The sequence below is a fragment of the Ixodes scapularis genome, unplaced genomic scaffold (genome assembly GCF_016920785.2).
Source record: "Ixodes scapularis isolate PalLabHiFi unplaced genomic scaffold, ASM1692078v2 PGA_scaffold12__126_contigs__length_90152505, whole genome shotgun sequence".
In the NCBI taxonomy this organism is placed as follows: domain Eukaryota; kingdom Metazoa; phylum Arthropoda; class Arachnida; order Ixodida; family Ixodidae; genus Ixodes; species Ixodes scapularis.
Window position 1 is genome coordinate 77,548,050 of NW_024609838.1, and position 69,964 is coordinate 77,618,013.

The 69,964-nt window shown below is 44.1% G+C and overlaps 1 protein-coding gene across 1 annotated transcript; it reads left to right on the top strand.

Moving 5' to 3' along the window:
- Positions 1-7,388: 7,388 nt before the first annotated feature.
- On the top strand, positions 7,389-48,362 carry LOC115329322. The gene is made up of 5 exons (XM_029990885.2): positions 7,389-7,499; positions 26,122-26,273; positions 26,362-26,426; positions 27,241-27,330; positions 48,226-48,362. The coding sequence occupies exons 1-5, from the start codon at positions 7,404-7,406 to the stop codon at positions 48,360-48,362; spliced, it is 540 nt and encodes a 179-aa protein (XP_029846745.2). The 5' UTR covers positions 7,389-7,403.
- The last annotated feature ends 21,602 nt before the right edge of the window (positions 48,363-69,964 follow it).

Sequence of the window (69,964 nt, forward strand, 5' to 3'; positions counted from 1 at the left end):
TTAGTGACAGTGGCATCCGAGGCTTCAGTACTGTCGCTGCAGATAGGGCTCACCCTCACACCGAAGCTGTTTGTGGTGTGCGTTACATGGAATGGTTTGGTTGATTGCAATTTTCTAGAAACGCCAATATTTAGTTTGGTGTGCTTTGCGGCTAAAGCAGATTTGTCAAGGATGTTTCGTCCCTTTCCTCGGGGTAGTACCATGTAAGCTGCTTTGCATGAGCCACTAGGAAACTGTTTCGACAGCTCTGAAACACTTGTAATTGACCTTACCTGTCGTGTCCCGTCTAATACTGACATGTAATATGTCCACTGAACCAAGATATACTAACGAACAAAGACATTCGGTGGAAAGGTTGAATGGCTTTATTTGTTTTCTTAAAATATACTATATTTTATACATAATATATCATGCTGGCAAAGCTACTTTCACCAGCAGACAACTTATGGTGAATTCCGCTCGCAGATCTCGAGCGCTCCAAAAGTGCTCCATTTGGAGCGCACATATTCCGCTCGCAGATCTGGCTCAAGTTGGTCATCTTCCGCTCGTACATCTCTGGCAGCGCCCGCTCGCCCCAAACACCGCCGAACTTGCTCTGCGGGTTTTCACGGATCTCTCCGGAAGCTGACAGAGCGGCCCACGTGATTTCCGTCTAAATCGGCGGTGCGCATGCGCGGCGAGGTTGGAGAGATCGGCGGGCCGGTCGGGTCGTGGAGTTGGATCTGTTCGGGTGCGTCGGTTATTTACTCTGGATTGTGACGGCTCGAACGCTTCTACCTCGCGTAGATCAGGGATAAAAAGCCGGCAATGTGGAGCGTGGCAAATCGTAAGCGCTGACGTCTGTGATCGTGAGAGGAAGAACGAGAAAAAGAACGACAGAAAAGCCGGAGGCAGACGCAAGGTTAGGCCTATTTATTCTGCAGCCAATGATTGTTTACCTTTTTACACTGCATTCCGTCGGCGTTTTCCCGTGAAATAAAGCTAGAAGTGGTTAGGCAACGACCGCGCAAGTGATGGTTTGTTACCTGTGTTTATTAAAGTCGTACTACAAATCTGAACTCCACCGCTGGCTATCGCTGCATGTCCGTGCCCCGCCGCTTCGAGGCGGCCGAAAGCTATGTGACGGTGCCGAACTCGGACGTCTTCGTTATTTGTGATATGGGCGCCGCGGTACGTATAATTTCGTCCGGCCTGTGTCGCGTGTTACTTCTGCAGCTAAGCAGTGACAGTCGTCACTGGTCGTCGGAAAGATCAGCCGGCTGAGGCGTTGGTGGGCTGTCAAGTTCGAGCAGCGGCCATTTTGTACGGCGGAGGGAGAAGGGGTGGGGAGGGGTGTGGGGGAGATCGCTCCAAAAATGCAAGTTTATCATCCCCTCGTCGATTCGGAGCGGGTCCCACGGAGCGGAATTTTCCCTCCCTCGCGGATTTTGGAAAGCGCTCCAGATCTACGAGAGGAATTCACCATTAGTCTACACTCAGTTTCATGATAACTTGGCGAACCGTGGAGGCTACGGCTCCTGCGCCCCAGGGAAGAATGTCGGAGCGAGGCATGTGGCAGCACGCCACGGGAGTGTTCGTGTCACCGTGCCAAATGCAAGGACCAGCCGCCAGAACCGGCTGGTTCCTGCATTTGGTCCTTGCAAATCCTTTAGCGTGCAACTGTTTGTGAATATTGCGAAATGTACAAAGCCGACGTAACTCATCCCAGCGGGTTCTCCGGGGGCCAACGCTGCGGGAGATCGGCCTTCGAAAGCTCGGCAGCCCGTTCAGCTCGCCAAAGAGGGCAGTAGCTACACTTCGATGCTTCACGGAAACATTAGGACACTTTCTAGCGAAATGGGGTCTCCGTCAAGAAGTAGAAAGGCTGACTCGCGTCGCACATCACCGTGCTGACGTTGGAGGGGCTTACGTCAATATACGACCGCCGGAGACCGGGATGCATATCAGTGCTTCGTATACTCCCAGGGTAAATTCTTTTGCGTCAAAGGAAGTAAAGCAAACTTTGAGATATTTCCTGTGTTTTTTTTTGTTTTGTTTTTTTTGTATTCCGCCTTCTTGTTGCAGCACTAGCAGTGGATTTTCAAGCGCCAAAGAAAGGCTTTCCGCAATGGCCGCGGAGAAAGGACGACACCGCTTTATTTACCCCCGTCAGCTCCCGAGCTCCCGCCTGAAACCATCCTCCAATCAGAGCACGGCGAAGTGACGTCACGGCACCGGCTTGTGCGAAAGAGCAGACGGCTTTCCCTCCGTATAAAAGCGCCTCATGAAGCAAATGGACCTTTTCCATATACCGACGGCACCAGGCGGTGGCTGCGCGAACTAAAAAATCGAGGAAGTGACCTGCGCTACCAATCAATAATGGGAGCTACGTTACCAGTTGCTTCGCTCTCTGAGCAGCGTCGCGTGCCCAATGCAACGAGGTAGGCCTAGCGCGACTTTAAAGAAGGAAATCCGTAGCGTTCACCCAAACGTCGTGTTTTTCTTTCCGTCCACTTTCTTTTTTTGTGTAACGCAATTATATATATGCTGCAATTACGTATTCTACTCGTCGATTTACAGCCTCATTTTGAATTTCCTCGATTTTTTCGTGCCGACTTCCACCGCTTGGCATCGGGCGCTCGCGCGTGCGCAGAACGCTTCTCGGAAAAGGTCCATTGTGTTAGCCGGGTTTGAACAGCTCGTCTGGCAACTTTCGTCAATATCTTCTAATGCTTCTTCCAGTTTCTGTCCTTGTCTCGGGGATTAAAAACCGTGATTAACCTGCGTCAGGTTTATATTGTTTTCGCGTTTCGTAGTAACCACTGTGTTTGAACGGCGCAAGTGATAGGGGGATATTTTCCCGCTTGTACGCTTTACTCAATACCTTACACAAGACAGTGTTCACTTTTGTAATCGAGTTGTAGGACACCGAACAGAAGTCACCTAGTTCAAGTGATTCCCCACAGTTTAAAGTCGTGTAAATCCTACTAGTCTTTTCCCACAGTAATTTTGGCTTCTACATTGTTTGCTGTGTTATAATCTAAAGATTGGAATAACAACACAGAATCAATTTTAAACATATCTATATTCACAGGTTCATAAGAAAAGAACTGCTATATTAATCGGAGGAAGCGCGTTCTATTTCTGCGCGGTCCCTTGTAATAACACCGCCACGTTAAATTTTCATTATTTTGTAACGGCTAGCCTGCCCTTTCTTTTCGTGCAGTGCGCTTTCTTGGTAGACGCTTTGCAGAGTAAGATGTTTCGCGCTGGTGTCCGTGCCAGTGCACCATGGCATCGCTCCTTATCTAAAATTCCAGTAGGGCTTTCGAACAGCATAGTTTTGAAAACGCGGCGTAGGCTTTTTTTTTTCCCGCCTATCTTACTCGCAGGATTGCTTCGCAACTCTTCGCAGGCCTCTCTTCACAATTATGACTCGCATTTCCTCGTTTTATTGTTTTCATCTTTACTTCCTTTCTAAGCAAATCGCTCTTTGAGGAGCAAATATTGCCAGTCAGTTTCCCTAACATTTGTGAGCTATTCTTGAGGGCGTCCGTCAATGGAACCTCACTCAAAAACATTGTGTTCCGTTCGACATCTACAAACAAACTTTTTCTTTTCACTTTGAGTCTTCCAAGAGTACAACCCCCGAAACAGCCTGGCCGGAGAAAAAGCTGCATTTCTGCAGCTTTTTCTCCGGCCTCCCATTCACCACATGTACTTGAGGTGAAGACTAAATGTTCGTATCGCATCGTATGGCATCGTATGGCATCATACTAGACAGAGCTGTATATGCGAGTATCACGTGTGGACGATGCCCCCCGTTCCAGATCTCTCCTGTATTCGCAGTTGGAGGCTACCTGTTGGCGTCCCTTCAATAAAGAGTGTGGCCACCTAAATGAGTTCAGTGCTCGCATATGACAGCGGTCCCAAATGGACTTTGGCGTGACACGATAGTTACAGCATAACAAAATTACCTAAAAAACATTAAACCGATCTAAACGTGCATGACTAAACCCTGGAAATAGGTATATTTAATAGATATAGTGCATTCCATTTCGTTGCCAACGTCTGCACCCATACTCCATAACATTCAATCAATTCCATTTCGTTGCCAACGTCCGCACCCATACTCCATAACATTAAATGCAAAATAACCGTACCGGCACCGCCGATAGGCGTTATATTTCGTATCGCCCGCGCAGTTTGTACAAAACTAAAGTCTCGAAGCAATTTTTTTTATTTATTTTTACTGCCAGCCGTAAGGCCAGGGCAAGAGTGGTACAAATACCATACATAAACAAAATGTCATAATTACATTCACACAAAAAACACATGAATAGAAAGGAAATTAATTACATGCATACACAAGCTCTAGTTCCTTTGCGAATGACATGAAATTTTCGGAATTGACAACACGTGCGGGTAGCTTGTTCCATTTATCTATACACCGAACAAAAACAGGAGTACTTAAAACGATCTGTTGAGCACCAATATGGTTGAATATAATGATTATGTTTTGAGCGAATATCTTGGAAAAACTATTTTCGTCTTTCAGCAGTTACTATGCGGACAAACGAAAATCACCTACAAGCCGTCGAAAAAAAACTACAGAAAGTCGTTAACCTATCAGGACTGGTCGTAACACCCTGAACCACCGTTCCCAAACTCCGCCGTACTGACAAAAATATCCCCCCCCTTAGTCCCGAACGCGGGACCAATACAAGATTCAGACAGCTTTCTAAACATGCTCTTAACGTATCAATTACGCTCGGTCTGCTCCTAAACTATTGAGCTTGGTCTTCTACAACGCACAAATGTCGAGGTCTTGCTGCCTTGACGTCATGGCGATGAAATTGCCTTTGCCTTCTTCGATCCGCAACCCCTCGTACGCTAAGGGTTGCTACTTGCACAGGCCTTTCAAGGGAGACTATAGCCTAGCAGGACCAGAAGAAACGTTTTCGCTTACCTTGGTGCTTTCCATCGTACAGGGCGGCATGTTCACATAGGAGCTGACTGGAACTATCTGTCGCTTTGGAGATGCAGCACAGCCTGTGGCTGGTTGGTAACGTGACTTGTCCCCGCGCCCACCTTCAATGCCCGCTCGAGTTTGCGCGGCCATCATTATTGCGAAGCTTCCGTAGAGTCGTCATGTCGCAGATTCACGGAGCTTCACTCGGCGTCTATCGCTGATGAGGCGAGGTTTTCGTCAGGCGCCAGATTCACACTTTCTCGAAACTACCATTTCCGACCTCGGCGGGCGCTCAACTGCGGTATCAGGAGCTGCAGAAGACTGCGCCATCGGTGCAGGGGAGCTCACTTGCGACGACACAGTAAACAGCGCATGATTCATGTTTTTTTTTTTGTGCTGGACTGTTTTTCAGCACCACTTTCAGGCTCAGTTGCTTTTTCCATCGCTTCCTCAATTATTATGAGCACACTATACTCCTCGGTAGCTTCTCGGCCAGAGGATCAAGCGTACGAACAGGCACAACAGGCCCGCGCGTGCCCATACGCCCGGCACTTCGTACGGCTAGGAGCGTACAGTCCGGACGGATATGGCCAGTCCTACAGCAGCGGAGTCGCAGTGTAGCCCGTCCATGCACCACCACGATCACCGTGCCGCTGGCTGAGGCGAATCTGGTGCAAAAGATGCTCGAGTTTCACGCCCTCCCGGAGCTACAGCAGTAGCAGTCGGATTGTAGAATAAACTACGTTGAAGCCTCGCACCTTCCACTGCTCTTGCGTCACTTCCTTGACTACACCGTATTTTCTGAAGACCTTTTGTATGGCGTCGTTCGAGATCTCAAACGCCACCCAGCAGAGATTGACCCGGAGCTCCCGCCGGAATGGGTCAACGACGAGGCCTGGTCGGCCCTTGACAGCGAGTCGCTCTGCCATGAGCATGATCTGCTTAGCACAGTCCGTCTTCACGTCTAGCAGTCAGGCGTGGGGCATTTGATACGCCCCTAGTCTGGCGACTTCCCCGATTCACCCTGCCTGATTGAGCGAACGCCGAAAATGCTCGGCGCGTTACGGTCATCCCGTGATATCGTCATGCGGAACGATCAAACATTTCATCGCATCAGCTGTTGGCAAGTGTGGTAGAATCATTGGAGAGTCCTGTAACAGTATACCTTGCTGGGCTGGTTGGTTGAACGACATAATGAGAAACAGCGCAAAAGGGGTAGGACACCTTCTTTTCCTTTGTGTCTTGTCCCTTTTGCGCTGTTTTTAATTATGTCATTGGATAGTCCTTGGGCACGAAAGGTACAGCATCGCTACGGCCGGTGTTGTCCGTTATTGCAACTGGCACACGGCCCACTTTGCGTCCGCTCGTATCGTCAGCCGGAAAGAAAATGACAGAGCTGCGCCACAGTGTGAACCCGCTTTATACTTACGGTTGGCGTTGTACCTGATGCCCACCGCACGTAGTCTCAGAAAAAAAAAATACAGGCAAATGAATATTAACAAAACACCGTCGTGGCACTGGCAATGCCAATAGCTCACGACGAAAAACGTCTTTTCACGCGCTACGGATAAAACAAAAAAAGAAACGAAATTGTTCGAAACAAAATGGTCAAACATCTATCTTCTCTGCACTTTTTTGTTCACGCTCTCCACGATGCGTGAACAAGACGCTGATGGCCAGTCACTTCGCCGTGACGTGTCGCAGTTATCGCTGCGATTGTACTGCGAATGTACTGCGAATCGAAGGGTGAAACACATGTGAACCCAAGTCGCGTTGCTACGCGCCGCTTAGCGGCGTAACCTTGACGACGGTTGATGTCAATGGTGGTTTCTACACTTACGCCGCGCGGCGGCGCGCTGCGTTGCGATTTTGGCTCACATGCATTTCGCGCTTTACACAGCACTGCTCATGTTCATTTGCTTGTTTTCCCTAGTCCGTTCTAGTCAAGAGGGATCGCTGTTGTCAACCCCTAAATTATCACATGCAAAGTCGTATAACTTAATCCAAAAATTGTCGTGCCACGTTTTATTAACAAAAACTAAAGTAATATTTCAGCAACAACAATAACCTTCCGAGAGAAGTTGATAGACATCGGCGGTGCATGCTTAAAATATACCTAGGGTTAAACGCATTTTCTTTTCGTGAAGATTTTTGAACCTCATAGCTTAACAGGCGCAATTTGTAACGGCATGTTTCTGGTATACGTAGAACATGGGCATTCCATTCGCCCTTTAAACAGAAGACGAAACCTTTTCCACGCAAGACAGGTGTGTGAGAATATTTTTTTTTATTACGTGGACAATAGCTTTTGTACTTTAGCAGCTGATTGACAGGTTCAATAAAAAAGAACAGAAGATCTTGCCTTAGGTACTGTATTGTTAGAAACACCGAGCACTATACCCAGATATATACCTTGTTCGAACGTATCTGTATATTTGAAATTGAAGAGGCAATGATTGTCCTTGTCTTCTTGGGAATACCGCTCTTATCTCATTGCGATACTATTTTACCTAAAGAGAGCGGAGGAGATTATCCTGATGCCAACGAGGTAAGAAAATAACATACATATACGGTGAAGTCTCTTTAATGTGGACACCTCTGTTCCCCTAAAAACTCGTTCATTATGTGAGTTGTCCATAATAACGAGACAATAATGCACGCATTTTCCCAGATTGCCCCCGAAAATGGTGTAGAGATAGCGGGCGACCAACATTAACGTGGGTCATATTAACGAGACATGACTGTAACCCGTTTATAGCGACGTAATGAGCACAGAGTTTTTGTAGTAGCTTGCACCGCAGTACATGAAGGTTCATATGTGTATATGTATGCCGTTCGAAGACTCACACTGTATAGAGGAAATCTGGCGTCGCAGGTTGCGGCTGACTTCACCTCACCCGCATCACCGCGACAATAAATTTAAACACATATTGTGTTTTTGGGCGGTATTTTATGCGAAAGGTGTCACGCCCGAGTGTGATACAAAATCGTTACACTCAGACCGAGGCAGGGTAAAGGATACGCCACCCATAGTTGGCAATGGGTAACGATACAAAAGAAGGCATTCTTAATCGTGATTCGAACTAACGATCTGGCAAAAGTATCGCAACAAACGAAATCTACGAAGCTGCTTAATGGAAACCGAAGTCTGGATCATGCTTTAAAGAAGAGGTATCTCACAATGCAGCAGTCCAGCGAGGCGGAAAACAAACAAACAAAAAAGCAGGTAGCCGCTTACCCAGAAAAGATAGGCAATTTGTTAAAGCTTGCCTCAAGAAACCCACTGGACTGCTCCTTTCCGTCAGCCGCCCAACGGATACATTAAGCATCTTTGAGTGAACACAACCGGGAATACATCCACTTGGTTGGTCATTAAACAAGATTTAATCAAACTTGAACACAGTAATAAATTCTCCATTCGCGGTTTGGAGGAAATTTTCCTTGTGCCGACTAATACGTATACGCGACGATTGTTGAAAGGTTCAAGCCGGTTCGCTTTCTTTAATGCTCATGCAGATTTCGTAAAAGGGCGCTAAAAAAGATATGAGTTGGAGTTATAGCTTGCCACACGCACCATGCTGAGCCGCTTGGTTCCTGATCGATTCAATGTGCTACTATCGCATCCATGTAAACCCAACCCAGGTGCGATAGTACCTCAGTGAATTGATTTAGCCCATCGTATCAGGCCACGGAAATGCCTCGATTCACAATGTACGCGTACTAAATTGGATCTAGTCCCATCCCCTAGAAGGAGATGGTTTGATATTTTCAAGGCGCATCACGATCTTCATGTTGACCACGCTGAATCCAATTACGTGCTGAAACGAGCAATAACTGACTTGTTCTGGTATGTTGAGAGGGCGTGCAGAAGGACCAACATGGCGACAACAAACGAAGAAACGGCCCGCAACATTCTCAGATTCAAAGAAATTTGCTGAGAAGTCAAACACAAATCAAGCGAAGCAACACTTGCAATCATTTTATCTCCTCCTAAGTGCTCACTATTGTTTTAAAATTTAAACTTCCGCGACTGTTAATACGCTGAGAATACTAAACGATAGACAGGTAACTTGGGTAGCACTGTGGTCATTTAACAGGAGGTGCCATCCAACAGGTTTTCGATTTACGCTTTACACAATAATGAAATAAATACCATTAAATAAACACTGAGTGTGGCCATGTAACTCACTTCAAGTTAGTTATACGGCAATATAGACGTACTTTAGGTGGCAAGGTGTCAGATTAAGTCACTTAGGCCCGCTTCAGACAGGGCGATTTTCCCAGCAATTTCGGTGTTGCTGGCGAGTTGTTCCCAAGCTTTCCCTAGACCCTCGCGCTATTACACCAGTTGTTGAGATCGGGTCCGGCTCGAAAGGGACGAGCAACTCGGGCAACTCAGAGATGTTTTAAGCAGCAGCAGCCAACCAGGGACGCAATATCTTCACGTAACACCCCTGTGGTGTTGATAATGACAATTATGAACTTGGTTCTGGTTTAAAATGAATAGTTTTTGGGAAGAAAGTGTTTCAAAAAGGAGTCCGTAATTTCAGCGCCAATTAAAGATATAACAACGCGCTTATACAGCATACCTGTTTGCCTAAATGTTGATATAAAATAAAATTTACTGATTAGCGGCAAATGGAAGCAACACTTTCCTCCTTTAAAATGACCTGTCTTTTATAGACTTCAAAAGACCTTTAGTACTTAGTTCTTGCAGTGATAGATAACATTTTTAACCGTTTCATCGGAAGCCTTGCGCTACTTTTTGTTTGAAAGTCAATTACTTATAATACTCACTTTAATCGGCGATTTCTCTTCCTAGGTCTCCGGTCTTGTTTTGAAGTATAATTTATTTCGATTCCAGTCCCAGTCTGGTAAAGAGATATCCGATTTTCTAGAGATTTATGAGCTATATTTTAGATATAAAGTCGTAAATCATAATGGCGAAGGTTCATCCAACGTCAAGGCGCATGTATATGTTTGGCGGTAGCTCTTTTCCTTTCAGAAATGTACATCCGAAGCTTGTATATAAAAATTAATGAGTTGATAAAGGATGTAAACATGGTTCAATCTTTATCAAAAGATATTTGGTGACATTTTGGCTTGTGCCATTGACTGAAACTTGGTTGCTTACATCGAGAATACCGTGTGCAAGAAGGCTCCCGAGTTAAGGTTCTCCATTGAGAGGCCTGAAAACAACGTAAAGCAGTATTTCGACCTCCAGCTCAATATAGTCTCGGGGGTTTGTCGGAGGTGTGGAAAGACAAAGGCAATACTAGTACTTTATTTTGATAGTTGCCTTTCGAAGCACGTAAACGCAGGTTTAGTTTCAATAATGATGAATAACGCGCTCAAAAAGTCTTATTTCCGCATGATTGAAACGATTATGTTCCCCAGTTTAAGGCTGTAAGATGCCCTTGGGATTTCCTGACCAAACAGCTTTTGTATTGCTTCATCAAACAAGAAATTAAAAAAAAAAAAATCCAGAACGAAAAAGTTCGTAGTTGTATTTTTTTGTTTCATTAGTTATCCCGCAACTTGAAATCAATTGGCGGTAAGTTTGGTTTACGCATGGCTTTTTGCACAAATATTAACTTCGAACATTTGACTCCATTCGCTTCAGCTTAAAGAGGTGCCATGAAGAAACACAGGGACAAATATGTCACATTTGTTTCCGGTGCAGCCTACAAGGTCCCTTTTGATTTCAGGATATGCTACGAAGGGCAAACAAAAATTTGCATTTATTATAGGCTGGGGGAACAGAAACGATATTTCAAAAACAGAAACTAGTACTCGGAAGTCTCTAATCACCTTAAGGCGTGTAATGATGTCGTACCATTGTGAAAATAAACAACCACATTATTAACAAAAAAAGTGACCACAATCGCCTGTTGAAGAAACCAAACACAATTACCAAACATGGAAATGCTGTAAATAAGCCGTCATTGTCTTTGGAAGCAGAATTATGCAGTTTAGGAATCTCCAGTTTTAGTGGTGTGTGATGTTATTTTCGTAGTGATCTTAGGAGTTTGTGAGGTCACCGCATGATCTCTCTCCATTGAAGGTGACAGAGCAACACAAATACAACATGAAAATTGAAAATACACTAGTTATACAAAAACATACAACGCAACAACAAAACTTCGAAATAAAAGCGATTGATGCCACTAAATATCATTAAAAGCCAATGAACATGATTTAAGATATATATTTTCGATTGCTTCGTGAAGGTCTGCAGGAGGATGTAAGTTCCAATATATCAAATATGTCAGGTAAAAGTTTTGGAGGCTGGGAATTTGACTAATGAATAGCTGTGTTCTGGCAATACATTCTACAAAACGTCTGTCTAAAATTGTAGTGTGTAGCGCAGTATATGAGGAAAAACAATGATAAGGTGTCGGCTAATTTAAAAAAAAAATTAAATTTTGACTTTTGCTGTGTTTATAAATCCTCAACATTCAGTATACAATTTGGTTCAAATTGGGAAAAAGCATGATCGAAACTCGGTAAGTTCTGAAGAAACCGCACTCCTCTTTCCTACCTAAAGTTCAGACTTGTAATATTAGATTTATATGTAACCCCAAACAAACGCGATAATGTAGTCGCGAATGAACATTATCGAAATAAAGTTCACTTTTTTGGCTACAAAGAAAGTAATTTTCAAAATCTATTCTGTATCAATGCAGATTGTGCGATACTACGTTTCAGACGACTTAAATGGAACGTCCACCGTAGGCTTTCATGAAACTGGACCCCTAAATACCTGTAATCAGAAATGCACTTTAATGATTGTGACTGAAATATCATCAAGCTAGTAAGATTAGTGGTTTTATTATTTGAAGAATGAAAGAATATATTTTGTTTCGTTGATATTGTTTGCCTGAGACATAGGTTGAGAAGAAAGCGGCGACAGCTATGAAAGAAGGAGACGTCTGAGAGGCGAGAGGAAGGGCCAATTCATTCTAGTAGTCTAAGACTAGAGGTACGAAGTGCCAGGTGCTCATATACCGGGTGTTTTTGCGAAGACTTTCAAAAATCCTAAAAATTAGGGCGATTGAAAAAAGAAGAAACTCTCTTCGGGAACAAACTACCAGCCACGGCGGACGTCAGGAATCGCCATAAACCTACTAATTAGCCAAATAATTAATTAAAACTTGTTAATCAACTTTTTAATTGGGGGAAATAGACATATGGTTCCAATTAGAAAGTTGCTGAGCGTTATCGGAAACCACTAAATCAGTTATTTTCAGAAAGACGTTGAGCGCGTGAGACGAGTAGTAGCGCACTAAAGTTACCACTCGTGGAGCAGGTAGAAGGCTAGCGGTTGCGGTAAGGCGCCCGCGCGATTTTTCCGCTTCTTATCTAGCCTCAGCCTTGTACCTGCTCCACGAGTGGTAATTTCAGTGCGCTACTACTCTTCTCAAGCGCTTAAAGTCTTTCTGAAAATGACTGATTTAGTGGTTCTCGATAACGCTCAGCAACTTTCTAATTGGACTCATATGTCTATTTCCACTAATTAAAAAGTTGATTAGCAAGTTTTAATTAATTATCTGGCTAATTAGTAGGTTTTTGGCAATTCCTGGCGTCCGCCGTGGCTGGTAGTTTGTTCCCGAAGAGAGATTCTTCTTTTTTCAATCGCCCTAATTTTTAGGATTTTTGAGTCTTCGCAAAAACACCCGATATATATATATACATATAATTATCTTTCAAAATTTATGAGATCTTCTCCCGACAAATCTTGGTGGCATTTATCGCAATCAAAGGGAACAGTGACCAGCATTGTAGAAAACTATTATATCATAACAGATATAGGTCTGATTGCTTTATAATTTAATCTATATTATCAATCTGTGTTTACGCGGAATGATGGTCACCTTCCCGTATTCCACGTTTCTGATAGTTACCCTGCCGTAGGAAACATAAAATAAATATTAAAGGCATGTTTAACTTGTTACTTTATATTGACGATAAAAAGTCCGCAGGACAAGACGAGATACCGAATATGTTCTTAAAAAAGATATGCAAATGAGTGTTCCCCTCAACTCGAGATAGTGTTCAGCGTCTCACTCAGCAAAGGTCAGGTCCTTCGTGACTGTCAACGCGGAACATTGATTCCGCCTATTTCAACTACGCGATAAAACAAATGTAGGTAAAACACCTTGTTGCGAAATTCAGACTGGCCACTTTGACCACTATCATCATCATATGAAAAATGGCACGTCTGCTGTACTAATGGCGGCCCTCTGTTGATTGATAAAGGAACACGTTGAAGATGCATCTAAGCAGAGGATTTGAGGCCTACGCAATCGAGACATTAGCACGTTGCGAAGCAGGAATTGAATGCAAGAGATGTAGCGTTCATTTCTAGTACTTAGGCCCAGTTAGTGTGTTAGTTGCCGAGAATTGACTCCGAATCATCTTTATGTACGGAAGTTCATAAAGACTTCGTTCTTTCTGGGTTGGCGCTTCGTTCTGACTGGTTACATTTTTGTAGACATCGACACTGAAAGAGATGATCGAGAAGAACTGTACAGTGATGAGAACATTCTCGTTTGCGGTTGGCTTGCGAAACTGAGTGTAAGGTTCATTGCCGCCATTAGAACGGCAAAAGGTGAACCGCCATTTCAGCCACCAAATTGCACTGAATTTCGTTAAAAAACATCTATTACAGACCAATTGCACTTACCAGCATACGCTGTAAAACTTTGGAGCATAAAATAGTTAACTAGTTGATGAACTACATAGAGAGTATTTACATCCTGGGTAAAAATAAACATGGCTTCAAACGGGGATTTTCTACCACTACGCAGCTAACAGAAGTCTTCCATGACCTTAGCATTACCACAGATAAGTTAGGGCAGAGGCATGTCGTATTTTTATATTTCACAAAAGATTTCAATAGAGTGTCAGAATATACAAGTTTTTTCACATACTCAAGAACAACCAGACTATAAATTGGTTAGAGGCATAGTTATCAGATCGAGAAAAGTTGGTTTCCCTAAACAAAATAACAGCTGACCCATTGCCAGTAGTATCCCGTGTTCCCCAGGACCCAGTGCATGGTATCTTTCTTTTCATCTTTTGATATCCGTGACATCGGTAACGGTTTCGATTCTACGATAACTTTCAAGCCACTTCGCGGATGACACGCTAATTTATTGTAATATTTCTTCTATAGATCACCAACAAAGTCTGTACATACATTTCCGTAAGATAGCGACGTGGAATGATCGGTTGCTGATGGATTTAATATGAAGAAGACTATATGGACGTAACACTCAAGAAACAACGCTAACGTTTAGGTATAGCGTTGAAGGTCTTCCACCTAATAAAGTAACTGAGTATACGTACTTAGGGGTCACCCTCACATTACACTTAAGCTGGAACTTCCATGTTGAGCAGATATCTTTAGAAAGCATTTAAAAAAATGTGGATGCTTAGAAGAAAGTTGGGACATGCGAGTTGGGGAAGTTGAATTAGCTGCTTACAAATCTATGATCCTGCCAACCATTGAATATGCGAGCACCGTGTGGGAACCATTCAACGGTCAAAACATCTCTGTTGGAGGTATGAGTCATACTCTTTTTTGTGTGTGTGTTTGTTCCTCCCTGCCACGGCCCCACGGGCCAACAGTATGTACAAATAAATAAATAAATACATCTATAGTCCAGAGAGAATTCAAAACAAAGCTGTTCGATTTATTTATGACAGTTAAAGATCAACAGATTCTGTCTCCGAACTCAAGGCCCGAGGAACTTTAACCAGCATAAAATACAGCATGGAAATGAGTAAAATAAAAGTCTTTTTTATATAATCTAATTGCACTACAGGCTGACGCTTGCAAATATATTTTCCTTTATGAAACTATGCCGAGGAAAACGCAACATAATCAAAATGGGAAACCACGTTGGTATAGAACATATAAGTTTAAGCACTTTCTTTTTCTCAGGTGTATATATCTTTGGAATAACCTTCCTAGATGTACAGTAAACTGTACTGATGCGATTTTGTTCACAAAAGAGTTTGTAAAGTTTAAGCGTGTATAAATTACATGACTGTGTGTCTAATATGTACCACTCGTGCACTCGCCTCACGGCTCGCAGTACGTATAACTAAATAAAAACATAAAAATAGAAGCATAAAATTTACAAGAAGCTGATTGGCATCACGCCATTTGGATAGATATCTTAGATACATTTATGACAAAAAAAAAACCGCATCTCCACGTGGTGAATGATTTTGATTAGGGCAAAGCTCTGGTGGTGCTTCTCTACGTAGATGCTGAGCCGCAACATGCCGAGCCTTTCGTTCGTTTTCATACATGTCACGCTGTGGTCAAATGCTCAAATCTGTATATAACCACGTTCCATTACACATTTTTTTTCTGACATGGATGAAAACGAACGAAAGGCTCGCCATGCTCCGGCTCACCGTCTACGCAGACAAGCACCACCAGAGCTTCGCCTCATTTACCACGTGGAGATCCGTTTTTTTTTTGCCCTCCACGAGCACGGGAGCACGTTCTCACGTGCTCGTGAGCACGTGAGCTCACGAGCAGGAGCACGTGCACCCGACGGCGGACGGACATACGAACATGGCTTGCCCCTAAGGAGCTTCGCCCCTAAAGTCAGATATAATATCGTGCGGATCGTGGCCAAGACGGGACAAGAAATGGGCTTGCGGGGCCCAAGTGAGAAGAACAGGACGGCACGAAGCAGAGCTCGGTCAGCGAGCTCGGTCAGCGAGCTCGTGGATGGTCGGCGACGGAACGGTAAAGGACAAGGCGCTGCCTCCAGGTCGTTCAACTGCGACACAGTAGATCTTCCGTACATTGCATTGCGTGTTCTCCTCCCGGGCGGTCGAGGCGGGGCCTGATCGGACGGTGGCTAAAGTGGACACCCACAAGATTTTACATCGAAGCTGTATATGGCTCGGCTTCGGCAGATCGTCTCCAGGGTCAGACCATGCGTAGACGACAGTTTTGTATAGTTAATGCTGCAGACGCCGGCGCCGCACGCGCGCGCCTTCTCCACGCGCGTTGTCTATCTTCCCGTGACATTGCGCAATACCGCGCGCTCTTCGGCGGCCACCTGCCGAAGGTCGTGCCATTGTCCTTATCAGTTGGACTTCAGACTTCACATGGCTCTCACCCGTGTTGTACGTTCCGAAGAGAAGCAGCGGGAGTACGCGGAGCGTCGGCGCGCCCAGAAGCGAGAATGAGCTCACCACCAACCTGAAACCGCCGTTGCCGGTGCTCCCAGCTCGACATAGCATATCCCAGCAGAGCGCCAGGTCAATACCGCCTAGAACACAAGGCCTGCGCCTTTCCTCCTCTAAACGTCATCACTAGTAGGTCCCCTCAGCGCCCCCTAGCTAGCCCGGATGAGCACCATCGTCTGCTACATCGCCTGCGACATCGCCTTCTCCATCGCCTGCTCTATCGTCTGCTTTAGTGGTTTGTGTAGCAGATAATGAAAATGATGCTCACGCCGAGTGTCTGTTGCTATAACATACGATGAAGTTGGACACTCACATGGAATGTCAAATGCAGGAGTGAAAATGCATTACTGCTGTGCGAAGGGCACTGGACGCCATTTGTGAAAGCGCTGTTTGTACTCCGGGTCGCTGCTTTGAAGCGTTCTTCCGCAGAACTAGCCCGCGCCAGAAATGCACCTCTCAAAGCCAGGAGCGCGTGTTAGCTCGCGCTCCTGGCCGAGGGAGTGTTCGCATGCAGGTTGCAAATGAACTGGGAGCTCGCTCAGCTCGCTCTTAGCAGTCGCGCGCAGAGCTGCGGCCGCCAATGAATGCGACGTAGTTGGGACGCGGCCCCTACTCTCGTCAAGCTTCGGGCTGTTTGTCGCTTGGGGCGGGTCGGGGATCTACTAACGAAACGTCATACGGAGGCCTTGTTTTCTAGGTGGTATTGGCCAACTCCGCTGGACTTCCCTCTTCACGGGAAGGAAGGGCTCTTAATTTGTTTGAATTAAGCAAAACAAATTCGAGTAATCCGCGTAGATAACAACGTCTGAAGTGCGAGGGATGGATACAATATTCGTAATATAGAAAAGAAACAACACAAGTCCCAACGTGGGTTCTTGTGAAACTCCATATAGTATATATTCACTGCCGAAATTTGTATAATTAATTACTGCAAACTGTGCCCGATTCCTCAGATAGTTACGTAACAATTCGAAAGAAATGAGTTTTAGTTCAGCTTGTTCGTGCCAGAGCCTTTTATTGGGAGAGTTTTATCATTCATTCGTCTGAATAGGGTAGCATTTCGTTGCCAATCTCAAGCCTCGAAACAGCAACTAGCGGTGGTCGTGAACTCTAAAAATTGTTTTAGCGGCGCTACAGTAGAAAGGTGTAACTCTTGGTGACTGAAAACTTGGAGTGTTTGAGCTTTTCGTCACGTCCATATTGAACGGTAGAAAGAAAGAACGCGCGTTTCAAACCAGAGCAAATAGCGTATTTGCGATCATTGCTCCTGCGAAACTGAACGCTTCGTTTTCACGCTTTAAATGCCCTTTCCAATATTAAAATTGGGTTGTGTGTATGTTTATACAGCCTCGAACTTGGCCTGCCTCAAATGGCCACGTGTCTCCCAGCTGTAGATGAGAAATGTAGCCACTGCAGTACAACCGCTAGCCTGGGGTCTTTAACGTGCACCACGCAGTAGTGATACACGACCGCACGCCGGTACGATGCTTCTCCAGATCGAAACGGGAAGGGGTGGAAATTGAACCAAGGATCCTGGGTTCTGCAGCGCCAGCTTTCGCTCCACCTGCTGTGAGCTGGTGTGCGCTCAGCCCACTCGGCCACCGACCCATAGAGTAATATAGACAAGGTAAAGAGCGGACACTGCCATAGGCCCCAGCGGCCCAAATAGACCAGTGACAGGTAGCGCTCCTAGCGGGTAGTATTAAGTAGAATCTGATTCCGTTTCCGGTCAAGTTAGTTTCGGTTTCGGTTTGGGCGTTTTTGCTCCGGTTCTCCGGTACCCTTTTCTCTCGCTTTCATCCTCGCCTCGCTCAACTCTCGGGAGCTCCTTGGCTCCCGAAGCCGCTGATTTTTTTTTTTTTTAATACTGACGCACTTTTTTTTATTTTTTACGATCGAGTCCGTGCAAAATCTGTTAAACAATATTTCAACTTACTTCACAAAGCAGAAGTATATATATTTCTTGTTCTTTTTCTATTGTAAAGCATTGAAGTTACACGATCGCCGCATTGACTCCTGACTGGTGGAGCATTTTGGAGTCAACAACAGTAAGTGGTTCGAACACATTTTATTGGACCACATTCATGTATACATGATTTACTTCAGAAGCTCTGTATGTTTTATACGAAAGAGATCGATACTCACAAAAATAAATGCATATAAAGGACTTCGGCATATCGTACACTTCGCAATAGTTTCTTTGCGGAACCAAGTTAAGAAAACCTTTCCACGGAGGACATGCTGTATGATACATTCATTTTCACACCGACTCGGGTACGGGAAGTAAGTGCAAAAATAAATAAGACATCGCTATCATTACCAGTCATAAGAGTATAATAACAGTGCGAAGCACACGCCGGATAGCACAAATTCCCGATTTCCGGCAAATATAAAAAAAAAACACCAATTTGCATAGCCTCAAACTCACTGCGGGCGAGCCATTACCAAACAATGAGAACTCTATTCGAAATCTGACAAGATTCAACGTCCCAAAACATTCCCCGAAATTGTTCAGGAAAGAAATATGGGTTCAGAAAAAAGCGGCTAAAAAACTATGGGCAGTGGATACAAAAGTGGATACATTTTCTTTCAAATATTTATAGCCTCTATACACTATTTTCTGTCGAAATTTTGTAGAAAGTGGACAGATATTTTTGTTAGGAAGCCGTGATACACATTTGCTGGAAAAAGGGGAAACAAATATTTGGAGAGCAAGCTGCACCGCCCACTTAATAAGCACTTTTTGTTTTTGGTTTGGCAACCACCTGTGTTAATACACTATTAACAGTTAAACCTGTCTCGTTCTTTTTAGCCACTGAGGAGTGCAACCGAACTTTATCCGAATTCCGGTTAAGAAATCAAACATGTCAACACAAGCATATTCTGCAAAACTATTTTAAAAACCCTTTGTGGAACTCCTCTGGGCAAAGGCTAAAACCACCCAGACCTCAAAGTGTGCTCTACAAGGCGACACACACTCCTCGAACATGTATCACACTCTCTATTATGGGAAGAAAGTGATTTTCTAGTTGCTGAATGAAATAAAAGGCAGCCTGTGATGGTACTACTAAGTTCCCGAAGAATTTTCCAGGCACGTGGTATGCTTTAGGAAAAAGACAGTACTGGTGAGGCCTGGTCAAGTTATTAGACTCATCCGATAGCAGCTGAGAACAGCCACAGCTGTAAGTTGTCTGTTCAAGCAAAAGCTTGATAAAATTGCCCCAAACGTAATAAAAAAGTGGACGAGTCATCAATTATGTTAAACCTGATGTCTGATGCTAGCTTAAAAATATCCTCTAGTGGCGGGAAGTAATCAATTGGAAGAAATTCCACAATGTCTGAAATTAAACTTTCATGGTGCGAAGATATTTGCAACTCCTTTAGGAGGTCCATCCTTGTCATCCTCTACGTTTTTATTGTCCGACAGTTTGAACAGTTTTTTTATCCAGAGGTGTTTTAGTCCTGAGGTGAACTGATGCACATTTGGGTTTGCGTTGCAGCCCAGCATTTGTCGTATATAGCTCCAAAAACGTTCTCGAGTGTGTCTTGCTGCAGGCGTCGTGTAAGTAAGAACTTAAAGTTATGGCTGCTTGAAAGCTCATCCCAGAGCATGAGGAAACTTTTTATAGTAACTTTCCACCCAATGATGGCTTATGGCTGCCTCCTACTTTGGAACTGCCATGCTGAAATCCATCAGAGTTATTGGTGGAGAAAATCAAGTATTTCAGATTCTCCCTTCAGAATGGCATGACGCAACTTCTGCCCTGTCTTCCTGAATTTTTTAGCTATTTAGACAATCAAAACGTGTGTACATCCTATCACAGAAATAGGCTGTAGCCATGGCTGCCTCAGGAAGTTCCTTGGCATAAACAGGGGATATGATTGCAAGAAAGAGTGAGGCACTCAGTACGTGTGGGGCACAATTTTCTTCCATGTTACAGAAAGGTTCTTGAAAAAATGTGTCTCTCAGTAAGTTTCGGAGCCAATCGCAAGCTCATCTCATGGATAGAACAATAAAGTTAAACAACAGAAGACCACTCAATGACTTCATTTCCAATGCAAAGTTTGTTGGCTTGGAGATTGCTCTTGGTTATTTTGGGAAGGTGCGGAACATCAAAGACAAAGTAAACGTGTCCGTTGTCAACTTAAAAAAATGGCTTATCACCACACACACCAAGCTTACGTTTGAAGCCCCCTAACCACAGGCCAGAGCCTTTACTGTGAAGCCAACAGTCTTAAACGGGCGATGCACTGATATTTGTATTTTCCGCAAATACCGCTTAGAACGAATCCCTGACGTTACTGATCTGTGAAATACCCGTTCGTTTTCACCACACAGAATCGAAGTCGCAGAAAAAAAATAAAGAAAAACGAGCAGAGTTCACCCCCTCAACTCGCAGCCAGAACAAGCGGCCCCGTGTTCTGGAGCCGATTATATGCCGCCAATGTTGATCATAGCCATGCACTGGGGTTGGCAAGGCACAGGACACGCGCTGAGTTCCAGACATTGTTATGGTTCGGCTGTTGTCGCCATTGCAGCGATTGGACACAGGACACTACCCGAATGTTTCTCGAGCTATCGATTATCACAAGCCCAAACCGATTGTCCACGCCATGCTCGGGTCCAATCTATGAGCCGTATTCAAATATCGTTACTGGGCGGTACTGCTACCGCGCAGCTGCGTCATCAGGTTTTTCGAAGGAGAGATTGAATGAAAACACTCGGTTTTGTCCTCGAAATTACAGCGCAACAAAGGAGTTTCTTGGTCAGTGGCGTTACGTGCGAGTATCCTTGAGTCCCACTAGTGTCAGTAGACTCGTGTAAAGTGAAAAACATTCCAATTGAATATTGTTGCACCGCCCCTTTAAGCTCCCGAATGAGAGAAATGAGGAGACTGCGTCAAAAAGAAAACGTTGTTGGAGTTTGCACAACAATGTATGCAAGGGGCTAAACGCACCTCCTGGAAATTTCAGATAGCATAACAACCAAGGCTCTATCTGCAATGTTAGAGGTTCGTTCAACACCGTCATCTGTAAACCCATGGACAATGTTGTGTGCAGGATCGTAGGTTAAATTCTTTTTTTATAACAGTCTCATAAAAAATCAACATACACACACATTCAAGTGCAGCCAGACAGCCCGGCAGAAACAACAGCGCGAGGAGCTCGAACCGATCAGCTCCACGAATTCACGCCGAGCATGCGAGCACGCGGACGGTCATGCGTCACCTTGATTGATGCAAAGTCGACCGAACGTGATGCAGCAGAAAGCACAGATGGACGGCACAGACGAACGACGCAGGGACGAGCAGAGGCCATGCAGAATGATGCAGAGGCGACGGCGTGCAGGCAGGCAGGTCATGGCAGGCGCCATTGATCACGTGGTTTTTGTGACGTATTTGATTTAAACTATTTAGTTGTTTTAAGTACTTTAAACAATATTAAAGCATTGCCATTTAAAAAATGAATACTTTTCACAGAAAGAGTTCTTATTAATTTTAACCAAATTTCAGAAAAGCGCCACATAGCGGAGGGTATTAAACGCACTATCTGGGCCGCGAATCGGCTCCGGTGTCCTCTCTTTACGTTTACTATATTACTCTATGACCGATCCCCTCGTCTACAATATTGTGACGTCGAAGACTGCTGATTTGTCGACGCTGAGTCACTCTTTTAGTTTGCGCTCGTACCGCGGGGGCAAATATCCGGCGCTGCCGACGGCCTTTGCTCTTTAATAGGGCAAACTATACTAGGGCAAGCTGAACTTATCAGAAAATAATGTAAAGGCAAAAGGGTTCAGACATGCCGCTTGACTACCAACGTGGTTTAATACTGCTTCCTTTTTTTGAACCTTGACTTTGTACTTTTTTTTTCTTTTTTGTTGTTGTTAAAAGCCACAAAAAACACAACTTATATCGTATAACCTAACTTAAACTTGAATCACCCGCTCTTCACCTCAACAAAAACACCGCAAATATATATATATATATATTTTTGGTATTCAACTTAATCGAAGGTTCGCTGACTGACGCCGCTTCGCTTTCTTCTATGGCCATGGTCTTGATCATCCCACGTACTTACTGGTTCTTATAAATATAGAGCAAACGCCAACCAATCCCTAAAAATCGAAGGGTATACCTACGACCTTTTAGGGATTGGTTGGCGTTTGTTCATTATTTATAACGTTTAGCCAAGCCAGGCGGATGTCTCCGGAAATGTTCACCTTAAAATACTGGTTCTTGTGTTTTTGCGATGGTGCTGAACTTGGCACTGCATTCACAGTTGCGGCAATGGGTTGGTAGATGACCTGTGGTTGTGCCTTTTAAATATGATGCGTGTTCTCTTTTCCTGTCATTAATACATCTGTCAGTTAGGCGAATCTAACACTTGCCACACGATAAAAGAATATGATATACAACCTCCTTTTTACATGAGGAATAGTGTGTCTTGTGAAAAAGTTTGCAGGTTTTTATGGGGTTGATGTCCTGGTTTACCTTACGCAAAATTGAAAATGCTTTGTGTGGTGCAGAGGACACAACCTTAACGTCCAGCGCCGCAGCTATCTTTTAATTTTTGTGTTATTCCATGGATGTAGGGTACTATCGCGATATTTTGTTTAGCTTTTGTCTTCTGTGTTCCTCCAGCGCATGATGCTTTGCACTTTAGTTTTGTGTAGATGTGTTCAAACACGCTGTCCAAGAGACCATTCGGATATCCATAGAGAAGGGGAACAAAGGGGATAAAGTACAAACAAAAATCTCCAAAAACAGCTAGGCGACTGGTCCGCGTCCGAAAAAAACAAAACAATCCGCCTGGTCCTGGATACCAAACGAGTGATCTCTTCATTTCCACTGGAGCGCTCTACCAACTGAGCTAACTAGGAGTTAGGCGTAAGTGGAGCAAACGGGTTTTATCTGCCGCCACCAGTCTAACACCAACAATGGGGAACAGCTTGCATTTTTAAGGTTATGAATGATCATGTAATTGAATGCAAACGTTTGACACCACGGCCATGCGGACTTTTTCGGTTGCGCACAAGTCACCCAGCTATGTTTGGATATTTGTGTTGGTCCTTCGTCATCCGTCTTCCTCTTCTCCATTGATTATTTAATCATTATTGTCAAGCTTCTTCGCACCTTTTTATTGAACTTCATTATAAAGGATCTTCCCGTCCCACCGACACCGACGCCAATGTCAGCTTTTCTGCGACACGAGCTCCTTAAAGCTTTCGCTTTAAAAAAGGAATGCTGCGGTACGTGTTCTTTTACAGCCAAGCTGTTAAGGGATAGGATCCCAGGATCGTGTCTGGTATCAAACGCATGTCGACACAAACCTACCTGAAGAGCTACCTCCATCTATAAGCGACGGCGGCAAGCAGAACACCAGTCTGGTTGCCGTTGTTGCTCATAGATGGCGGCAACCTTTCCAGCTGTCATAGAAGAATGTATAGTTGGGCGCGTTGGTGGGAATTCATCGTAGGAAACAGCGCGAAAAACAGACGACGACGAAGAAGCACACGGAACAAGCGCAGCGCTCGTCACGTGTGTTTCTTCGTCATCGTCTGTTTTGCGCGCTGTTTCCTACGCTCTTATCACTTGCGGTTTGGACTCAAGATGGGTCGGCCGCGCGCTCCTTTGGGGGAAGAAGACAGGCTGCGGAAGGGAGCGGTGACGTACGCAGCAGCGCGAATGGGTCCGCAACCGCCGCAAAGCCGCTGTCGCCTCGACTTCCGCTGCGCCCAGCGCTTGGGATTCCCTTGCCAAATAAGAGCATATCGCTCGCCTGGGAAACCCCCGTTAAGAACAGAACCAGCGATGTAAAGGGCGCCGGCGGGCCAACGCCACGGACGGCGATCGTGCGAGGGAGGCCAAGCGCAAGCGCCAGGTCCGGGGACAACTACGCTCCACGCCGGCCAAACAGTTCCCGGGTGCGACGTTGAGGTTCCGGAGGGAGTTCGTGGAGGACCCGTTTGGCGTCACGTGCGCCGTCTGCGACCGACTCTGGTTCGCCGGAGACGTATCCACGATCGGCGGCGTGTCGGACGAGAAGAAGCGCGAACCGGGTGCATGCGCGTTGCGGCAACTCTGTCGAGTACAGCTCCACTGGTCTTCCTTGTTCACGAAAGAGGAAAGGCTGAACGTTTTGGGGTTTGTTTTTCCTACTCATCCTATTGACCTTGTGATCGACCTAGAGGTGGCGCTACTCTCGCGCTGTCATCATCATTAAAGCGGGGACAGGCCCTCCACGTTCAGCCGCGAAACAGTGTAGATTCTCGCGTTTATTTTTTCGGCTAATATCGCTAAAGAGGCATTTTTAAGAAAAAATGGTGCACTACGGTTCATTTCTTATCTGAAGATCGAGTTGTGTTGCCAGTGTATGGCCTAATTTTAAGTAATCGCGCGTGTGGATGCGTCGTCTGCTCTAGGCAGACGTTAGGAAGCATGGATCACCGCGACGGATGCCGGTCTCCGGGTGAACTGCACTATTTATATTAAATATTTGTTTCTTTTAAAATAGATGCATCTGTTCATCATCATGATAATTGAACAAAACAATGAATTCGAACCCGGATAACATAATACGTGTACTCTGGGATATGATATTGCAAGTTCTATGATTTTTTCTTCTTATTATTTTTATAATTTTACCTTTTACAGGTATACAAATATTTAGCTTTAAGAAAAGTTAGGGCTGTATTAGAAATTACCGTGCTATACAGTCCTGCTCAGCCAAGTTTTCTCTTTATTTTTCATGGTGTGGCTAAGTTTCTCGGAGTCGGAAAAAATCAACTAGGTTGCGATGAGGACAAAGTACCTCCTCTAGTTACGATCCGCAAACTCTTCGTTGGCAGGAAAACGAAAACAAGTGAAACAAACTTCTTCTGGACTTAATAATATTCTACTCTAACATAGCAGAGTCTGCAACTTCAACAAACGGCCCAGCAGTACGACACAGCGCCTGCCGCAGCGACGCTCTCTTAGTAATGAGGGCTAGCGACTCCCGCGTTACTTTTCGATCTCCCTCCGCCCTCAGCTAACGCGTATCGGGACTGGGCAGTTCATCAAATAACCTTCGATTATTCAAGTGATGCTTTAATTACGATGCTTTTTTTTTTTGCCCTTTAAAATTTTGCGCTGGAGAAGATAAGGAAAAAGTAAAAAAATGCGGGCTTTGATATTTTTGACGCGTTTATTTCGTTTAGTACTCATGTAAACCACTTCAGCCGGCTTGCGATTGTCATCGAGGGTGATTATACCGTTTAAATAATAACTTAAAAATGACTTCTCTTTAAGGGGCTTTCATTGTTGATGTTTCTGCAGGCGTCACAAAATGAAGTTTAAAATGGGAATGCAATATGGCATAACAAAAATAGTAAAAAAAAAAACGAATATTTTAACGTCTTTCATGCAATATAACCGGTCAACAAACAACTAACGGATTTATCAACTGATAAGTCCATAAAAGGGCAGCGATCAGACGGGTTAATTTTTTAAGTCAAACTGCAGCTGCCACCAACATTCAATGTTTTATGAAAGCAATGGTTTGTGCGGGATAACAAACATAAAAGGGACCAGCGGTTGTATACAGGCCACAACACTACGATTAGGGAAGCTTCCGAGTTAATATTAATCGCCTTGCTGAATTTTCACGCACGTGAAACGGTGCAACACAACCTTTCGTAGAAAAAAAGGGCAATAGAAACAACAAACGTTTAATGAGGAGAGCTCAGTTCAGACGGAAACGGGCTTGCGTCGTCGAGATCCATGCTTCTGAAAGCGCACGGCGGTCGGTATCACCACTTTCGCCTAGTTCCAATTTCGGCCGCAGGGTGGCTACACGGTTCGATCTCGAATATAATAGTAAAAAAAGCTAGTCATTTTTCAGTTTCTTCAGGTGCTTAAATTGACATGATTTCACAATTTGTACAGAATATGTAAATACTTTTGCAGGTTATGAAGAAACTACCTGAAACGTACATGCTTCAGTCACTATTAAATTTTGCTAATTTAACCTGTGGTTATCAAAAGTTCTACAATCGGACAAAACGAAACAAAACTTTCGGAATGTATGCTTTTTTTCACCTCTACATGGACGGCCATTTGTGAGTACTAAATGCGTTTATATTTTAAAAAATCTGTATCATTCGTATGTTACAAACAAATCGGAGATTTAACGTGTTTAATTTGCAGCCATTATCAACCGTACTATGTGAAAATCGTGACCAACTACACAGTTCATATGGGCACCCATCGAAGTAAGCCGAACTATTTCCTATGAAACCTCATTTTCTAAATCTAGGCAAAAGTCTTATAACAAACAGCGTTCGTTTTTTTTTTAATAAGATGCATATTTACTTATAAGTTCACTTCGTTTTACTTATTCAGTGAGTTTGTAGGAAATCACGTAGCTTTTATAGCTATATCAGCACCAAGTTAGGGTAAATCGCTAATATTTATGAGCGATCATTCATTTTGGAATTCAATCGTTACTTAAGCACCTTTGGTGGTAGTTGCTCCTCCAGTTCGTTCTACTTGTCAAAACACTGGTACAAGTTTTTGTGTTTTTACTCCGAACTAATGCTTTTTTTTGAGCAAGTGCGTTCTCGCTAGTAATACCCTGCATGTTTTATGAATATATACCAGAATTCGACGTCCCGGCTTCCATCTTGCCAGAATAGGTTAACTAGTATATGTGCCATCAATATCATTTCAATCTACTATGCAGTCTAAGGTTTTGTCCTAACCTCGAAAGTATAGGTGCGCTTCAATATACAAATTACGAGACTGCCGCTACGCTTCAAAAAAGAAAAAAAGAAAAGTATAATAAATAGTTGAACTGGTTAAGATTATGTATACTATTACCCGAAACGCTGCGTTTGAGACGTGGGTGATTTTTGTTTTATCGACCGTCGTCTTCGGTTAGGATTAAGTGCAATGCTTAAAATGCCGCAGCAATAACTACAAAATATTCACACGTTGCTCGCTATTCGGGTTGTTCGCAATAATCTTTTTTTCGTAAAATACTTTCAGTATATGTGTCTGACCATATTTCATCTACTTTTTAAACAGAAAAATCATATCCACCAACGACTGCACGCGAGGTATTATTTTCCAATATGGAGTCGTGCATGGTAATAAAGAACCCCAGATATACTAAAGGTGGGTGCAAAAACTAACTTGAGCACAAGTGGCGTAGGTCGACTGTTCGAAACATTGGCACATCTACCTTTTCTGTGTTCACTCTGCATTGCTACATGCAACTGATTAGCTAGCACAAAAATATGATCTGCGTGCCATTTATTAAGTACTTAAATAGACGAATTTCGTTTTCCTGCTACAATTTAGCACTAAAGTTAGTGGGGAATATAAAAAAAAGTGATGGGTTCTCAAATTGCGTCCGCCCACGCAACAGAAAGCACAGCCCGTCGCCCACACTTAGCAAACAAGACGCATTCTAAGACTTTTGTTCTGCGTGCGAAATCCTGTAAATGCACTAGACAGTGATTTCCTCGCGAAAACATAGCCTGGGACTGGGAAGAAAGAAGAAATACGCATACATGTATGGGACAACACACAGCGCACTCGAACACAGATAATAGTTTATTGAAGACTGATCCCATTTACGAAGGCTGCAGACCTCAGTCGTCGACGAAAATTATTTACAAGGTCATCTTGGCGACATTCTCAAAGATAAACAGTAAAATCCCTTTCCCTCGCAAACAACCACAGGATGCATTCCCGGAACCCAACAAGTCACCGTGATAGTACACAAACCTCCCCCCCCCCCCCTCCGCGGCCCCCCGCTCCTCTCAATCTTTCTCGTAGCACAACAGCATAAACACATACACACAAAATACATTTTATACCTGAAAAAGTCCTGACTTGTTTGACTGTGACAACGAAATAAATACCAACACAGTTTTTGCAGAAGGGATACTAACCAACTCTTTTGCGATACGTTCCAACGGATCTGATTTTCCGCTTACAATCATGATGGAGTTATATTCAGGAGAGCAATTGTTGTCACTCTGCTAAATACTTAACGATCTCTGAATTATGCGAACTTCGATGAAACCGCCCACTTGCCTTCTGAAATTTCATCGCTCTTGCCGATGCCAGACTGCCCGATCTGAAAAAATCTGCGTGCCAAAGGTATGTCGCATGCTCAACACCGTTCCTGCATTTAGTTGTAGGATCACTGTGCTTTTTTGCACGGCCTTCCAGATTACCGGAGAAAGGTGTCACTATATTAAGATACAAAATAATTCTTTGCTTTCGCGGTTACTTGCTTCAGGGGAATGCGTTGAGCTTTTCTTTTTTTTTTTTTTTGCATTGGGATGAACCTTTTATTTACCTTTTGGATGGAAGTGTAAAAAAAGAACAGACAGTTGGGTGTGTCTTTCATTCTTCTATGTAATTCTCCACAATCTGAAGGCTCTGGTGTCGCGCTTTCGCGCAAGAATATTTTTAATGCGGAAGCATTAACTGTGTCATGGAGCGAGCCGACATCATCAGCTTTGAAGCTGCCGCCCAACGGCGCCTTTAATCTTTTCTCCAGCCAGCTCCCAGCTATGAAGCCACGCGAAAATCCTAGCCAAACGGCATCAGGGCACGTTTGCTCGAAGCGCTATCCGCGGCTAAAGTTAGCCGCAGTACCTAGGAGAAAAATTTCGAAATCACCTGACTGGCTCGGTAGGAATGCGGGGAAACATGGCGATGCCCCGGTGAGTGAGCGCCGCTAGCTTTGGAACTAATATGTCGTTGTAGCTGCAATATCGGGCGCGTTAGTCAGCAACGAATGCTGCAGGAGGCTTCGCTTTGCCTCACTTAAATCGCAAGGCATGAGCAGCGCCCTCGCCGCATTTTTTCTAGATAGTCTTTCGATTCTGGCCGTCGCTAAGCCTAAATGAACGCGATAATTGTCGGCACGGCATTGTCCTTGGAAAGCGGATTGCCTTGACTTAATCGTCCAGGTATTGATAGCACACAAAAGCAGACAGCCTCCCAATAGGCCTTTTTCTATATAACCCAAGTATCGGGGAGCACGCTGAAAGTGTGATTCTATGGTCCGCGTACGATGGCCTTCCTCTTATAAAATATTCGAAGTAAATAATCACAATAAGGCTTTGACGAACGCGCGTGCAAGGCAAATTTGTTTTAGACTTTTTGCTTTAGAACAATTAGTATTGCAGACGCCAGCACGTGAAACGCGTGTAACTACACTTGTAGCACGGACCTCGGTCTTCGGAAAATTTCGTAAAAGGTCTATTTGGACGCTGTCTGCTTTTGTGTGCTATCAATACCCGGACGATTGGGTCAAGGCAATCCACTTTCCAAATCCACTTGCCGTGCCAAAAATTATCGCGTTCATTTAGGCTTAGGAATGGCCAGCATCGAAATTCTATTTTAAAATGCGGCGAGTTCATTGCTCATGCTTTGCGATTTAAGTGACGTAAGGCAAAGCGAAAGCCTCCTGCACCATTCGTTACTGACTAACGCGCCCGATAGTGCAGCTACAACGACATATTAGTTTTAAAGCGAGTGGCGCTCACTCACCGGTGCACCGCCATGTTTCCCCGCATCCCTACCGAGGCAGACACGTAATTTACAAATCCCTCACCCAGTGTCGCGTTAGACCAGTACGGTACACGGAATCAGTGGAGGCAGAGGTCGAGCGAGTAGAATAATAAAACATATATTTACAACGTAAAGAACACTGCTGTTATGTACAAGAAAGTAAATTCCAAAAGTCCAACCCTATCGGTCCCCGTGACCCAGTTCCCCTGAATGTCGATCGTCACTGACGACCTTGGAATACTGAAGCCGGGCCAGCTGCTTGTCGTGGTTATCTCTGGGGTGCGATGTCGCTAGGTCGGAGTCTTGGAGATCGGTGAGGTTGCTTCGCTAGACTGGAGCGTTGCCAGTGGCTGGTGGCCTCGCCTCGGAGCAGAGCCAAGGACGTCCTTCTCCAAGTACACCTTTTGCTTCTCATCTCCTCTTCTTCCTTTCCTTCGGCTTGCCTGTAGGCCGCTCGCCCTTCCCTGATTCTTTTTCTTTCTCCTTCACAATCGTGACAATGCCCCCGACGTTCCAGAAATTCATACAATGAATTTTCTTGCTTCTTTTTTCTATTTTCTTGTCCTTTCTCCGTAGGCGATTGTTGGGAAGCTGTCACGTGCACGGCACATCTGGACACTTCACTCATAGCACACAGCTTATCACGCCCAGTGCCCGCGTGCGCAACCCAGTACTAAACCGTCGGTGCGGTACTAGCCCTATTCTATTTCTCAACACCACCCGCGCTTGTGTCGCAGCAGGACTTTCTCAACCTCGAAAACGAAGGTACTTGATTTGACCTGCAATTACCCTTTTCACAACAAAATATAGGATTGTGGACTCTTCAATCCTCAGTCCCTTAATTCGTGTTGAATCATCCCCCAGCAAACACAAAGTTAACCCAAAAAATACTAGGACAGACTCCTCCATGATTATCATCTAAATCTGCTCCCTCGTCTAAATCCGACTCAAGAAATCAGCGCCCACATTATCTTTCTCTTTGATGTACTCCACGTGGAAGCTGTAATCTTGTAGCTTCATGCTCCACCTCATGATACGGTTGTTCGTGTATTTTGCCTTATTAATGAACTCTAGTTGTTGATGATCTGTCTGAACCCGAAAGTTTCGACCGTACAAATAAATCGTAAATCTTCCCACCGCCCAAACCACTGCTAAACATTCCCTTTCTATTGTTGCGAAGTTCTTCTCCGCCCTACTAAGTTTTCGGCTGGCGTAAGCAACTGGATGTAGCACCCCGTCTCTCTCTTGTAGGAGCACTGCTCCCAAGCTTGCGTCTAAAGCGCCAGTCCGCAATGTAAATTCTTTTCCTAAATCCGGAGCCATAAAGATGGGTGGCTCAGCTAGCAACTGCTTAAAGTGAGGGAACGCTGCTTCATGTTCCTCTTCCCACTCCACGTCATTTCGTGCCCCCTTCTTTGTCAGGTCTGTCAGGGGAGCTACGAGCCGTGCGTAGTAGGGTATAAACTCCCTTTAAAATCCCGTCAGTCCGAGAAATGATCTAACTTGTCGTTTCGTAGTTGGTCTCGGTGAGTCCTGTATTCTCGTCAGGATCTCTTGTTTCGGAGCAATTAATCCCAACCCTATCCGATGTCCCAAAAAGCTTATCTAGTGAAATCCCATTTCACACTTTTTGGGTTTTATTGTTAGACCGGCAGAGCGCAACCTGTTCAGAACTTCCCTCAGTGTGTCGATGTGTTCTTGCCACGAGTCTGCCGCCACCAGCACGTCGTCAATGTAGTGGTATGCGTCCGGTATACCCTCTAGCAGCTTCCGCATAAACTTCGTGAAAGTTGCTGCTGCGGTTTTCAGACCGAAGGGCATGAACCTAAATTGATACACCCACTCGATGATGAAAATGCTGTCTTTTCTTTAGACACTTCATCCATGGGTATCTGCCAATACCCTCTGACTAAATCAAGTTTAGACAAGAACTTTTTGCGTCCCACCTTCGCAAAAGTGACGTCTACCCTTGGTATGGGCTCTTCATCGGACACCAGTACTTGATTCAGTCGCCGGAAATCTATGCAAAACCGGTTCGAACCGTCCGATTTTTTCACCATCACCATAGGCGCGTTATACGGCGAATTTGATCTCTCTACAACGCCCATCCCATTTTGTATTTGGTCATATGTATTCTCGTGCCTTGTGCACCCCTCTAACAACCCTAACGGGTTAACAGTATACCTAAATAAAAAATAAAATAAAAAATAAAAATCTCCGTTATCTCTTCCTCCACCACCTCGTGTACTTTTAACGGCAATGGGTACTGTTTTATGTGTATTGGTGTATAGGTGGTCAACTTGAGGTCGCACTTGATCATGCTAGTCTTGCCTGGTAGATCTGAGAAGACCTCTCTGTAGTCAGCCATCAAGTCCAACACTTGGCGTTTTTTCTCCGTGTCCAAAGTGGCCTCAATGACTACATCTTGCTCATCTTGCTGTTTCTTTAGAGGCAGCGTTGGGACTTCGTCCCCGTCTCCATCGTCATTGACGTCATCGTCACCGTCGACTTCCACTGCAAAATCGCACCTTAGGGCGACTTGTTCGTGCTCTTCTATTTCTTCATACTTCTCCAGCATGTTGACATGGAGCACTTTTCTCTTACTTCCTATATCCAACTCGTAATCTACCTGTTTCTTGTGGCAGTGACCTCAAATGGACCCTTCCACTGCATCAGCATTTTGTTGATGTCACTTGGGAGGAGTATTAACGCCTGGTCTCCTGCTTTCATTTCTCGCTTAACACTCTTCTGGTCGTAATGGCCCTAATATCATTGTTTAGCACCCTCCAGACAGCGGTGTGCCATCTCGCGCGTCTCCTCGAGCTTATTTCTTAACTCCAGGACGTATCTGTAAGAGGTCTTCATTTCTTGAGTCATTGCCTCATTGGACCATACTTCTCTTAAGATGGTCAACGGTCCTCGTACCCTCCTTCCATACAATAGCTCAAATGGAGAAAATCTTGAGCTAGATTGGGGCACCTCTCGGTAAGCAAAAAGTAGTGCTGGTAAGTACCTGTCCCAATCTCGAGATCTTTCTTGGCACATTCGCCTGAGCATCTGCTTAATGGTGCCGTTGAACCTTTCAACCAGGCCGTTGCACATAGGATGGTAAGGGGTCGTCAGAAGGTGCCTCGTCGACAACAAACGGCTCACCTCCTTCATAAGATCCGATGTAAAATTGGATCCTCGATCGCTGAGAATTTTTCCGGTACGCCGTACAGCGTAAACATGTCCATTAGGGTTTCTGCCACTTCAGGGGCCCCGATTGTGCGCAAAGCCACAGCGTCTGGGTATCTAGTGGCTACGTCTACCATGGTCAGTATGTATCGCTTTCCCGAATCTGACTTGGGCGAAACGGGCCAATGATACCAATGGCTACCCTTTGGGAGGGCGTCGCTATGGTTGGCATTGTGCCCAAGGGCGCTTTGCCCACTCTTCCTTTGGGCACGGTCCGCTGGCGCACGTCGCATGACCGTACGTATCGGCGAATCTCGCTTTGCATTCCTGGCCAGAAGAATTCTTCCGCGACCAGGCCTATCGTATTGTTAATTCCCTGGTGACCCGACATTATGCCATCATGGGCCATGGTGACAACAGTTCTTCTAAACTTCTTGGGGAGAACCAGCTGTTTCGTTTTCCTTCCCGAGATGAAGGTACAACTCCTGTAAAGCAAATTGTTCCTTAAAAAAAAACTTCAACGTCGTTCTCCCTCCGTGCCTAGCAGTGACCTTGCCGAAGTCACGGAAACATTTCTTGAGGCTTTCGTCATTTTTCTGTTCCGTGAGCATCTCTTCCGATGTTGCCTCTAGTGGTGAAACCTGTGGTACTATCAGTCTGGTTTTCGGTTGTCTTGGTAGATCTTTATTTTTTCCCGCCTCTATCGTGTTCGTAGGGAACATAGGCTCGTTACTGCGCGGCTCAAAGCTTGGTGCGGCCATTTGCAATGGCTGTGAAAAACCCTCTTGAACGTTTTCGACGATACCTTCCCGGCTGTCCTCCTCTGTCTTTTCTGTCGACGTCCGCGCTACCAACCTCCTAGCTGGTCTCATCTCTTCAACCTGATTCCAATTTGGGTCGGGGTCGTTCACGTCTCGCACCATGGGCACGTTCCCGAGCACTAAGTCGTACAACGGGTTGCTCACGCATCTTGCCATTCCTTTTCCCGTAAAGTATGGGGTCCTTAACAGAATCTCCGCTTTCGGAACATACCTCACGGTTTTGTCCAACGAGAACACCGGACTCAACGTTCCTGTGAACGACTCGGGGGGAATCATCTCATTTCGAACGACGACCGTGTTACAACCGGTGTCTCTCAAAACCGTTATTTTGCGGTCACCAAGACGTCCCTCCACCACAGGCATGTTTTCAACCAGAAATTTTGGAGCTCGTCCAACAGCAGCGTTCACCACTGGAATCTTGACGCCGTCCTGAAGTGTCACGTAGGATTCACCTACCTCGGTACTCCTCCTGTGGTTTGGCGACGTCCATACACAGGACGCCTGAGGCCGGTTGTCTAGTGTCGACCCGCAAGTGTTCGCTCGGTGCCCGGTGCGGCCACATTTCTAACAAGTCAAAGTCTTGGACGTGGACGGACGGCTGGGGCAGTTTTCTGCCTTATGACCGACCTTGTTGCAGAGAAAGCAGCGGATGGTCTTTCTGCTTCCACCGCTGGCTGCTCTTTCTGTGTCTTCCGTGCTCAACTTCTTAGTCAGCTCTCCCACCTTTGGCTTGCTTGCTAATGATGGTATGTGGGCCTCAAGCTATAAATCGGCTTTGGAAGCTACCTCCTCTAGTGTGTGGCAGTCTTGTTCCCTAAGGAACACCGACAAGCGACTAGAACAGCTCTGTAGAAACTGTTCGACGAGTACCTTGTCCCGAAGGGCCTCAAACGTTCGTTCCACGCCTGCAATCTCTATTCATCGGTTGAAATACCCTGCTAGTCGGTCGGCAAACTGCTTTCTCGTTTCTCCGTCATCGGGTTTTGCTTCTCGAAATCTTTCTCGGTGGCCCTCTTTCGTGTATCGGAATCTCTGCATGAGTGCCAGTTTCACTTTCGAATAATCCAATGCGTCCGCTGGGTACATACGACCGACTAGTGTAAGTGCTTCGCCGGTCAAGCACAGACTTAACGTTGGGGCTCATTTTTGCTCGGGCCAATCAAGTCCCGCCGCCGTACGGTCGAACTGCTGAAGATATGCATCCAGGTCATCCCGGGCATCGTTTAAATTGGGGAATCAGCTTGTGCGGACTGAAGTGGTGTCTCTGTCCGTTCGTCCCTCCTTCCCTATTGTCCCTAATTCTCTCAGAGAAGGTCCCTGCGGCTTCCTGTACCGCTAATCTAAGTTGCAAAATTTCCCGCTCTTTCTCTAGTTTAGCGCATTCTAATCCTCGTTCTTGCCTAGCCATCGCTCTTTCTTCCCTTGCGCTAGCCTTTTCGTCTTCTATTCGTTTCCTCAACTCGTCTCCTTGGTAGCCTAACTCTTTCCCCACCGCCAATAATCGTTCGCTATCCCTACTGCCTCACTCGGTTCCACCAATCTGTGCACGTTCCGGCCGGCGTGATCAAATTAAGGGCATCCTGGCTAGCTCGCCGAATTGTCGCGTTGGACCAGTACGGTACACTGAATCAGTGGAGGCAGAGGTCGAGCAAGAGGGATAATAAAACATATATTTACAACGTAAAGAACACTACTGTTATGTACTAGAAGGTAAATCCCAAAAGTCCAACCCTATCGGTCCCCGTGACCCAGTCCCCTTAATGTCGATCGTCACTCACGACCTTGGAATACTGAAGCCGGGCCAGCTGCTTGTCGTGGTCCTCTCTGGGGTGCGATGTCGCTAGGTCAGAATCTTGGAGATCGGTGAGGTTGCTTCGCTACACTGGAGCGTGGCCAGTGGCTGGTGGCCTCGCCTCGGAGCAGAGCCAAGGACGTCCTTCTGCAAGCACACCCTTTGTTTCTTATCTCCTCTTCTTTCTACCCTTCGGCTTGCCTGTAGGCCGCTCGCCCTTCCCTGATTCTTCCTCTTTCTCCTTCATAATCGTGACACCCAGGTACTGCTGCTAAGTTTTGCCGCGGTTAGCGCTTTGAGCAAACGGGCCCTAAAGCCCCTCGATATGTTTAACGGGCCCTGGTTTTCTCGATCCCAAAGGAGCGGAGTAAAGCTGATGGATTTCGGCTTCGGTCCCATTGGCTGGCGAGCGCTGACGAGGCTCCCCCTGGCCGCTGCGTGTCAGTTTCAGCCACCGCTACCCCATGGCGCTGCGTATCCGTCAGCGCGCCGCTAACACGAAACGTCCAACGTCAGAGCGACGAGAAGAGGGCGCGCTATGCTGTCGACGCGAATACGCTGCAGACGAAATAAGGGAGCGGAAGAATGACGTGCATGCTTTCGTATTTACAACTCATAAGCGCTTAGGTGTACCTCGCGCCTTTTTTGACTGACTTTCGCTTTAGCTAGCTGACGCCTTTCTACGGTATTCAGCAATGTCGCGCAACAAGGCACGCATATCCGGTCATTGAGTGCATAGAAACCGTTATGTTTCATCCATTTGGTGTGTTATTTGTCGTACTTCAGTCAGGCTGGCCGCTGCATAAACGTTAACATGTTTAAAACAAACTAGAGGGGTTTCGTTGAAGTCGCCTAATGAAGAGATTTAAAACATTTAGAAGAGTGCAACAAAAGTTTTCTGGAATGAAACTACACTAGAATTGTAAGGAGAGAATCTAATCAGGTTAAACCAGCAGTAAATGTGACTATAGTATTAATTCTGCAGGAATTTGTGTTAGTGTCTCCTCGGTTGTCTAAGACAAGAAAGCCAAATTTGTTTTGCAAGTGTAACTTAAACTTCTTTTCAGCTTTATGGAAGACTGCTTAACATTGACACTTCCCTACATCTGCTACAATGCTTAAGAACTTCGTCTATATGGTTGATAAACAATAAAACCTTTGAAATGCAATGTCTAAATAATGATATTTACAAATATTATTTGGCTGTTAAAACTGCAAAAAAATATGGAACGAGCTGCATTGTGATATTATAAACAGAACAATAATAATGCTGTCTCTAGCTGGATAGTCTAACGCGTATGGAACTTTAGCTTTCAGTGTATGCGGATCATTTTGCGCTTGAATGTTCTCATAAAGTGTACAAAGTCTATTGTTACAACTTGTAATCGCGCATTTTTCTTCTGGTCCTGTAGCCGACCTGATTAGGGGAAACCGTATTGATAAATAAATGAATAAATAATTTGTTTTTTTTTGCATGCTGTGTTGCGACGAGAAAAGTGCGAGGGATACTAGAGTAAGATCAAGGTCTCTTGCTGGTTTCCGGGCCTGCTTCTTATGAGAAAGGGCTTTTATTGTTTCTATGTAAAAGCGCTGTAGATGTGATCTTGTAAAGATTTATACGGCTTTGACTGAGGCACCCTGTCCCTAAAAAAGGGCTCTGTCTTCCATAAACTCTAAGGTGTGTCCCAAGACGCTGTGTGCTGTCACTTCCGGTAATGTGTCTTTCTATTCCTTCCCTGTTCCAGGTTAATTTATGTATAAATTTTACCACTTCGCCTTGTCACTTACCTTCTGCTAGTTTCTTTCTCTGGATGCCGTTCTATATTTCCCTATGCATTACAATACTTTTCGAACAATGTGAGCGCACTCACCGGTAGGGTCACTCGCTTCGTCCCGGCCCAAACGGTCTCGCTATGCTTGTGCCGAGGACCCTTACAGCCGTCGCACACAGCAAGCTGGCAGCAATTCTTTCCCACCTCGCTTTGTTTTCAACAGTCTATTTGTGGTGGAACGCAAACTTAATGATGTAGAAAACTGCATCGGGCACTGATTGGCTATTCTCTCCGGTGATGTGACATGACGTTGAAATGTAGTTTTTTCCCATGCAGTTCGAGTTATTCTCGTAAAATGATGCAGTTGGCTGGGACGTCAAAATGTCGTCCGATGTACCTTGACGAGGCAGTTTACTGAGTGGTCGAGACGAAGCCGGAGATCGTTCTGCATCGTAAAAGATGGCGACCCTAACATATGCATCTCTACTGTTGGGTTTGCCAGCGGATCGAGTTTTTGAAGATCACCACGATTATTTCGAGACGAGCGATGAGAGGCTTCTGGGCAAATACCGGCTGACTCGCTGGCTGTGCGACCAGCTTCGCGGAAACCTCCAGCAGTGTCGCGAAGGGCCCCGTGTGCTGACGGTCGAACAACAAGTCCTCGAAGATCTACGCTTCTACGGTGCCGGCGGCTTGCAGGGAACCGTCGGGAGTGACGAAAACGTTGGTGTTTACCAGTGCTCTCTGAGTCGCGTACTTGTTGATGTCAACAACGCTATCATCGATTGCCTCGGATCGAAGTAACTGTGTTTCCAGCAAACTCAAGCAGAAAAGGCGCTCACAAAAAGGAAGTTCTTCGATTAATGCAAGTTTGGCGGCGTGATCGATAAATATTCTAAATACTCTTACACAGTTTACCACGACTGTGTTTTCATTAGAGTGCACCCCATATTTGCGATTTGCCTGAGCGAAAAGCCAAGCAGCGGTAACAGGCTTTAGTTGAGCTAGTTTTTTTATACTCCAGGTTCTTGCTCCGAGTTGAGGGGATGAGCGATGCTCATACTTCTTGATTTTTTTTGTCTACATCCATTGCTTAGAAAGAAAGACTAAGGCAAATTTGTTTGGTTATGAACGTTAGGAATGGAATCTCAGTAGCATTTAGCAGACGTAGAAAAGTCGTTTCATGGGCCCTTAAAGTAGGATCATGATGCTCACTTCACGCTCATTCCAAAACGTACATTCACGGCAAAGACGCGAAAAGCGTAGAAAGTCTCTATGCACCCGCACTGGCGTTCACTTTGAAGCATCAAACTTGATCTAAGAAATACAGTCTGGTTTTTGGTCGAATAAATAAATTGCGGATCACAGAAAGCTGGAACTCCGTTAGAGTGCGATGCTTCTGGTGGGGAGAAAATGGAAAAGTTTGAGAACATGACGTTACCTGAATCAAAAGACACACAAAAAAAATCCAATTTGTTACTTGAGCCGAAGAACACCTAGAGCCAATGTTTATCAAAGCAAGATCTGAAATGGTGGACGTATGTAGCATTCACGAAGCAGTTACTAAAGTAAGGAAACAATCTTTTTAGCAAGAAAGAAGGTACAGTTCTTTTCTTTTGGTGATATTTTTTTTTATCATTACAATGAATGATACATTCGCCGACATTGTTGTATGTCCTCTCGAGAAATACTACGTTGAGGAAGATTTTGGCTGATATAACTAGTTTGTATTTTCTATTTTTCGTTTCAAGTAATGCCATGCTCTAAATATTCCGAATTCAGTCACCACCGCTGGCGCTACGTTTTCATAGCATTTCAGCTTTCAGCAGTACTTAGCTTGTTTATGCAAGCCCAGAGCCCTTGTTTCATTTTTTTTTATACAACCCTATAGAATGAAGCACAGCCAAATGCAATACAATTGAATGGCGTACACGTTGCACCAAGCGATTCGTGATGTCACCTGGATACTCCCTATAAACAGAGCAAATGGCACATCAACGAATCACAACCCTGCTGACTGCTCTATCACTTAACAAACTCGTCAACCAAATAGAGTTATTATCAGGTGATTTCCTCAATTAAGGAGGTTACCAGAATTTAGCTATGTTTACGCCAGTATTTTACGCAAAGCATAATATATCTAAGAGCAATAAATTTATCTAAAATAATTTGGTATAAGCAAACATTATTCAATTTAGTTAGTAAAATAGCCTTCGCTAAATTGTTTTTAAAGGGAAAACACCTCTAAGAAAGTGTTTTCGCCTGACTTTAGTGTAGCACATTTTTCTACAGCCCTCTCACAAAGTTCAAGATATGCAGGGCATTTCATGCCACAGCACGTTGTGTCACGATAAAAATGCAATATTACTAAAATTGAACAGGCTGAAAGAATGAATTTATTGTGGCAAATCCCTTACTGTGTGCGGATGGTACATAGCACTGTTGCCTGTGTTGCGGTACCGCCCTCGAGCGTTGGACACTCCGGGAAATACTAGTGGTGAAGTCTCTACACCCTGCAGAAGTGCAAACGGTCTGGTAGGGACAAATTTTAAAATCAGAAACTTAACGAAGAGATGATGCTAGTGTACGCAACAATAACCTGAAGACTTTGGAGCTTTTTCTATTCAAGAAAGGCATTGGATACTCAAAATTAAAAATGCCCTGCGATGTTAAATACGGAAGGTCATTAACAATGCCGAACACTCCGCCCGAACAGAAAGGCCTCCTCACCCGCTAGGCTTTAGTCATTCAAGCTACCGCCTTCTCTTGGCTTGGCATCGCTATAAGTTCCGTGTCTTGAGAGCTGTAAAAGTATCCAGTATTTCTCTAATCAAGTATATGACTTTGGTAGCATTGGCTATAGGGGACGTGCGGCAATCGCTTGCTTCTGCTGGCGTCCGAGAGCGGTCCAACGCCTGCACCTCCAGAGTACCAAGGACGTAGTGATGAAATATCAGCGTCACCTACAGGAGGCCAAAACCGCGGCCAAATATTGAACTCGAGTGCTGCGTCGGCGCTCTGCTGAAACTTCTGTCCTCACTGTCTGAAGACAAGTCCGAACGCTGACGTTCCAAGCAGCACTGATTTGTCCAATCATGGATCAATAGTTGGAAATGGTCCTGTGACCAGTGGCCAGACGGTGGCCATTCATCGGCCAATGCTTGGCCGATGACTGATGGCCAATGGTCATTGGCCAATGGCCACAGAAAGGCAAATCATCAGCGAATGGCCGGTCACTGTCTGGCTATTGGCCAGAGGACCATTTCAAGGAATTGGCCAATGAATGTCCAAATCTGTGCACTTTGGGTAGCGCTCATGTCAAATCCGTGGGCAGCACCGCGTCACTTATTATTACCATGGTATCTTCTTAGAGAAGACAGCAGAGCCACAACTACGCACTCCTCTGCGTCAAGCAGCATCTTGCTTGTCAATGACGTAATTTTGATTGACTCAAGTCACTGCACATATTTACGGGCGTATTCTAAGACGCTACTCAACTCCAACTCCAACTCCACTCAATCGAGTGGAGAAAAAATTATCCACATTCATTCAAGAGGCACTTGCATTTACATACGTCTCGGCGATTCTTCCACGAATGAGTTCCTCGAAATTTCGTACTCCTCTGCAGCGTTGCCGGGGATTTCTACAAACGAGATTATACCTGCATGTTTCGTTTAAAACATAATTTTTGTGCAAAAGATGCACCTATGTTTCGGTCACCTTTAAACGAATCTGCTTTACAGGCATTGAATTGGTAGAGTTCGAGTTTTGCTTTAGCCAGCGTAAAATATTTAGTCATTTTATCTTAAAATTATCATAAGCTATTTCGTGTCCGGTAACGATGTGAGAAAAAGAATAGTGGCCATTTTTTTCTTGTCTGAAATTAACGAGGCATCGGGCATTTGTTGCAGACTTGTCTCTTAGAAGATGTGCTTTGCAGTGAGTTCTTTTTACCAAAGTTTCCTAACTAGCCCAGTTTTTTTTTTTTATCTTGGGCATCATTCCAAATGCAGCCGTGACACTCATGACAAGTACTGGTGCCTCTTGACGTCTCTACGCCAGCAGACATACGCGTATTAGTTAGACATTTTGGTGTGAAACCACAGGCATCTGGTACAGAGGAGTTAATGATTGTGATAGTGTCAGTATAAACCATGTGTTCAACATGCTAATTTCAGTGTGAGCTTGAATTGTCATTTCGGTATTTTTTACAGCGGAGCTCTTAGGCGCCCGTTTCCGGCTTGAGCGGCGTCGGCGTCGCCGTCGGCGTCGGCGTACCCGGGGGTGCATTATGGGACGCGTGACGTCACTGATGACGTCATCAGTGACGTCATCGGCATCGTCATTGTCACTGATGACATCATCGGCATCCGCATCGTCATCGTCATCGTCCCTGATGACATCATAAGTGACGTCACTAACGACGTCATCGGCATCCCCATTGTCATCGTCACTGATGACGTCATCAGTGACGTCACCGATGACGTCATCGTCATCGTCACGTGACCCCCGTGAGGTCACGTGACCCTCATGAGACGACTGCGACGCCGCTCGGAGGGAGGAGAAGCAGACAGGATGAGGAGGTGAGGAGGAGGGAGGGGGGAGGAGGGATATACCTTCCCCTCAGCACCCTTCCCCTCGTCCTCCTAAAGAGTCGCGCTCTAATCCGGCGTTACAGGGAGTTGTAAACGGCTTTCATTTTCAACTGTGGGCTGAAACCCTTGTGCATGTCCGCTGAATAGCTGCTGCTAATGAACACGTCAAAATTGCTCTCCTGTGTTCTAAACTGGTAGCGTTAAGGAGCTCGTTCCTCAGAAAAGCCACCTTCGACGACGGCAGGACGAGAAAATTATGATTGGTCGATAAGTAATTTATTTGCCTTCAAATAAAAGAACGAAGCATTTTAAGCGGAGCGCGATCGAGCCCACGCAACCAGACACGGTACTCGGTAGCGTGTCTGGTTGCGAGCCAGACACGCTACCGAGTAAGCCACGCAAACAAGCTTGCACGGTTTGGGGACGAGCGAGGGTTTATATTTAGCTATCGTGTTCCACCTTCTTTCATTTTTATTGCTTGCTGTAAACAAGAAGCCCCGAAAAATATACAAAGCCTATGCACTCACTAGCGTTCGACTACGTTTTCTTAACATCACTCGTTCATACGACCACAAGTTACCATGAAATTCATGCTTCGTATGCCGCCCGCAGAGCTATTTTTTGAATTGGTTGCCATGCCTGGAGCACGGATGTCCCGGCGTCCAGCGATCATAGCTCAACGGTTACGTTCGAGACGCTGTTGCGGATGTTGGGAATGCTAGGGCTACGTTTTTGCCCCGACCGGGGTTCAACGTCCCGACGTAAACATAGTCGACATTCTCTGATGGAATGTAGGTTCACTATTTTCTACAGGACCTCGATGCGTATACAGCCCCCTCCGCCAGCCGAGGACACCATGGAGCCCGGCAGCGTGTGGACAGGAAAGACCGCGGATTCCCAAATGGGTATCGTAGCAGTTTAAGGACGCTACACAGGAGAGCAGATTCTCGTTACTTCAGGGAAAGTGGGAAGCACAGAAAAGCTTGTTGAGGAACAGAAAGCAGATAGGGTCTTTCAACGGGCGTTGGGGAAAATTTTGGCAATTTCAGTTAACACAATTAACATCAAACCCAAACACTTCTCGCCTTTTGAATTTTCTTTCTGGCAATTGGGGCATCCAAGAGTGTACCTGAATACGTCCCGTTTTATCCACGACCCGGTAGCGGCGCGACATGACTTTTAGAAAGTCTTGCTGTCATTACTACCACGAGCCAGAGCGGAGTCTCTGGCCATAAACCTCTTGAGTAGCGAGACAGAGACCTGAAGGGAGTGTATTACTGTCCTGTTCGTCGATTGTAGGAATGTAGCGAAGCAACAAGCCGTCTTCGCCCAGAAAAAAATTAATTCCACGCCCGTCGCTGTTCCAGTGGCCGTCGAGGACGCGGCCGTGTTCGGCCAGGGAATTTCGTTGAAGGCTCAGAAGAATCCGGGTTCTAGAGCCCTCGCAGTCTCACATTTGAAGGGGCGGACGAGTGAGGATCGTGGTCAAGAGCGGGCCGGGCATAAGCACGCGGAGGCCAGGTGAATAGAAGAAGAAGATGTCACGAGGCATAGCTTGGGCGGCGAGCTCAAGGATTGTTTGTTGGTGATGGACCGGTGAAAGCACAAAGCGCTGCCTCCGGATAATCCAACTTTGAGACAGGAAATCATTCGTATCTTCTCGCTCCGTATGATGATTTAGCGGACGATTCCTCCGTATCGTCCGCTGAATTATCTCGTTCGGGGCGGTCGAGGCGGGCCTCATCGGGCGTAGGCTGTTGTGGACACCCACATTTTTCATAAAAATAGTCAGAGTGCAAAGTGCTTTTACTACCTTCTGTTGTGTTCTCTTTTCTGCCTTAGTCTCAGGTTTACAATCATGTTCAACATTTTTCACGTTGCAAAAGCATTTCAAAGGATGCTAACGATAAAAATGGGCCAGTTACCAATGTATACGGTTGGAATAGCTGAATGTAGAAAACACTTCAAAGATACCAGGACACAAGAAGGTTCAAAACGTACTTGAATGCGAAAGTCTTTTTGCCAACTGTAGACAGACTGGCAAGCCCTTCTGCTTGTTTTACGTAAAAAAAAAAATATATAAATTCAAGCTGGCCACAAAAACGCTTCAAATCCACCATTTCAGTGCTTTTCAAGCACTGAATTGGTGCCTTCAGTTTAAATTGGGTTTTCAATATTTTTAAAGATAACGACCATATATGTATTCATATTTTTTGCCATAATTACGTTTTAGACAAAACATGTGGTATAAACCCGTCTTAGACATCCACGGGAGCGGTTGATTGGAGTACAAAATCTCGACGAATTAGTCTGTGGAGGGCTTGCCGAGAACCGCCTTTAAAGCTAAATAGTTCATGAGTTGAGGTGTGCATCTGTTCTCCGCTCGACTGCGTAAAGTTGGACTTAAGTCGAGTAGAGTTTAAAGGCCGACGTACAACCTCGTTTTTTTTTGTTTTTTTTATAGGAAAGATAATTTTTTTTAGCGCTCCTCCTTTCCTAAGCTGCGAGGGGAGCACAGTTGGGGCAAGGTAAAAAGTGTAGACGATATAGGAAAGAAGGAGGCGGGCAAAAGTAGAAAGCGCGAACTGCACGTCGGTCTTTAAGAACACGCCCGTCAGAGTTGCTCTCAGCTTTGTACCCTCACTCACTCATTTTCGCCCTCTCGCGCACTGGGCGAAAAAAGCGTCGTCAACTCTTCTATACTGCTTTGCACTTCAACCCCGACCTGAGACGACACTTCGATCTAAAGGAGCCAATCATGGAGCGCCAAAAGTGCATTGTCATGGCGTTCGTTGATTTAGTTGGTTTGCTATCAGCGGCTAAACGAATCACGCACAAACATGTGCAAGATCGCGGAGCTATTACACGGCGTGATTGGCTTTAATTGGTTATAATGACGCACTAAGACGACTAGCACTGTGATGATGCACTTTTGCCGCTGCCTGATTGGCTCCATCGAGTCCTAGCATCGGCTGCGGTCCCACTTAGCGCGAAATGGAGAATAGTCCTGGGAGGCGAAGTTGGTTCTGCTTCCCCTACTTAGTTTGCGCGGCGTTCGGTAGCATGAGTCGCGAGACTGCTCTCACCCTTCTAGCCCACCCTAGTTCCGAATTTGATGTTCCTCGCCTTAGTTTCGGTCCTCCTTCAATTTCTCGTGCTCCGAGAGATTGGTGGCCCACATTTTTTTTTTTCTCCAGGAGGTGGCTGGCGTGTTTAGTTATCTAAAGGTAGTGTGGTGTTCGGTCCGCGCAGGGCTTCCACCGATGTCGCTTTGGAACGCAAAGTTAAAAGTGCTCTATTCACAAAATTGGAAAATTAAAAGTTACCCTAACAATGAATGTTTTTGCTAGTGATGAAATATTATATGTTACTGAACGACCACCCCTTACGATAACGGTTTATTTCTATTCAATTTTGCTTCTTGTTTTTTTTTTTTGTAACAGGAACGTTTCATTTCCGGTAAATAATTTGTGGCGCAAATTAATTACAAGACTTTTGCTACAACGTTTTATAATTACGTGTTAGTTCCGTTAGCTATAGGGAGATGTTAATATTTTATATCTGTGCTTTGTTTTCATGATACGTACGAGCGCAGTCAAATGCATAAATAGATACAATCACGTGCACAATACTTTACGCGCAAGTTACTGGATCGTCTCTATATATTATATGATTAAGCGATAATAGAACACAAAGATAGCCATAAAGAATACCGCAACATTGCGCTTTTGAAGTTTGATTGGTCCTATCGGCTGGTAGCATAGACCGCGCACACACTTAGTATGTGTGAATAGAAGCCTAGCTATACATAAGTGCTCGACTATAATGAAACATTGCATTCAAAATATCGTACATTGCTAATGAAGTTTATTTTGGACACCGGATCGTTGTCTTACCTCATGGGAGCTCTACTCTGGTGGCATTCTAAGAAGTACTGCATGATGTAGCGCTCAATAGGGGGAAGCGGGGGGGAGCAGTTCGCGAGCAGGGGTGGTGGCTCGCTCAAGGGCATAATCGCTGCTGGTCAGGAGACAACATAGCAAAGTTTCCAGCGATGCGATTTTCCCTTTATCCTTGCAGTCAAGGTCAACGGGGAGAAATGTGCTAGTGCCCTTCAGTTGCATTCTACCACCAGAAGCAAGCGTTCCTGGGGAGAGCTATGGTGTACGGGGAAGTGTAAAAGAAAGAAAAATACGCCAGCCTCACCCCTGAAAAAGAATGCGCAACTGCCAAAATCCAGGAAAAAAGAATAGAAAACTGACCTAAAGAAAAACAAAAGGAAACACGAATTACGTGATAAAAATAAAAAAGAAATCATCAATCACAAGCAAAAAGAAAAAGAAAAGCAGGAGCATTAAACAGTTACTAGTCCAGTAGTGTGACTGGAGTTTTTTTCTGCGTGGTAGATTTGTTCAGGTGGCCCATTGTAAGATTCTTCTTCATACCGTCGAAACATTGAGTGTTTACTAATTGCATCATTTAAACCCTTGCTTTGGAACGCCATTCATACACCTTCATATTAAAGGGTGGTGATAAGTATAGACTGGCTGGCCTTCAAAATGTTTGTCGTGTCCACTATCCAGCAAGCGGCCTGCCCCCGGGCTGTTCCTTGAAATTACCTGATGGAGCAGTTCCTCGCCCGCCGCCATAATAGATCTTGCATGAAATTAGACCCCGTTTGTGTGTTGAGGTCACTTTTGGTGACCACACTTCAAGCAAATTTTATGAGGCCGACACCTACCCCTAAAAAGAGTACATATATAAAAAAAAGCCTTTTTGCTTCAAATTTCTGCGTTCCAGATGTGAGTTGCCTCGTTCCAGCGTGTACTGATAACATCTATGACAGAGGCGTCGTTTATAAGGGAACTTATGTAAGGCATGCACCACGGAATACCTGTTTTTGTCATATCCATGCTTATTGGCCTGTATATTATTCAACGGTTTTACGATTCAATCGAAGTATCACGCTAAAATGTTTAAGGTGTTTTTTTCTATTAAACAAAGAATAATGAAGCAGATAATAAAATGCAAGTGCTTTACACACGGGATAACACAACAAAACATAAATAACGACTAAACGGTTGCAATAGATTAGGGCAGGACAGTAGCGCGAAACAAATATATCGCAGTATGTTATCAATAATTTCATATAAGTGTATTTCTGTACGGAGGTACATTTTAAAATTACATTTGTATCTGATTAGCGAAGTGTATTTACACCGTAACGTTTTATATAGACACTCTGCTAGGCTGAAACGTTTCGTTACGTTTGTTGTCGAAAATTATTTTGTTTTTTAATAAACTGAAAACCACATTTTTGGCGCCGGGGTCCTGCAACAAAATCCCAATATGACGTAAACAGTGGCCTGAACGCGAGCACTCTCTGCAAGCGCCACGTTCGGGAAATAATGTATCTTTGTATGTATCAATATTTGTATCCCAAGTTACTTTTTTCCCGTTATTTCAGAAGTATTTCAGTGGTATCCCATTGCGTTAAAACAAATGTACCTGAATATTCGTGTTTTGTCCATAAAATGCCTGTATCTCAGTATCTGCATGCCGCTATACCTTTTGAAGTACATCTCAGCAGCACTACCATAAAAAGATGCTGAACCGGAAATTGGATTTGAAAAAATTTGGCCTACGAAGCGCGTTGTACGGGTCCCTACAAATTCTGAAACCACACTCATACATCGATTACTCAAACGGATGGCCTTAGTTTTGGAAAGGGGCTCAATCAAGCGAGGACTGTGACGTCACAGTCCTCTTGGAACATTTGAACATGAGGCGAAGCGGCCTCGCTTTTGTCCTCCTGGCTTCGGTTAATCATCTCGAGGAAACGAAAAGAAGGGGGAAGGGAATGTCTCGTTGGGGCTCGTCGACTCTGTACAATCGCGCCATTCATTTTCCCGAAATACGGTTATCCGTTAGAGACATCACTGTATCAGTGATGTTTTTGGGTTCTGCAGCTTCCCGTCGATTGCTGCAGCCTTGTTTTGTGAACTTGAAATTTAGCTATAGTATCCGTTTAAGGACGTTTTATGATTTGTTTTGAAGGTAATAAGTTAATAACGATTTTGTTTATTTTTTTGGCGAGAGATGAGAACACGTGACCTCAAAAGTTTTTTTTTTTTTTTCACAATTGCGGTTTTTTCAATACATCAGCGTGCTGCAGTCGTTCTGTATGTTGAAATCCTGGATATACAAAGGAAAGACTCCTTTCACGTTTTGTTTGAGCGCAGTATTGAACAAAGGATAAAGTGCAAATCGTTGATGGACAACAGCTGGTTGTTATATTTAAAGGTGCTTTTATTTTTCAGCCTGTAACCTGATGGTGAACAGAGAGGGCTTTATGGATCCTCCAATAAGATGCCTGAGAAAATTCGAAGAGCACTGCAAAGGTCCGGTGTTCAACTATACGATTGATGACTGCCCTTACCCGAAGAGCGAGTTGTAAAATTAAATGAACACTGAAGGACCCGCAAGCTTGATTGTTCATATCATATGAGACGTTTTTTGTTTTTTTTGCTGAAACCTCTTTTTCTCTCTCAAATCACATCCTTTAACACCACCAATTTTCTAAGCTACGAAATTGTACAGTGCTGCGTTATAACTACTTTATATGTTTTGCAGTCCTATTGCAGTTGTTCTTGCATAGCTGTGATACCCAAATTGTCATAAAAGTTTTAGAAATCTGGAACACCGTTCGCCTAGGATATATCCTATCCCACCAAATCGTTTTTATCAAAGACGTTTAAAGGACATACAAAGTAAAAAAGCATTTTTTAAACAGCTTAGATGAAAAAAGGACGTCACAAAACGATTTTACCGAGAAGAAAAAAAATTTAGAGCTGTATTTACGGCGCTATACGAATTTGTAGTTGGCGCCCGCGGGCGCCGCGGAAGAGTGGCTCTTATTTACCACGTGACTAGTCTTTCTTTATCACGTGATGCTTGCGCACTTTCGGAAGCTTCCTATGGCCTCTAAAAGTAACTTATTCATCTTTGTTTAAGTATAGCAAAAAAACTATGATTAATAAGTAACTTTTAGAGCCCAAAGGAAACTCCTGAAGAAGCGCAAGTAGACGTGATAGACCTGTGCGTCGGTCAGACGACGTCGGCGGCGCCCCGAAGCGGACGAACTTGTGCGGCGGCGGCGACGGCGGAGTGGAGAAACGCGTTGAAGCGGCGTCGTACAATGCTCAGCGTGCGGCGGCCGCGTGACTTTGAGGTGGCGGTGGTGCATTGCGGCGGCGCACAGGCCCACCTCGCGACCAGCGGCGGCTCGCGCGGGCGCCAACTACAAATTCGTATAGCGCCGTAAATATAGCTCTAATTTTTTTCCTTCGTTGCAAAATTGTTTTATGATATTCTCTTTCCATCTAAGCTGTTTAAAAAAATGTTTTTTTCTTTTTCCTTTGCATGTGTCCTTTAAGACGAAACACGTTTTCTGATTGTGCTTTCACTTGCTTTGGTTTATTTTGACTTCTTTATAATAATCCTTTAGACGAAAGTGTGTACGTCTTTATACCGGTATATACGGGCCCCTAACGGCCACCATTGACAAACAGTCAACAAAGATGCTTATAGACGCTTCACACACGCGCCAGATTACAGCCGCCATTGCTGACCTTCTCTTGTCTTACCGAGATGCCGAGCAACTGAAACGGTAGTTGACGATCCTCCACGAAGGCCGATGCCTTAGAAAAGGACACAGTTGGATCTAATGTGGCACTAACCTGGCCTGCTATGGTAATGATGAAGTGAAATAAACGAAATAAGAGGAAACAAAAACTGAAGGTCAGTTGTGGCGGCGTCCATGCACAGCTGCTGCAAAGCGTCTATGCCGGTTTCCAGTACACGTATACGGGCCACCTGGTACACGAGTACAGGTCCCCCGGTGTAAAATGCGCGTCACCCATTATCAGATACCGTCAGCCAAGAGGGGTTTAGTGAGCACCAATAAAGGGCTAAAGAGCTAGAAAATCGTTCTCTGTAGTTCGCGGCGTGCGCGAAATACGGGGAACGCTTTGCTAGCTATCATCATCATCGTTTGTGGCGTAGCCAGGAGGAAAAAGAGCAGACGACGGCGCAGATCCCTCCTCTCGTCAGCTCGCTTTATGTGTTGTTCGGATAACGCGACAAAACTTATTTCACGCCTTGTTTTTTCGTGTTTTTTTTTGTGGGGAGATTTTTGTGGTATGAAAGTTTATTATAGTTTTTCCTGATAGTATTTATCCCGCGTAGTGGTCATGCCAATAAAAACTTTTTGGTGTTTAAATATAAAATCCCCGGGATGTTTGCATACTGCTGCCCATGGCAGTAAAGAGGCGCTGACTATTGAAGGAAGGGTATCGAGCATTTGACCGGAGTACAGCACCCACCAGGGTGAACAAGGCCAATTTTTCCTCATTATCTCAAAGAGAGGAAAGTTACAAAATAATGTTTAATAACCTTTAATATGGAGGGACATACCTGAGATCCTCTCGCATGCGCAGTGAGAGCCTAATTGAGAGCGACTTCGTGTACTTTGGTGGTTTCAATGTTTTCCGTGAGTGTTCGTTTTTTATAAGCTCCAGGATGATTTATTTTTGCATTTTGTTAACCAGTAAACAATTGTTTCCCCGAGACAACTGGCGGTAATTGGCTGTTTGAGTTGTTTCAACCAAGCTCCTACCTATTCACCCGGTCGGCAAAAAACGTGCGGAACCACTTTCGCAATTGAAACATGTAATATGACGTAATAGGTCGGTTACACTTCAGCGTCCAAAATATGAGTTAGAGACCTGCAGCGTTGGGCAGTATCGCGATACAAATGTATCGCGATAGCATTTCAGAAATACATTTCGTATCTGTATGTCGGTATCGCAATACATTTTTTTTACCAATATATATGTATTAATGTATCGAAATACATTTGGAATGTTTCTTTGTATCACGATACAATCCAGAAGAAATGTATTTCATCACATTTCTGGAGAAATACCTCCCCCCCACCCCACCCGCCCCCCACCCCACCCACCCCCCCCCCCCAAAAAAAAAAAAAAAAAAAAAAAAACGTTCGGGCGGTGTTTTTTTTTTGTGCTTCTGACGGCGTTAGGGTTAAGGAGATGCTGGGGCATTGTTACTATGCTGACCAGTCGGAGCACCTTCTGCCGCAGGTCTCTAGATAGGGATTTTATGAATAATTGTTTGCTGGCTTGCAATGCCCGCTGCAAACTTCTCTCTCGCCTTAGTGTACACATTATTAGCGCCGAGACGTTTCGGTGGCGCTCTCTTATGGTTTCACTCCGTGACGTCACGACCGGGATTTGCCTCGCCGTGACGTCACTAGTTATTATTCTGGCTACCTACCATCGGGGGCGACGACGAGTTCGATGGTGTGTTTCAAAAGCGCAGTAGAAGCTAGGAGCCATCGCAATCCGAAACTAACACCGTCAAAGTTCACAATCTGACGATGCTCATATGCCCACGGTTTGGCCAATTGTTGAAAGCTGACCACAGCGACGCTTTTGGCCGCGCACATCGCTAATACCCAGCCGGCCAAGATGAGTCACAATCCACTGCAGCACGAAACTGGTGGTGCTTTACTTGAAATAGTAGGATGACTCACTCAGCGAAGTTCAACACATATACGAATGCGTCTGCGCCCATAATATTGCACGGCTCAAGGGCACGTCATCAGTCGACGTGAACCTGACCCGCTGCTCTGGTGATCGGATACCCAACATGGTTAAAATTGCGCACAAAGAGAAAGTAACAGAGAAGAGAGAAGAGAGAAGAGACAAGCGCAAAAACACAACTGGATGTGTTGAAGGAAGGCAAAGGAACAGCCCTCGGTATTAACCATGTTGAATATACCTGAGACTGGGGTAGAAAAACATAAAAGTCGAAGAAACAGAACGGGACAGGACGACGTCTCAAACTCAGCTACCAGGTTTATTCAGTCCTCCTCCTTATATAGCCTTATATAGCTACCAGGTTTATTCAGTCCTCCTCCTTATATTTATGTTTTTCTACCCCAGTCTCAGGTATATTCAACATGGTTAACATCCACCAGCTCGCCTGCACCCTTACTATTGTATCTCGGTATTAGCTCGAGCCGAGGCCACACTCGCACGGGGGCACCCGAACACGCGGAGGACACACACCATTAACCACACTCAGACGACTGTAGAAAGGCGTTTTCATTGTCGGTTAAAGCAACAGGAGGACGGCTGACAAAACGCTCGCCTAAGCGGAGTATACTAAAAGCTTAAAACATTTCCCGAGTGTATTTTTCGGTGAATCTGCCAATTATCGAGTTTTTTTTTGTGAACAAGGTGCACACTTACACGCTTGACAATGCAGAGGTAGGTGACTCCCCACCATTGAATTTAAGAGAAAGGTTGTGCTCCCATAACCGGACATTCATACACCGTCCTGTCTGCCCTACGTAGGATCTACCACAGGAAAGGGGAATGCTATAAACTGCTCTGGTTGAACAGCGCACGTAAGGGGATAACGGGTTTTGTGTGGCACCTGTGTTTTGTAATATTTTCTGCTTTTGCTCAAAGTTTAGAATAAATTTGACTCATTTCTTGGAGGTCTGACATCACTAAGGGGACTCGGAACCAATTGGCTACCAGTTTGAGATTGTGAGATATTCTGTGTCTATACGGAACCGCCACCACTCTTTTTTTGTCGATATTTCGGGCAGCTTCTTCATATCCTTTTACTTTTTTATCAGAGTTCCTGGCACCTCACTTAGCACCTGCGCTGGAAACCTAGACGCTGGTAAGCCTCTCAATTTGAGCGTTAAAACTGAATTTTTTGTTGTGGATGTAGTAAATCGCGGGTTTATTTACATATTTATACAGGCTAGGCTGTGCTAGACGATGCTTGCCCGATGGTGGCCGGTTCCTGATTGCTCGAGCTCGCCCGTCCGCTCGTGCACGTTCTCTTCCTCCATTGCCCGAGTTACCACAGTGGAGACATGACTTCTTTAAGGCTGAAGTAAGGCAGACAAGAGCTATGTCTATTTTTACGACTTTAGAGTGCGAGGACGTATATTGCAGTAAACCTTTTTTGGAACGGGGTGAATATGACCAGCACAGGTAGTTTGTTTGCAAAAATAGGGAAAGGTCTAAAAATTGCAACACATATTCCTTAGGGCTTTCAGAGGTAAAAATAAGTACCAAGGACAAAGGAACTATCCAATCAAAGTGTTTTTAGCGTGGACATTCAAGATCTTTTTTACTCGCTTCCCCATGAACATGTACTTACCTGTCATGCATTGAGTCCTGCGGTGAGCTCTCGTTCCGGAACTCAAGTGGTGTACTTATAGAAAGTTTTCTTAAGATGCTGCATTTCTACCTTAATTCGACATTCATTGGGTGGCAAAATGGTTTTTTTTTTGCAAACGTCGGGAGTCTGTATAGGCTCTTGCGTTGCACCGGCCCTTAGCGATAGTGTTTCTTGCGGGGGTCGACCGCGCCATTAAGACGGCCATAGCGTCTATGACAGCTCTTCACGTGTTTAGGTATGTGGATGATTTTTTGCTAGTGTAGCGAGAGACATTGGACAATAATGTAATTAATAGCATCATGGATATATTCCACAAGTGCGGTTCGGGACTTATTTTTACCTGTGAATCTCCTAAGGAAAGTGTGTTGCAATTTCTAGACCTTTCCCTATCTTTGCAAACAAACCACTTGTGCTGATCATTTTCACCCCGTTCTAAAAAAAGGTTTACTGCACTAACGTCCTCGCATTCTAAAGTCGTAAAAAGAGGCATAGCTCTTTCCTGCCTTACTTCAGCTTTAAAGAGGTCGTGATTCCACATCATCAAAAAAAGTTTTAATGCTCCAAATGAAAGGCTTACAGCGTCTGGGTTTCCAGCGCAGGTGCTAACTGAGGTGGTAGGAACTCTGATAAAAATGTACAAGGATATGAAAAAGCTACACCTAATGTCGACAAGGAAAGCGTGGTGGTGGTTCCGTATATACACAGAATATCTCACAATCTCAAACAGGTAGCCAATACGTACGGAGTCCCCTTAGTGATGTCAGCCCCCCAAAAAATGGGTCAAACATGTTCTAAAGTTCGAGCAAAAGTAGAAAATATTACAAAGCACAGGTGCCGCACCAAACACGTCCGCCCTTACGTGCCCTGTTCAACCAGAGTGGTTTATAGCATTCCCCTTTCCTTTGGTAGATCCTACGTAGGACAGACAGGACGGTGTATTAATGACCGGTTAAGGGAGCACAACCTTTCTCTAAATTCAACGGTGGGGGTCACCTACCTTTGCGTTGTCAGGCGTGTAAGTGTGCACCTTCTTTACAAAAAACCTCGATAATTGGCAGATTTACCGAAAAACACACTCGGGAAATTTTTGAAGCTTTTCATATACTCCGCTTAGGCAAGCGTTGTGTCAGCCATCCTTCTGTGGCTTTAACCGACAAGGAAATCGAATTTCTACAGTCGTTTGAGTGTGGTTAATGGTGTGGGTCCTCCGCGTGCTCCGGTGCCCTTGTGCGAGTGTGGTCTCGGCTCGAGCTGATACCAAGGGCTGTTCCTTTTTCTTCCTTTGATACATCAAGTTGTGAGTTTGCGGTTGTCTCTTCTCTCTTCCCTCTTCTCTGTTCCTTTCTATTTGTGCGCAATTTTTATCCATGTTCAATCGTTACCAACTCGCCCGACTAACCACTTTACTATTATTTGATAACCTTCCTGTGGCAATCGTGTAGTGACAGAGTGTTCATTTTGTATTTCTTCACTTCAGTAAGGCTTTTGATATCGACTCTTGTGATTTCTTTTAATTTGTAGCTTCGTGCTTATAGATTTGATGACAAAGTTCGTAAATTTTTTTTTTTTGCGAATTTGTCGTTCAGAAAACGATAAATGGTTATAAATGTCTTCCAATCCCGAATGGTTGATGTTACTTCAAAAGTGTCGCAAGGCTCTTTTTTGACAACTATTTTTTTAGTAATATAAATCTTATTGCTGTTGATGGGTTTTTCTACAATCAGAATGTTTGCAGATGAATGTGTAGTAAGTTGAGAGATCAGTACCGCGAATAATAGCTGATTGTGCAAAACGACTTGGTGTCCATTAAATCACGATGTCACTCATAACAAATGACTGAACATAGAAAAAAACTTACACATCACCTTTACAGGGAAATCAGAACTACCAGCATTTCGTTGTTTACTTCACTTCTGGTCTGCATCGAACTGCAAATGTTGATGACACGTCCTTGGAGTCCTTGGGCATGCTTGTCCTTCTGTTATACAATACTAAACGTTTACTCCGTTCTCTCGAAGAAACAGCTTATTGTTCCCATGTTCGATCTGTCCTCATATATGCCTGTGATCTCTGGGACCCTTATACCGCATTTTTAATTCGAAAGCTTCAAAGAAATTCCTACTATGGCTGTTATGTTTGTTTTAGGAAACTAGGATTGGCAACTTGGTAGGTTGGAGAGTAAGCACCAGATAAAAGGATTAATATTCGGGGATAGTAGAAATCTACTCCGTCTAAAATTCTTTAACAATATTCATTCCAGAAAAACAGGTATAGGAAAGGATAAATATACTAAAGTCCCTGTCCATGTGTAGTGTAGCAATGACCACGCTTTAAAAATGAGAAAGATTCCTTTTTATGGTGACAGGCCGCGACACTTTTTTTGTATGGATCAGGCATGATTACAATTCCCTTCCAGCACGCACGGTATGTGAAATTTCCGATGACGCCGTTTTTCATGCGCTGAATATCTAACCTTTTTTCGTCATGTATTTTTTTTTGGCCCCTACTGTAATGCCAGAGGGCGAAGTAGGTACCTGAGTAAAAAAATAATAAAGATGAAGTGTTACTGGCATTTCCTTATGCGACACAGACAGCAGCTTCAGCATTGTAAACGAGAAGTGTCTCGGATTTCGTAAAAGACCCCGAGCTAGAGGTTGCACCGTACTGACTAAATGACTGAACCACATCGAGTGACTCGTCACAACTTTGAAATGGTTGACGTGCTACATGCTGTATAAATATCCACATAACCCGGATTAAAATTATTACGTCGCGGGTTTTTTTGCTCCTGATATCCGCATAACTCATCGCAATCCTAGCTTAGCAAAATTAGTTACCACATTATTTAGAGAAAATGTTTCATTTTACTTGATTGAATCTAGTGAGCATATTGTGGTCCTAACGCGTTCATCTAAAGTCATCGGCCATAGCAGAATTTGAATTTTTTGGAGTTTCGATGAGGAAAACCGCGTCTTAATAACTTTTCATTCATTCCATTGCCTTTTGATTGAACGCTTACTAATATACAAATTTCAATAGACTTTACAAGGGTTTTAGATATTTTAACCATGGATATTTGAAGACGCAGGTAAAATCTTTTCTGAGAACTAGCCATGCAAGTAGCTTGTTTGCAGAATTGACATGATCTATAACTATAATTATTTCTCTAAATTCTATTACACAAACTCGAATTTAAAAAAAAGAACGGTAGACAGTTAAAGGTTTTGAATTCATTATATGTTCACCATCGCTGATATTAGCGGTATCGAGACGAAATCAAATATGCCAATGGTCGTGATTTTACGGGTTACTATGTCCCATATTTACGGTAACCATCTCTCAATAACGCTTATCTACACAGACGGCTAATGTACATACAATAATTCTACAGGTTTTGTGGTCATTCCATGTCATTGTACAACCTCGAGATTCAAGCTCAGGCACATAACTTCATCTACAGTATCAGAGCTAGCTTTATAAATAGTTATGAAAAACTTCAATTTATATTGATAAAATAGTCCCCCTGGACAATATTTTTTGACTCCGGACGGGCTATCCAAGCGATCCCAGCATTTTTGCGATGCGACCAAAATTACCAAGTCGTTTTAGAAATAATGACCCTTCTTATTCGGTGTGTGTCTCTAGGACACACCTTCCAATTTCAATGAATATCGAGTCCGTCTTTTCCGAGGAAGCGAAGCTGCAGACGCGGGTACCAAGTCAGCCCGTTCTCTAGATGAAACCGTTACACTTCGTATTTACGGAATGATATTAATTAGATGTCTTATCAATTGCCACGCCACCAGCGCAAGGAAAGGACGGTCACACGATGTCTCCTATTATTATGCTCCGCTCTACGCGTTGAACCCGAGATCACCTTTCAACTTCTACGTGATCCTTCCCGGAGGACAGAGGCAGTCATACATCGCCTCCGGGACGGTGTCGTTTATACAGTCTTTCTTTCACCGCATCGGGCAAGTCAGAGCATCGGAGTGTTCAACGTATGAGTGGAATGAAACAATTGCTGACCTATAGTGCGACTGTCAAAATCTACGACGTGGAAGGTGAAGCCTTGAAGAAGACATTTCTGCAACTTGACAGCCGACATTTTCTATCATGAACGTGCTCAGCAGGTGGGACAGCCCCCAGAAAGCAGCGAAAACCAAAAAAACTGTTCCGCGTTTCCCGAAAAAACGTGGCTGAACTTTAAGGGAAACACGTACTTCATTTGTAATATGTGTTATATTTTGTGTTCTGAAGGTACTATTTTTAAGACATGTTTAATGTTTTATATTCTCTTATTGTTTCCATAATCTTTTAATTACCCACAGCCACTCCTTATGACAGAGACGTGACTGGTTTTATGACGGACAGAATTTGCAACTTATTAATTGTGTTTGGCACAGGCTTATCTGTAAGTAAATGAACCCTACATTTGTAGAGGCATCATAATTATGGAAAAAGTCTACCAGCGGGCACGGAGTATCTAATAATTTGTTCAACTACATTTTTTTTTGTTGGCTGCACACGGGGTACAGTCTATAGTCCGTAAAATACATATCTAAATTCTCATTCAGGCGCGAGAGGAAACAACCTTCATTATAATTCTATACAAACAGATCAAAATTGCTGGGGCTTTTTGTTTGTATTTTTAATGACTACATGCAGAGACGAAGAATTGATTTGGCGTGATTTTCATCAAATGTATGATCCTTTAGCATGATTGCGGCCACGTAGTGATTACTGAATACTTAACCATGGTAAAAGCGCCATTGTTGTGGGTTTGAAAACACGCTGCACAACTTGAAGTCACAAGACGCGATTCGTAATAACAAAAGGGAAGTGAAAGGGAACGTAGGAACGGACAACAATTGGAATCACCCTGCGTCGTGATTGCATTATTTATTTTTATTCATCTCATGAATGGTGCTTTGAATTTTAGAAAAAGAACGAGAAGGTATGAATTAGAATTTTTTTATGCAGAAAACAGCAGGTATAGTTCGGTAAGAACCCTATCAACTCTATAAAATATTTATTGATAATTAAAAAAAGGTTAATAATCATTTAATCCGGAACATACAGAAATACGCAGCTGCATAATATTTAAAATAAACAAAACGTACGCAGGACGTCAAGTACGCAATAGAAATGAAATGAACAAATCGCCCATGTTTGGACGGTAGAGACCGATATGATACCAATGAACGAGGCAACGTTTGCAAAAAAAGATTTTCGAGTATTTTCGCTTTTTTAGAACATTGTATTAACTGCGGTAAATAACGATTTTCTATTGTAGTTCGCTTCAAAAGCAGAAACTATGCGACTATTATCCGGTAACACCCAGATTTGTTAAAGTTGGAAAGGTAATCAGAAACAGCGTGTGGTAAAGTATCCATATTATAAATATATCCATAACACGAACTTTAGGTAAGCATGGATGACAATGTGACCTGCATGCGACTAAGCTGCAATGGGAGGAAATTCGCCTGCTCAGATAAAACATTTTGACATAATTTATGTCACTGTATACGGGGTGTTTACTTTATTTCGCACAGATTTATTTAGAAAAAAAAACGGACGTTTTCGAGATAAAATTTGAAAGAATCATCTTTGAAACTTCAAAGTGGCAGCCGATGTTTTATTCAGGCCTAGCTTCTTCTGTTTTCAACGTCTTTTAGGGAAATAATACCTACCAATCTAATGCTTCCGAGACGTATGTACATTTGCTTGAGTTTCACACGTTGTGTCAGGGACGAACTGTTAAGCCGTGGTCACACTGCAAAGATATCGTAGGAAAGACGGTCTGCGGTTGCTGTCTGATAAGTGTTTTATAATTATATGACAGTTGTGTCATATCTGTCACAAAATGGTTGCACTGACATGTTTGAAACAGACATATTATAAAGTGAGCATGCTTGGAATTTGCTGGATATGTTTCCGCAGATAATTTTGTAATAGTTGCAGTGAACATCGTATTTTTGTATCATGCTCAGCAGTTTCGAACGGCCAAGAAGCTTGATGAAAACGCTTGTCTCAATTGAAGACAGCCAAAAGTCATATGATACTTATATTGACGAATTCCGCACAGGAGTATATTCAATTGAGTCAAAATTTGGAAGAGGGGCTAGCGTGCGCGAATCTTAACGACCTGTAAATGTGGCAGGAAAAGAAAAATTATCTAGACGCTCTTTTTGCAAAGCTTGAAAACGTAGTTGTCGATGTCATCTCCTTTTCCAAAAATTTCAGGACATCAGTTTATGGGACACGCCTGTGTCATCGAAAGCGCCAGTTACGGAGCTCCGTAAATTTCCGTTGGGATTTGACGTTGTTAAGATGAAGCGATCTCATAGATTGGGCTCGTTTTCTGCAGAAAAAACATCGTCCGATTATTGATAACTTCAGATATTTTAAGAAAAATCAAAGCATACTCACAAATGCTTGAAAGCTGGATAATTCTACGTCATATGCTATGATATTTTGAAGCCTGTTTGCGAAAAAAACAAACAAAAAAACCTGTGGAGTTATGCAAAGGCACATCGGCGAGAAGGAACAACGACAGCCCTAAAGTAGGACTGCGTGTCATTAGGTGACGCAATGTATTCCGGAAATTCTGTCAGAACACTAATTGTTTGGCATTGACTGTGTGAATGCCCGCGAGCAACTGTCTCGGTTTCCCTAGATATTGTATATTGTAGAAGCTTGAAAAATAAAGTTGACTACTTCTAGAAGCTGCTCTTGAAGAGTATAGGAATGAAGACTTGGTGGCATGGTTTTGTGCGTGACCGGGAGATATTTCTCGACGGTTTAGAATGTTACAGACGTGATCGCTGCTCCTGAGGAAGCATAGTGTTTGTTCTACATGATAAAGCTTTTTGATGCCATTACAATCTTCAGCTATTTCGTCCTGTTTTCGTGGTACGGGGTCTACACTCTAAGAAATGAGGGGAGTTTGAGGAAGTTCGACGGTGTGGCAACACCCGCAGCGTGCACTAGCACCCCTTCGGAAGGAATATCCTCTCTCAAATAGAAGGAGCGAGCAAGGGGAAAGAGAATGGGGTGCTACAAGAGTCCCCTGGGGATTCGAAAGGATAATGTGCAAGCGGGGTCCGTCGGGCCAGGGTTCCTTAAATCCGATGCTTGGGTTTGTGCTTCTACTTTACCGTTTATTTTAATCTTTTATTTCTTTTTTTTGCTTTTGAAATGCGTTAAAATTGCTGATATTTCCTCTTTCTTCTTCTTTTTTTTTTCTTTACGTTTTCTTATTAACTTCCAAATTCAAGAAGTTACTTTACTGTCTCATGGAGGGCGCTGACGCGCGGGTCGACAGACCGACGCGCCATGCCGTACGGCATGGCGCGTCGGTCTTTCCTTGCTCCAAAAATTACTATAGCTTACATTTTGCAAGTTCGAGTTTTGACAAGCTTACGGTTGCGCATGTAACCTTCTAAGGAGGTTTAGATCGGTCTTGTTTACGCTTCTGTCAAAAATTTCCTTGTCGCAGGTCTGATCCGGTAACATAGAGGCAACAAACGAATGTGAGACAATGTGGGTGGTTAAAACGAAAATAAAATATCTCCCCATTAATTTGTTTAGCGTTGGGAGACACTGAAGGGTGCAGCCCAGTGACAACCAACTTATTCCGCTGCACGTGCTGGCGACCAAAAAGCTTTTTACTTAAGAAATCCTTAGCAAAAAGATAAATCGCGGAGAGCGCGTGAAGACATTATTCATTCTAGATTTGAAGTTCCACTGGCACAACGTTTTTGCGAACTCTCAAAACCCAATCAATATTAAATTTATACCGAGTTTTAGATATCGTACGAATAAATTGCCAAGAAGAAACCCGCGAACATACCTTTTTACAATTTTTTTTTGTTACACAGCGCCATATTTCGCTCAACCGAAGTTACTAGTGTTGAGGAGTCAGGACATCGTCAGAATTTTTCACTTGGAATGATGACCCTGTTAGGATATTTTAGAGTAGAAACTTCTGGGAGGCAAATTTGTTTTTCATTTTGTCAGTTTGAGAAGTTACTTGACTACTTCATGTGGGGCCCTGGCGCACTGACTGATGGGCCGAGACTCCATTCCGTAAATTACACTTTGTGTGCTCCTGTTTCGACAAGCTTATGGCTCTGCTGTGAACTGCGAGCGGAGTTTAGGTCATTCTCGTTTATTATGTCCTTGTTGTACGAGAGATCTGACCCCATAGAGGTAACAATACAATCTGAGACGGGCTGGGTGGTGGAACGAAAATAAGAATATCTGAAGGGGCGATGCAATGTTTTCAACGCTGAAGGAATTTGCAGCTTGTAATTTTTGTATCGTTAATTTGAGGAAAAGAGATAGAAATCACGTCTTCTTTTTTTTAATAAATATGGCAATGCCGCTGCGTAAAAAGCAAAGCAAAGAATCGGTAATATCTTGTGCCTTTTAACCACGCGCGGCGGCCGGTGTGACGGATATTTGGGTACATCTGGGTGAGTTTTCGTGCCGCCATCTGCTCAGGTGCACAAAACCATTCCCTCTGATGCCGTGGGGAGAGAATGCGAACACACACACGTTCAAACAAAAAAGAGAAGATGAAAGGGGACTCGACCTTACAAAGACTATTTCCAGAACCCAGGCACACAAGTAAAGGCCCGTTCACACTCTTGCGACCTCTTAAACCTAGGTTCCTTAAACCTTCTTAAACCAGAGAACACACTGGCGCCATCTATTGGGAAGCAGTGTGAACTCGGCGGTCCGGCATATTTTTTTTTTTATTTCTCGCGCATTATCCTTTCTTTCTTGGCTCGAAAAACTTTTGTCAATGTTATAAACGAGCCTTTCTATGGTTATTACGCACATTTGACCTCGGAAATCCCGCAAAACCTTCGCTCTTGTGAAATGCAGTTCCAGGGTCACCGCATAGATGGCGCCACAATACCAGTGTGTTCCCTCATTCTAAAAACATTTAAGAAGTTTTAAGAGATCCTCGTCTCTCTCAGTCGTACTCGGTCGTACTCGGTCGCAAGAGTGTGAACGGGCCTTTAAACCTGTGCGCCAGTGCCTGTGCGAAGAATTTTAGTGCAGATACCTGTGTCTATTTTGGTTTTCAAGTAGATCAGGATGACGCCATTCCACGCGGGTACGAAGGAGTGCAAAAAGGCTCATCTTGAAAAATCAGTTTTTTGCAGGAATAGTGTCGTGTATGAAATACCTCTAGCTTGTTGGTCTACGCATGTTGGTGAAACATAAAAATGCACTAAAAAGACAGATTAGATGGGCATAAAATGAATGTCAAGACCAATACAACGAACTCGGAATTAGCTAAACGTGTTTACGAGCAACTCTACAGCTGTGGTTGGGAACCATTTTAAGAATAAAAAGTGTCCGAAATGCAAAACATTTTTTTTTTTGCTGAAGGTTGTTTTTATTTCTTTGCATCACGATTCCGGGGTTTGTTAGGGCTTGTCTCTAAGTTTTTGATGAGTCACGGCTAGGACGTAGGCTTACGATGTGTTGTGCTAGGTTTAGCGTTTAATGATGTAAGTTAGCGGGAAGGTGCGCAGCATGCTGCACAGGCAGGGCGCTCCTCGACGATAGAAGGTGACCTGAAGGCGGACATTCTCAAGAAGTAACAAAGATCTCGAGCCCCGCAAGTTCACTTTTTCCCGCTTCTCTGGCGTCCACGTCCGCCCACCGTCTTCTTTGCGTTTGTTCAATATTAGGGAGTTGTAGTAGATCGTTTTTCTCCTCCGCTACGGTATCCCCGAAGAAAACGGCGCAGCTGCGCATGCGCGCTGCCAGCCTTCTCTGCATGGTTCAAGGTCTTGTGGCGGATTATGGAGCGCTATCCGGGTGCTTAGCGGGCTGCGGAAACGGCCTACTACAATTCCCTATTATAACGTTAACAGAACGCCCTTCCTCATCGAGTCGGGGAGCAGGGTGCTCATGGATCATCCCTAAGTCACAGTAACTAGGTTCCCATCGTTAAGTTGTGTATCGACAGCGGGCAACCTCTCGCCTTTGGTGTTGCAACCGAGATAAGAATTACGATTGCGTTTAATTATTAAAAATTGCATAGGCTTCAACAGTTGTGAACGTATTGCACATTGAACCATTTTACAAAATCGCCGGTTGAAGAGGTAAATATGTAAGTGGGTGTTCAAGCGAGTGCGGGCACTCCCTCGATTGTGGAAGCTAGATCCGATTGGCTCCATTGAGCTGCAGTGACCCCCAACGTCCTTGTCTGCTTAATTTTGGCTATTTCTGGCTCCCGGGGTCGTTCTAAGACGCTTCTTCTTTCTCCTTCGTAATGAGAGTATTGTTTGGTGCTGAAAATCCCCGGTTTTCGGTCAGCTTGCACCAGTTATTCTTAAAAAGGTTGATTAGTACACAAATGACAATTGTCTGAATTGCTCAAACTATGCAGTGGTTGCATCTTCACGAAGCAAAAAAATAAAAAATGAAATAAAATAACAGTTTTACTTATCGTATTCTGCGGGATTTGGTGTCTAGCGTAAACAAATGTCCACACAGAATACAGTTTATTCTAACTTTTTCCATAAAAGACTTCAAACCTCATGGGAACGCATGCAAATGTACTCCCTGGATGTCGTTCCGCTCTGCATACGCGCATGCGGAGTGCAAAAAAAAAAAAAAATTCCGACGGAAGTTGACGACTGTCTTGTTTAGTGAGGGCACCTCTTGACTCAGATAAGATATTTCGAGGTCATATGTGTTTACAACCACGACATAATGACCGTGTGGGAAAATAATATTCCGGGTCTCTTCCCAAGTGGCTTACTTCAGAACCACACCAACTGGAACAACAAAAATGACGCAGCGCTCGGATGAGATACCCGAACGCCGAGTGAGCATTCGGCTGGGACTCGTATTCTCCCGTCACCTGGGGGGAACGCGCGAGGGGCCCTCCAGCCTGCGTGAACAATGCAGCATGCACCTGCACCTGCTCAGCATAAAGGCCGAAGCGGGTCAAGCTCACATTTTTTGGCAACTGCTTTCAGGAGAGGTGCAGCCTGAGGCGGTCCATAAACGTCACTCTGTCCATTATTGGCACTGCTTGTGGGCAATATATTGATTTCTATTTTATTTAAGGTACTGAGCCGTCCCATACTTTTCTTTTGTTACCCGAAGGACTCCATAAACAACCTTGTTAAAATGCAAATAAATTTACCTAATTTTGTGCGACCTGTGTGTTTCGTACATTGCCTCTACTATTTTAGCTTGGGCTATCATTTCTGGTCGTATAAGCTGTTAAAAAAGAGGGGAATATCAGAATATTTATACGGCGTGACATTAGTGTCTTAAGAAACGAGGCTTCTTATGCCTCCGCTGAAGGAACAATTTGAATAACGTAGTTTTCGGATTACTTTACGCAATTATTTTTAGAACATTTCACTTTAGTGCGATGACCGACTATATAGATGCTTGTTTTACAGCAATCTAGGAGTCCCACACGTTTATCGAAACACGTGCTTCGAAAACAACACAAAAACAACACCGTAACTAAATGAAAAACTGAAGTTTAAGTTTTCGTGTTTTCGCGGCAAGGCACTCTATTTTACATGTCAGAAAGCCGAACAGAGATATTTTCTGTGTGGAGGTCTAGGCAATGAAAAGTTGTTCTGGATTGAAATCGTCCCCACTGTAGATGGACAGTCTTGCCAGTGCAGTGCGGCAGCTGACGTGAGTTATTAACGTGCATATTGCAATAATAATAAAAGGGGCCATGAAGCGATAGTTAATTTAAAGGTTAAGCACTTTAAAGAAGCATGCCGACAGAAGTATGGGAATTGTATTCTTACATGCAATGTCTCTAAACTGTTATTTTTTTCTTCTTCGGTATAGTTGTGAGTTTGCATACGAACTCTTTTTTTTCAGTCACTTTCCACGTAAGGCTTGCTGACGCAGCTTCGGGAAACCACGAAGGGGGGGGGGGGGGGGGGGGGGCGGGCGCTATTTACCACGGGTATATATTCTGAACTTCGGTGACATATCTAAATGTGATTCAGCTGTTGGACTCGAGCACTGCGTTAGCACTTTATTTGGGCTTGGCTACAGTCGATGCCTTGCAGGACATTGAGATTTTGGCTCGTTTTCAATCACTAAGGTGATGGGAACAGTCAAGCTCTATCAATGTACGGAGTGCGGCGCGTGCACCGTTCATTGACAACTGCAGGGCGCGGCTGTAATGTTAATAGACCTATTACTATATTACCCAAGCATCAAGGAGAATGCAGAAATTGGTGTTCAACGCGCCGCATGGGCTGGCCTCAGCAATAGTAAATTTTCTCAAGCAAAAACCTAAAACAAATGGCGTCTTGCACGTACGTTCGTCAACGCTTTATTTTGCTCATTTACTTTGAATCTTTTATACTGGGAAGGCGTGCGCCTGTGGCGCGTGGAACACCGATTCTCCTTGATGCTTGGGTAATGTAGCAAATGGTTTATAGGTGGCATATCATCTGTCAGAAATACATAGGGCACGCGAGCTGCTTGGAAAACAACATCCTGTACTTGTAAACCATGGGACGGAGAGAATAGAAAAACACACAACACACAATATAGTCTCGAACTCGTGGCCGCTTTTTTTGTTTAAAGGGACAAGTGCTACTTGCTATTATTCAATGTCTTCCGCCACTGCTCGTGCGTGACAAAAAACGCTTATGCCTGTTTTATAGGTTATGAACTGCAAGTATCTGACGGTAATAAGAAAACAGTTTTATGGTCCCTTTATCGCACCCTTGAACGATGATAATCCGAATCAAAACGAACACTGACCGGGATCTAACTCAGTAATTCTACAAAAGTTGTAACCGTTTTTCCCACTTGGATAGGTAAAATTATGACGGAAAGTGAGAAACTAAAAGCAAATTTAAATATACTTTTATCATTCGTTTTTCGTAGTTGGAGTCTTTTTGCTTGTTTTTATACACAAGGCATGGTTTAATATACAGGAAGTCAGGACAAGTCTGAACAGTGTTTTATTAATTGTTCTGCTCTCCCATAAAATCACGCTGGAGAATACAGAGCGCGGGTTAAAGAAGACGAAGTAATTATGAAAACTAACGTAAAGGTGATTGTTCCCCTGGTTCTAAAAGTTTTTTTTCGCTGAAGCGCTCACAGCGTGTGCACAATATGGAGGCAGGTGCGCCAGCGCCCTGTCGCTCCTTTATATTCCCTTACGTCCTCTAACCCGATTTCGTTAAGCTAGGAGATGGACGGACTCTACAGCGTGGTTGTTCCCGTTGCCCTTCGATCGGCATTGACTTCCCTCAAAAGTCCGGTTTACGGCCGTATCATCCCGTACCCGTAGACGCCACCTGCGACACGGTACGGCTACGGATGTTGCAAAAAGGAACACACACACAAAAGAACAATATGTTATAAAAAACATAGCAGGACGCAGCAAACTGGTGGAGAGAGGGGGATGTTTCATCCTCTCCTCTCTAATGGCGTCCGCCATTGTTCCTTGCGTCGTGACTTAAAAGACATCCACAAGAAAGATGGCTGTTGGCGGCATTCAAACAGGGAAAAAAGAACGCCAAGCGTTTTTTTTTTTTTTTTTTTTGGAATCGGCGTTCAAGGAGCTTCTCAACGAAAGACTAATAATTCAGGTAAGATATGGCGCTTCCTATTTATGGTCGCGTCAATTTATATTTAAGGCCATCAGAATAGTCTACAGTCGCCTCGCGATATCGTCGAATAACTCGTGTTTGGAAAGAAACATCGCATAGTAAACGGCTTGCCGAAATTGGCGAGCTCATGTGGCAAGCAGCAATGTCCCCGAAATATTTATTTCAGTTGACAAATTTTAAATACCAAAATGTTAATATAGCTACTGGCCTGTCTAGAACAATATTGATAAAAAAACTACAAACTATGGATCTTTTAGGAGAAATTCAGTAAACCTTTCATATGTGTCTTTCATAGCATCTCAATCGCTTGGTTTCTAGTAAGGCTGGACGTCGGTAAAAAAAAATATTAGCACGATTAATCATCACTCCTTATTCGATTAATTAATTTATTAATCGGTTTTGTTTATTACTAAAAATAATAGTTTAATAAAGTCAAAATTATATATTTTGCTCTCGATGAATATTGTTATAAAAGGCGGAATATAAATTCAGAATCTTAAATCAACATTGATGCGTAGTTGAGATGGTTCAAGGACATTCACACTTCAAAATTATTGTTGCAGCCGCGGAGGTAAAGGGGTTTGTTCATATTCTCGGGCGATAGCGAACTTCATTAATTATGCGCTAAACCGACTCTCTCCAGGCACTAAACATTACTGGGGCACGTATAACTTCTACTTGCATTGCGGCAAAGAAGTGTCTGTCATTGTTGATCGCATCCCGGTTTTGAGGGAATGCGAAGAGGCTATTGTTTAATTTCCTAGGGTGCGTATTTGTTGCTATGCTTAACGTCTACTATATTCAACCGTTAACGCTTCTTCAAAGTTATACTAATTATTTGTAAAAACAATCAGACAATCATTTCTGTCTCCACAGATTCTCAACGAATTCGATCGGCGCAGTGGCAAGTTGCCCAATGAAATCGTCACTGCACTTTTCGAGCGAAAGCCGGAGCAGATCCTCAAGCTGCGCATGGAGAAGATGGGCTCACGCAGGACGTTTTGCTGTTCCCTAAACTTGCGCAGCTCGAGACCGCAGAGGAGAAAGTTCGTAAGAAACGTTATCCGGCATTCTTTCCTTTTTAGGACCTTTTGACAACGTCAATACTTTAAACTTAATAATATTTGTAAGATCTACTGTCTTACTGTACTCCGTTTCATCTCATGTCTGGTCACAGCGGATGCTACGAGCCATCCGCGCCAATCCAAGGCCGTGTGAGTGACACGTGACCTCGGAGAGGGGCCGCAGTGATGCATGGAGAGGCTAACACCTTCTAGTAAGAAGGCCGTAGTACGGAATGAGATGGCGTCATCAGAGAAGGCCAACGATGGGCACAGATTGGACACACATATTGCCTCAACGTTCTGCTCAAACTTTACTCGAAGCAGAGCGCTGACGCAGCACTCGTTTCCAATCTGTGTCCAGCGTTAACCTTCTCTGATTAAACAATTTCATTCAGGACTACGGTTTGGTTTTCCAGGCGGTGTTGGCTAGGTTCGCGGAGCTGGATTCACTGGGATGGCTCGTGGAGTCCGCGGCGCACGGACATAAGATAAAACGGAGTATAGTCTCAAGCAGGGATGGGCAGTATTTCAAATACAAGTATTTGAAATACGTATTTCAAATACTTTGTGTATTTTGCATTTGTATTTAATTACAGATTGGGTAATTTATTTGACGTGTGTATTTAAATACTAAAACGTGGGTATTTCAAATACAATTGTAATTAAATACAATTTTGTGGGCGAAAATACAGTCCTCAAATTTATTGACACGACTCATATTGCTCCTCCTAAGATATGTGTCCAAAGCTGCTCTTTCTTCCATCTCAACGCCAACGGCAACAACAAACTAACAAACTCTTCATCTGTTCATACACCAATCCTGCGGCAGTTCGCGTCTCGCTCACTGCGGGCGCCCGGGCAAGCCTGGTGCCCGTGGCACTTGCCTCTATTACGTTAAATAATTGTTTAAATGTTATTGTCAAAGTTACAATTCTTGTTTTTATGCATGTGGTTGCAGGATATAGTCTCCATCATTTATTCGGCCATGGGGCTTTTTTTTTCTTTTTTTTTTCCTCCGGCTTTATTTTAAACGCACTGTCCAGAGCGGGAAGAAAACTACGTTCTGCACCAAACGCAGTGTCTCTCAATCCAGCACAAGCGTTTAGTGACTTTGTGATTACGGTGCTAGTCCGGGGCAAGAATAGTGACGAAATCGCCGTTCACAGGCAGACTGGCTAAATAAGTGCCTGTGACAACTTGTGATGCTTTCCAGCCTGATTTCCATCCATATTTTTGCCTGGAACATTCTAAATGCGCGGGTCGTCAGATTTTTGTAACTGGTGCGAGTTGCAACAATAAACAATTCTGCAGCTAGCGCTGTGCGTCTTGGTCGTCTCGGTTCTTTGTTGGTCTATACCAAAATGTAATCGACAAAAAAAAAAAGCTGCTTGAAGCTCTGTACTTTTTTTACGTATTAAGTCCAAGCTGATTACATTTTTTTTAATTATATTTTTATTACATTACTAGAGCCTCGCACACTAACTCCCGAGTGTGCGATGCAAAATTGAAATGAGATACCCAGAAACCCGTTTCAGGTGCCCGGAAGTCGCTAACGCAAATTTTGAGGAATGTATTTGGAAAAGTATTTGAAGGAGACCAAATACATTTGGTTGTATTTGTATCTTGTACTTAAATGCTCTTTTCGAAATGTAATTAGATTTGTAATTAAATACATTTTTGACGAAGTATTTTGTATTTGTATTTCGATACATATTTGCATGTATTTTGCCCATCCCTGGTCTCAAGTTTCCATTCTTCAATCACTGTCAATTTAGATACAGTTTGTAAAGTTGCTCGAAGAAGTTTACCACCGAGTAAAGTTTTAACGTTATATCAAAAACAATACAATTTCTCTCGGTGAAAAATAATGGAGGGGTGTAAGTGTTAAAGCACAATTTAGCTGCTATCTATAGTCAGTTCCAAGTCAAGTGCTCGGGTGAAATTAAACCCATTTCTTTTAAATTCAGCAGTACAAAGAGTTCCGAGGAATTTTCTCTGAACTAAACAGACCTTAGAATTGTCGAATTCCACCCGTTAGTGTATTTATAGTGATTTTGGAGGGG

Excerpts from the sequence above, each read along its gene's own strand:
- LOC115329322 (XM_029990885.2), top strand. The coding sequence starts at position 7,404 with ATGATTGTCCTTGTCTTCTTGGGAATACCGCTCTTATCTCATTGCGAT. Across the intron at positions 26,427-27,240 it reads TCATATGGGCACCCATCGAA|AAAAATCATATCCACCAACG; the intron begins GTAAGCCGAACT and ends CTTTTTAAACAG. Across the intron at positions 27,331-48,225 it reads GAACCCCAGATATACTAAAG|CCTGTAACCTGATGGTGAAC; the intron begins GTGGGTGCAAAA and ends TTTATTTTTCAG.